This window comes from Thalassophryne amazonica, chromosome 7, assembly GCF_902500255.1.
Source record: "Thalassophryne amazonica chromosome 7, fThaAma1.1, whole genome shotgun sequence".
Classification (NCBI taxonomy): Eukaryota; Metazoa; Chordata; class Actinopteri; order Batrachoidiformes; family Batrachoididae; genus Thalassophryne; species Thalassophryne amazonica.
In genome coordinates, this window is record NC_047109.1 from 35594229 (window position 1) to 35655176 (window position 60948).

The 60948-nt window shown below is 42.7% G+C and overlaps 3 protein-coding genes and 1 long non-coding RNA gene across 8 annotated transcripts in view; 3 read left to right on the forward strand and 1 right to left on the reverse strand.

The window, feature by feature from the left end:
- Positions 1–949, forward strand: part of arhgef1b (Rho guanine nucleotide exchange factor (GEF) 1b) — a 175646-nt gene extending 174697 nt beyond the window's left edge. For all 5 annotated transcript variants that reach the window (XM_034174005.1, XM_034174006.1, XM_034174007.1 and 2 more), the window contains one exon: positions 579–949. The gene's annotated coding sequence lies outside the window, so the exon portion shown is untranslated. The remainder of the gene's footprint in view (positions 1–578) is intronic.
- A 4993-nt stretch (positions 950–5942) lies between these two features.
- On the reverse strand, positions 5943–7316 carry LOC117513774. The gene is made up of 2 exons (XR_004561710.1): positions 6555–7316; positions 5943–6509 (listed from the first exon to the last, which is right to left on the reverse strand). It is a non-coding gene; the product is annotated as an uncharacterized LOC117513774 (long non-coding RNA).
- Positions 7317–21753: 14437 nt separating this feature from the next.
- Positions 21754–25608, forward strand: LOC117513255 (B-cell antigen receptor complex-associated protein alpha chain-like). Its single transcript, XM_034173524.1, has 5 exons — positions 21754–21913; positions 22242–22568; positions 24578–24693; positions 24915–24974; positions 25109–25608. Exons 1-5 carry the CDS (start codon positions 21871–21873, stop codon positions 25217–25219), a joined length of 657 nt encoding a protein of 218 aa, XP_034029415.1. The 5' UTR covers positions 21754–21870; the 3' UTR covers positions 25220–25608.
- A 7026-nt stretch (positions 25609–32634) lies between these two features.
- Positions 32635–60742, forward strand: LOC117513418 (B-cell antigen receptor complex-associated protein alpha chain-like). The gene is made up of 9 exons (XM_034173603.1): positions 32635–32715; positions 52853–52876; positions 55105–55205; positions 56442–56537; positions 57368–57375; positions 57706–58032; positions 60045–60160; positions 60384–60443; positions 60577–60742. The coding sequence occupies exons 1-9, from the start codon at positions 32635–32637 to the stop codon at positions 60685–60687; spliced, it is 924 nt and encodes a 307-aa protein (XP_034029494.1). The 3' UTR covers positions 60688–60742.
- The last annotated feature ends 206 nt before the right edge of the window (positions 60743–60948 follow it).

The window sequence follows — 60948 nt, forward strand, 5'->3', positions numbered from 1 at the left end:
TTCCAGTGTTTCGGTCTGAGGTGCTGGTGCTTTATTGTGACATCTACTCTCCCAAAATCATTTATAGAACTTTTTACAGACTCCCAAACTTGCTGCTATGATGTAACTTGAATGTGAAACACAATTTCTGTCCAGTGAGTGCATGGTGTCCACACGTGGGGCTTTTTCTAGCATATTTAGGTCTGGAGACTGGTGAGGGAAGCCACCAAGATAGACATGACAACTCTGACAGAGTTACTGGTCGGTTAAGTGTCCGTGATCTGAGAGATCGTGCGTCCACAAATTTGTGCTTATTGTTTCAACGTTCACAGCTTCATGGTAGAGTGGCACAGAGCCAGACATCGTCAATCCACGAATATAAATAAATATTAAAATCTAGGCTTCACTGCCCCTTAGTCCTATGGGCAAACTTGAGCCTGGGTTTGCTTTGCCATCTTTTTGTTTGTCTGCACTTCAAGCTTATTGATCATTTTCAGCTTTAATGTGCTGTGATAGGTACAGTAAATAAGAAAACGTGATGTTTTATTGTTCACACATTTGAGATGTAATTTAAGCTTTTCCTTGTTTCTCCTGTTCAGACTTCCTGGTGCTGGTTTGGAGTGCAAGAGTGACTTTCAGAGGCCTTCCTGGAAATTCCTTAACAAAGGCATGTCTGGACATGTGCTGCATTTGTGTCACAGCTGGCTGCAGCCAAACTGGAAGTTTGCTTTCCTGAGAGCGGGGGGGAGGCGTGTACAGTGCAGCGGTTCAGCAATGGAACACAGAGCGTGTGTGCGTGGGTACTGTGTGTTTGTGTGCCTGTTTGGTTTGGAGGTAGATAATGAATCAAAGAGAAATCCTACTTTTGAGTGGGAGGTTGGGGGCTTTTTGTTTGTTTGTTTGTTTGTTTTTCCAGAGAGGTGCCAAAAAAGAAAAGCAATATTTTTGCAATGAGAGAAATGCTGCCTAACAAAATGTGGGGATTGTGAGCTGCCATAATACACAGACGCACACCGGACATGTGCGCGTGAGAAAACTTCACTTTGAATTACTGCTTATGCAAAATTAATCCACATTAGATATGACAGGTGGAAGCCTTCAGGGGGCGCCGCTGTAGCATCCGAAATACTACTGCTGACTTACGGAGTTGTTTCTAGTCTCTGCCAAAGTACAAGCGAGATGCACTTTTTCTGATTTAAATCTAGTTAAACTCAGTCTCCCAAGAAACTGTTTTCACTAGATGTGTATGTGTGCATGTGTGCGCGCATGTGTGTGTGTGCGTATGTTACGTAGTTTTTACATCAGGACAGGCTAGTTTGGACGATCTTACTGTAATTGGGTTACACAGAAGTGTGTAGTAAATAGTCACACTATATCTAATCATGTTGTTAATAATGGAGACTTGTTTGTATTTACTGCTTTTATTTATTTCTATTAGGTCAGTGACCAGCCTGCAACTATTACAGCACTGGGCCAAAAAATAAAATTAAAAAAAGCGAGAGAGAGTGTGACAGGAGAGACAGAAGAAGGCAAACGTAGAATGTGTAATACAAATTAAGGTAGGCAGCCATAAGGAGGGGGTATGATTAACGAGATAAGAGGAAGTTGTTACGTTACAGAAGCATGCAGTGGTTAGATTTTGTCGAAAGCAACAGATAAGGTTGTGTAGTCACTGTACTGAAGAAACCTGCAGCTAAATGTCACTCAGCACACAAGTACATACACGCTCTACAGACATGTAGAGACACGGAAGAGAGTCGGTGCTGCCAGCGGGTGGGATTGAACCTTCTGCAGCACCCAGATGGTTCCAGTGTTGCAAACCGAACAATCCGCCCCTAAAAAACGGTCCGCCTTGCATCACTGTACATGCGTCATTTTGGATCAAAGCAGCACATCTGAGAGTCTTTTTACCCAAAACAATCAAATGGATTAATGGGATTATTAACCATCAGATGATAAAGGTAAAACCTCTTAAATCATTCTAAAGTCAGTTTTAAGCAGAAACAAGGCTGTTTTAAGCAGAAACTCTGCGAAATTCCGTGACACTTGAAATGGCCGACGCAGTGAAAGCATCAGCTAGCAGCTCCTTTAGCCACAGCACTCTGATCACTTCATCTGTCTTTTATGATGAAATAATGCTGAATTTATGTGCAAATGATTGTTGTACAAAAGCTTTAGTTATCTGTTGCCAAGATAGATGATGACTGGAGTGCAGTTTGAACCAGAAACGAGGTTTTAACCCGTTAACCGCTACTAATGACGCATGCGCAGATGCAAAAAGTGTACCAATTTTTAGGGGGGACCGTTCGGTCTGCGACACCGGAACCAAAACATACATCAGCTCTTATTTGTATTATCAGACCGTAGATGCATGTTATACGTAAGCCGTTGTGTGTGTTCAAATCAGACGACGTCTTTGTATTATATTCAGGGGTGGATTGTAATTGTGACGTAGGTGGAGTTTCGAGTGCTGGCCGTGCACGCGGGACCAAAGACATAAAGAAGTGCCATTCGGCCCTCGTACGAGTTGTATTATTCTTAGACATATAGCTGTCTCAGGGGTTTATGTGCATGAAAACAGATGTTCACTAGCTCGTGCAGCCTGCATCCAGCAGCATCAACCAGCCACATTCCCTCCATCGGAACTCCCTCAATTTGTCAGCTTAAAGGGGCCACACTGTGTGCAAAATGTGGTTTGAGCTGCCTGTAACTGTTCCTGAGGCTCGTAGTTTGATGCCAAGTATCCCCAAGTCCCACAAGGCCACATCTGAAGTCCTGCTCGCTCTGTGAGACATGCCCACATGGTCTGTCAAAGTTGGTGATGTCACAAAGGATAGAGTAAGGTCAGCTCCTTTTTGTTTAAAGTAACAGGTACAGAAATGCAGTGGGGTTTTTTTTGTTTTTTTTTTTTTTTTACAGGCCTCGTGTCACCTCAGTGTTTTTAGCTACAGACTTCAATATTGTGGAGCAAGTAGTTCAGTGAGATAAGGTGCTGGGCTACCAACATGTAGGCATGCGTTCGATTCCTGTTGACGCTGCCTGTCTGTGTGCAACTTTTTCTTCTGTGTTATCAGCTCTTGAATTTGGGATTTAATTTGTTGTACTGTACTTTCATTACTGGCATTCCTTCCTTTATTAATGTACTTTATTTTGTTTAGTAATTTGATTCCTGGGAAAGCACTATATCAGTAGTTGATATAATAATATTTTTTTTTTTATTTAATGCAAGGGTTGTGGCCAAGTAGTTAGTGCACTTTGTTTCAGTGCAGAAGGTCCCCGGTTCAAACCTCACACCTGCCACATTTCTCCATGTAATGTAGAGTTGTGTCAGGAAGGGCATCCGGCGTAAAACCTGTGCCAAATCAACAGATGCACCACAGTTTTGCTGTGGCGACCCCGAGTGCAAACAAGGGAGCAGCTGAAGGGACTTTTTTTTTTTTTATTGTCATTATTAGTAGTAGTAAGTAGCAGGACCTCCCAAACTAGTTTTAAAAAATGTGACTTCTTGTCTGGAAAATACAGTAATCTGTATTACAGTAGTGTTCAGAATAATAGTAGTGCTATGTGACTAAAAAGATTAATCCAGGTTTTCAGTATATTTCTTATTGTTACATGGGGAACAAGGTACCAGTAGATTCAGTAGAGTCTCAGAAATCCAACAAGACCAAGCATTCATGATATGCACACTCTTAAGGCTATGAAATTGGGCTATTAGTAAAAAAAAGTAGAAAAGGGGGTGTTCACAGTAATAGTAGTGTGGCATTCAGTCAGTGAGTTCGTCAATTTTGTGGAACAAACAGGTGTGAATAAGGTGTCCCCTATTTAAGGATGAAGCCAGCACCTGTTGAACATGCTTTTCTCTTTGAAAGCCTTAGATAAATGGGACGTTCAAGACATTGTTCAGAAGAACAGCGTAGTTTGATTAAAAAGTTGATTGGAGAGGGGAAAACTTATACGCAGGTGCAAAAAAGTCTGCAATGATCTCCAGTGCTTTAAAATGGACAAAAAAACAGAGACGCATGGAAGAAAATGGAAAACAACCATCAAAATGGATAGAAGAATAACCAGAATGGCAAGGGCTCACCCATTGATCAGCTCCAGGATGATCAAAGACAGTCTGGAGTTACCTGTAAGTGCTGTGACAGTTAGAAGACACCTGTGTGACGCTAATTTATTAGCAAGAATCCCCCGCAAAGTCCCTCTGTTAAATAAAAGACGTGCAGAAGAGGTTACAATTTGCCAAAGAACACATCAACTGGCCTAAAGAGAAATGGAGGAATATTTTTTGGACTGATGAGAGTAAAATTGTTCTTTTTGGGTCCAAGGGCCACAGACAATTTGACAACTCTGAATTCAAGCCACAGTTCACAGTGAAGACAGTGAAGCATGGTGGTGCAAGTATCATGATATGGGCATGTTTCTCCTGCTATGGTGTTGGGCCTATATATCGCATACCAGGTATCATGGATCAGTTTGGATATGTCAAAATACTTGAAGAGGTCATGTTGCCTTATTCTGAAGAGGACATGCCCTTGAAATGGGTGTTTCATCAAGACAGTGACCCCAAGCACACTAGTAAACAAGCAAAATCTTGGTTCCAAGCCAACAAAATTAATGTTTTGGAGTGGCCTGCCCAATCCCCGGACCTAAATCCAATTGAGAACTTGTGGGATGACATCAAAAAAGCTGTTTCTGAAGCAAAACCAAGAAATGTGAATGAATTGTGGAATGTTGTTAAAGAATCTTGGTGTGGAATAACAGCTGAAATGTGCCACAAGTTGGTTGACTCCATGCCTCGCAGATGTGAAGAAATCATGAAAAACTGTGGTTATACAGCTAAATACTAGCTTAGTGATTCACAGGATTGCTAAAAAAAAAAAGCAGTTTGAACATAATAGTTTTGAGTTTGTAGCGTCAACAGCAGATGCTACTATTATTGTGAACACCCCCTGTTCTACTTTTATTTTACTAATAGCCCAATTTCATAGCCTTAAGAGTGTGCATATATGAATGCTTGGTCTTGTTGGATTTGTGAGAATCTACTGGTACCTTGTTTCCCATGTAACAATAAGAAATATACTCAAAACCTGGATTAATCTTTTTAGTCACATAGCATGACGACTATTATTCTGAACACTACTGTATATCAATCTGCCCATCTGAAAATGGTTACCAGCCTTGGCTGGGGAGGTAACCTGAGTGGGACTGGCGTCGCATCCTGGGGGAGTCGTAAGCTCTGTTCTGCTTCATCCTACAGAATCAAGAGATAAGCACTGGAGCTGTATAGGACTGACTTCTACTTCTTTAATATCTTTAATCTCCTTGTCATCTGGTTATTGGTTGCTGATCCATTTTGGTTTGTTGGAGAGATGAACCAATGTGACCCCTTTAAAGTGCACAGAAGAAGAGCACCTCAGAGATAGCTTTCTGTGAACCCTTTAGAGGAGGAGAAACCTGTAAGCTGCTCCCACTTTCATTAAATTTAAAAAATGAGTTTGGATCCGTGTGGCTGGTTACTGATCTGGATGCAGAGCTGCAGTGGAGAACGAACGTGCCGACGACATGAAGACAACACATGCCTGTATGTGTAAGAGTGAAGGATTTGAGGCAGAATCATTCCCATATCACTTCCTGATATGCATTCTCATTATTTCCGCGACCGTGAGCGCCCCGCTTTGACCCTGCTCGACCACAGTATGAAATGATGCAGACGGTCCTGCCAGTCGTCATTTGAATGTCCACAGTGACTATTACTGCCATCCGTGCTCTTTATTTTTGTCTGCTTTGGCTTCACCCCATCTGCTGTGCCTCCTCTAATATGGAACTGTATATAAATGTTGAAGGAAAAGAGCGGAGGGACGATCAGGTGCAGTTACAACAACTTCACACATTATGAGCTGGACACCTGGTAACGCCTTTCCCACCTTATTTTAACGTCTATGTTGTGTATTTCATTTGATTTCCTCCAGAGGGTGGGGCCATTTTTGTCTTTTTTTTTTTTTTTTTTTCTTCATTTTGCATTTGGCAGTAACTGTGAGAGAGCTGTGATTTATGTGTTATTATGTTACTGGTGTCTGAGTTAACATGAACAACACGTTCTGTGTAGTTTGATATCTTTTCAGACATTTTAACTGTTAAATTGACACAATCAGGAAAAAATATAAATAGAAATCCAGTCAGCGCTGACTGTTGCCTGGACGATTGACGCTCACAGACAGTTCTCGCTCTCTCACTCCTGCTACAGGTACATTTCCTTAGATATTCTATTTAGAGATATCATGATGAATAGAAATGTATTTATATTGCAGTGCCTTGTTCTTCTGAACGCCGAGCTGTTCTCTGCATAAAGGGCTTTCATGTCTGTCAAGCAGGTTTTGTTTTCTGCAGAATATGTTCTTCCTCAGAGATGATCATCAATTCAGATCTGTTCAAAGTTATGTGTAGTTTTTCAGACCCCCCCCCCCCCCCCCCCCACACACACACACACACACACACACACAGTCCATGGTCTGTGTGTGTGTGTATGTCCCCTTTTTCTGAGGAGTGACCTCACACTCTGACCGTCTGCGCTGCACGTCTTATTTTGTCAGTGTTGTGTAGTAAAGAAACAGACACGTCTGCAGTTCAGTCTTATGTTTGAACAACATGCACGAAGTATCCTGTGTATTTGGGCTTTGATTTTATTGTGTAAGAGACTTGTTAAAGATGTATACATAAAGAAATTAGTGGTACGTTGTATTTTTAAAAAATTTTTTTAATAAACTGGGGGCATCAGAGGCTATTTTTGTCTTTTTGTCTAACCTTGTTTGCAGTATATTTTTCTGTGAAGTCTTCACACACCATTACTACTACAGCCTCTTTGCATCTCCTACATAAACTTACTGCGACAACTTGAACCCAAAATGCTGATTGTTCTCTCGCTGCCCATTCATGGTGCAGCAAAAACAACAACAAATCTCTATTTTTCAAGGCAGCCTTAGAGAACCAATGATGCACTTACTAATATCAAAAGGCATAGAGAAAACAACCACAATCGAGTACTAGGGGGTGTGACCCCATAATTAATACTACATTCCGTTTACCTTATAGTCGTAATTCACAACTGGGAATGTTGTCACAATGCGTTCCTGTCTCCACACAACATGGTAGATTAGAAAATAAGTTGGACTCTCCAAGATTTTGGGGTATAGAGAAATATGTCATCACCGGAGAGACCTCATAGAAGAGGACAGATGGTGCACAAGTTACAATTACCGGCTTAGCCAATAGTAGCGGCACCAGTTGATAACACATTACACTGTATTTCATCAATAAAATAGCATAGCAACCTGTCCAGACAGCAGTCAGACAGTACTGTGTGCACGTTGTCTTAAATTGCTCACAAAACAAATACTTAAAAAAAAGAAAGAAAGAAAGAAAAAACCCTATAGCTTTTACGACTGTTGATGGTTGGACTCACCAACTTGGATATGGGCTGCATTCCAGAAAACTAGGATGTTGTGTACGAGGTCTGACCTCAAAGTGTTCCAGTTGAATGAAGTTGAATCAAAACAAAACAAAACACGGATGCTTTTCCAGCACAACAAATCATGGTTAATGGTGATGTCTAGTACGAGTATAAACAATAAATGTAGTTCATACCCTATTAGTTGAGGTTTTACCATTGATGGTGTGCATCTCCATGAGTGCCGTCATTGTTCTGTGAAGTCCGGGTAGATTGATTTGCCCAAACTTTGCTAGTTTTAATTCTGACTTAGAGTGGCACATTTCAGTGCACTTTTCCGAGTCAGAGGTTTTGTGAAACATGACATTCAAACGAGTTGGAGTTATTTATTCTTTATTCTACAACCCCAATTCCAATGAAGTTGGGACGTTGTGAAAAATGTAAATTAAAAACAGAATACAATGATTTGCAAATCCTCTTCAACCTATTCAGTTGATCCAGGCGAGATGCGATCCCACGACGTTGTTGATGTGAGGCAAGAGTGCTAACCATTAAGGCGTTGCACCACCTCAGTCACTCCAGCTGAATACAAATGTTACGTACCAGCCAGTGTAACGTTGTTTTTTTTTTTGTTTTTTTTTTCGTGCTCCCGTCACGAAATGAGTCTAATTTTTGTGACAGGCTTTTTAATTACCTCACTATTAAAATCCCAATTCCAATGAAGTTGGGACGTTGTGTAAAATGTAAATAAGAACAATACAATGATTTGCAAATCCTCTTCAACCTATATTCAATTGAATACACCACAAAGACAAGATATTTAATGTTCAAACTGATAAACTTTGTTTTTGTGCAAATATTTGCTCATTTTGAAATGGATGCCTGCAACACGTTTAAAAAAAGGTGGGACAGTGGTATGTTTACCACTGTTACATCACGTTTCCCTCTAACAACATTCAATAAGCGTTTGGGAACTGATGACACTAATTGTTGAAGCTTTGTAGGTTGAATTCTTCCCCATTCTTGCTTAATGTATGACTTCAGTTGTTCAACAGTCCGGGGTCTCCGTTGTCATATTTTGTGCTTCATAATGTGCCACACATTTTCAATGGGCGACAGGTCTGGACTGCAGGCAGGCCAGTCTAGTACCTGCACTCTTTTACTACGAAGCCACGCTGCTGTAACACGTGCAGAATGTGGCTTGACATTGTCTTGCTGAAATAAGAAGGGACGTCCCTGAAAAAGACATTGTTTGGATGACAGCATGTGTTGCTCCAAAACCTGGATGTACCTTTCAGCATTGATGGTGCCATCACAGATGTGTAAGTTGCCCATGCCATGGACACTAACACACCCCCATACCATCACAGATGCTGGCTTTTGAACTTTGCCCTGGCAACAATCTGGATGGTCTTTTTCCTCTATTGTCCGGAGGACACGATATCCATGGTTTTCAAAAACAATTTGAAATGTGGACTCATCAGACCACAGCACACTTTTCCGCTTTGCATCTGTCCATTTCAAATGAGCTTGGGCCCAGAGAAGGCGGCGGCATTTCTGGATGTTGTTGATGTATGACTTTCGCTTTGCATGGTAGAGTGTTAACTTGCACTTGTAGATGTAGTGACGAACTGTGTTAACTGACAATGGTTTTCTGAAGTGCTCCTGAGCCCACGCAGTCCTTTAAGTCCCTCGCTGCTTACGTGTAGAAAGTTCTGCAGATTCTCTGAATATTCTGATTATATTATGGACTATACAGGGTGGAATCACTAAATTCCTTATAAGTGAACGTTGAGAAACATTGTTCTTAAACTGTTGGACTTTTTTTTCACACAATTGTTCATAAAGTGGTGATCCTCACCACATCTTTGCTTGTGAACGGCTGAGACGTTTGGGGATGCTCCTTTTTATACCCAGTCATGACACTCACCTGTTTACAATTAGGTGTTCTTTGAGCATTCATCAACTTTCCCAGTCTTTTCTTGCCCTGTCCCAACTTTTCTGAAACATGTTGCAGGCATCCATTTCAAAATGAGCAAATATTTGCACAAAAACAAATATCAGTTTGAACATTAAATCTCTTGTCTTTGTGGTGTATTCAATTGAATATAGGTTGAAGAGGATTTTCAAAACATATTCTGTTTTGTTTTTTTTACATTTTACACAACGTCCCAACTTCATTGGAATTTGGGTTGTATATTCTTTATTTAATTTTATTATATTGGTATTTACAGGGCTGTGCCTTTCTGGTTGTCTTCCCACATAATAACAGGGTATTATCAGCTGAACAGTGTGCACAAATGTGTCACCATTTCAACCGATGGCAATTAGACATCCGTGAGCATGCCACACGGCATTCGCATACAAATCAGCAGATCTTTGCATCTGCAAAGGCTGCGCTCAACATTGTCATGACTGCCGAACAACGTTCCGGTGGCACTCGCACTATATGCCTGTGGACATCTTCACTGTAAATCTGTGCGAAATACGGCTGACATTCGTAGGACGTGTACTGATATGTCATTTTTACCACTTCAGTGAGATGCCATTTGTGAATTTGGTCACTAATTTACATCTCCAACTGCACTCAGACAGTCACATCCCAGTGAGATAGGACCCAAAGGAACATTTTTTCAATCTGTACTTCACATTGTTACACTAATATGAATTCTATGCAGTGGTTTACAAATGAGGCCCCTGTTTTTTTGTTTTGTTTTGTTTTTGGTGAGGAATGTCTTTGCAAGAACAGTGATCAAGAACCCGAACCTCTGCTGGCTGAGGTTTGGAAATTTTCCAGAAGAACAACCCTCAACATTCAAATGATTTGAACATTCACAGAAAGAGATGTTTATCCTTCACTGGATCTCCTCAGTGATGGATAAGAATCTCACTTTAAGTTTTCAGTGTGCCCTTTTGCAGTATATTTTATAGGTAATGAAGGAACCCATATGCCTCACCTTGATTGCCAAGTTATGCATGAATGGCGGACACCATGGCCAACGTCAAAGGTGAAGCTTTTGGATTTCAGGCGAGCAGACACTTGGTAACCAAAACCCCATGTAGTGACTTTTTTCCCTGCCTCAGATGATATTACACTGTGGTGGATGACTGAGCATTTTACACCTTGGATTTCAGAGCTTTGCATCCACACAAATGATGCAGCATCAAAAAGACGTTGCATATATCTATATCACTATTACCAAATAAACTACAGAATTAAAAACAGCCACATTTGTTTGTGACCACCAACCAAGCCATCATGAACACAAATAATAATAATAATACCATCAGAATGCACTAAATTTTAGACGGCTTGCCTGGAGCAACCAACATCATTTCCCAAACTTTATGTTTCGAATGTGTGGGAAAACCAGAAAATAAGACAATCATTTCCAGATAAAGGAAAAGCATGAGCCAAAACTGCTGCAATGAGAGAACTGGCTGAATCATTGGTATATTCTACAAATGGAAGAAAGCATTCTTTGCCATTATAAGTGACTCATGCATCCAATGATAATGTTAACGGGTTGTATTTGTCTCTTAAGACCAATGGCCATCATGTCAGAATCCTCTGAATTTATAAATGTCCTTAATGGGTTATGTAAAATATGGTCCACATTTATAAGCATCACTGTAACTGGATGGAAATGAGGAACACAAGGACAAATGCTCTCACACAAGTGCACTTGATGGTGCAGTTAAATAATTAACATCCGATCATGTTCTGTTGCACATATTAAAGGCCAAACAGGCTTGCTCAGTTTGGATGGGCATATCAAACACTGCTGTCCAACACCATCCCCAAAACACCAAATGAAGGAATATTTGTTCATGAATGGGATTCCATCCCTCAAGCAGAGTTCCAGAGATTTGTACAATCAATGACAAGATGCACTGAAGCTGCTCCAGTGGTATGCATTGGCCCAACAACTAACTAAAATACTTTGGACCCTATCTCGAGGCTCCATTGCATACAACATGGGGAAAGATTGAGCACACATTGTGTCTTGGTGCGTATTCTGAGCAGAAACCTGGCCACTGGATACAGAGCAGCTGAATTAATAGCGTTATTCAAGGGTGTGGTGTGGCCATTCTGTAGTCATATAAAAACAACATTCAATCAGTGCCACCTGTCCTTCCCTGCACAGTGCTGTGATACTCAATGGATAAAAATGACAGGTTTGGAGAAGGTTATTGGTGAGCAAAAATATCTACACTGACAGAGCAAGTACACACACACACACACGGACTCAGCTTGCAAAACAGACATGACGCTACACGTTGCTATGAGCTGAATAAACACCAAATAAAATGGCATCCTTTAACACTTGATAATCTGATATATGTGAAATGTTCACTGACCACCATGTGCACCTCAACAGCTATTTCACCTCAGGCACAAATTTAATGGACATACTGAGATGTGTCACCTGCATTTTTAAAAAAAAGGTAAGTTAGAGCTGTACATTTGTCTGTCTTAAACTTTCGTGCACTCTGTCTGAGCACCGTAATACATTCGTGAGCTTTATTTGTCTGTTATAAAGTTGGAGTGTGTAATTAGTATTCATAATGCACACTTGTGTCAAAGCACACAGCCTAATATACATCTAAGGGCCCCTTCACACACAGTACGAATAAGTACAAATCAGGGCGAATCACAGCGGAACAGCTCGTATGAGCAAACCACGAAAACATTGAGCCGACGGGCAGGCGTGAGCAACGCCGCTGGGACGGTCTTGTGCACACAGGACACTGCGAGCAGCTGCTGTGAAAAATTAAAATAAAAAATACATGCCATGCACGGGATTTGAATCTGCAATTTCCAAAAGCTCTGATTGCCAGCAAGAAATGTTACCACTGAGCTACCATTGCGGTCCTGTAAAAGGTGTGGGAAAATGCCTGATATCAAGAAGGACATGGACGTATTTAAAAAAAATACAACCACACACCATATAAAAACACAGCATTTTATTGAATCCCTCTTATCAAGCAGGCAATACAAGTATGATGTTATGTGTCGGACGCAGCCCGGAGAACCGACCAGCGTTTGAAGGACCCAGTATGAAATAAGCAGAGCACGGTACAAAGGATAACAGAGTTTAATAAACATAACAGTGAAGTGATACGAAAACAACAAAAGAGTGCGCGGTCTGGCATGGTGGATTGCGGTGCGCTCCCAGCAGCGCTAACTGTCCGGAGCCAGAAAACTGTTCAGACCCAAGGACCCCGCCGACACCCCCCAGGTGGCCGCGACAAACCGAGTCTGTGAAAGAAGAAATCATTATGTGAGTCCACACTCAACACACAGAGAGAACGCTCAAAGGTGTACAAACAGCAAACACTTCCTGGCTTAATTGCAAATCAGCTTCCCACCCTGCAGGCATAGAACACCCTGTTCACAAAACTCCACTGCAGTGGAAGCTGATTTAAACGACTAACATACAGCTCAATATAATAAGGTGTGAGGGACACCACATTTACTGACTGTATAAATGTTAGTCACAAAACCAAACGTACCTCAGGAAGTGTGCTGACGAGCGTGAGACCTCACCCCCTCCTCTTTCACAGACCATGCATCAAACCTGGACATTCTCTGCATCCACTGATGGGAGATGTCTCTAGAAACGACGACCTCACCCGTCTGGTCACAAGGTCGAGTCTCTGGCAAATACACACTGTGTACTCCAGACTTAAATGCTACCATGTTCCAATCCATGTAGATGCACCACAGCTGTGAGTCCTGATGAGCTGCACGTGATCAGCCTCAGGTGATCAGGGTGAGGTCCTGATAAACTCAGCTACACAGCCACTCAGTCCCAAATGCGCACCACCTGGGAGGAAAACCAAAAGACAGAAACAAAACACACACAAAAGCCAGCCAGGCACGCCAGCCACAACAGCACCCCACCCTCACGGGAAGCCTCCCGGCAACCACACAAACCTGGCCCAGGAGAAACACCCCCCTCCAGGGACCATGGCTGGAAACCGTATCTGCATTCGTCTTCCAACAGAATCTTCATTTAACAGAACGGTTGATGTCTTCTCCTCTGGCTGCATCTTTGCCTTTGTTTCTGTCAGTCACTTAGCACAGGTGTGGCCAGGAGTTCTTAAACCTGTGCGGTCAGCCTTTGTCCAACCATGTTCAGTCTGATTAGTCATAAAACAAAAAACACAAACACAAACAACCAAAACACCCCCCCCCCTCCCCAGGGGACCGTCCCATCAAACCCCGGGAAGAGGAGAAAAGAAAAACACAACCCAAACTTAAGCTAACAAATAAAAACACTAACCCCCCCCAACGACATGTAGGGACCAACACCCCCCAGAGGACATCCCGCCAGCTCCAGGAGTAATAACCACAGCCGAGGTCCCTCTGGGATCCAATGTCACCCACGGGGACTCCCAGCGCCTCCCAGAGGACCATTCCATCAACCCCAGGAGACGCCTCCCCTCATGACCAACGGACCCAGCCCCGGCCGTCTATGGCTAGATGGACCCACAGCCCTTTCCCCCCCAGAGGACACCACAGTCAAACCCTGAGGGCGGAAACTGGGGGGAAAAACAAAAGGAGAAAAAAACATACAAACAAAACAACCCCAACCCCACCCCCTTGGTGCAGTGGAAACTGGAAGCACGTCCAGTGTCACCAACCGTGACTATACCCCAGAAGCCAACCGGGAGGAGTGGAACAGCGGTTATGGCAGACGGCACAAAACGGCGCCACTCCTCCGACTCCCAAACCAGCCACCAGCTGCGGGTATGTCCCACTGCCCCAAACCTCAGCCATGCCGATGGCAGACAGCTCAGAGGCGCGCTGAAGCCGGAGGTGGAACAGGGAATCAACCAACAAAAACACCCCCCCCCCCCCCCAGGTGCAGAGGTTACCTGGGAAACGCCCAGCATAACCAAACTGCACCACTCCAGCAACGCCGACACTACGGCTCACACGGCTGGAGCCAGAGGAGAAGAGAGGGAACAAAAAGAAAACACCCCAAACCCCCCCCCCCCCCTCCCGGGTGCAGAGGTTACCCGGGAAACGCCCAGCATAACCAAACTGCACCACTCCAGCAACGCCGACTCTACGGCTCACCCGGCTGGAGTCAGAGGAGAAGAGAGGGCATAACAAAAAACAAAACAAAAAAAAAGAAAAAACAACCCAATTACCCCCCATCACCCCCCAGGGGACCGTCCCATCAAACCCTGGGGAGGTGAAACTAAAAGAAATAAAAAGAAAGACTAACATAAAGTTGCTTGGGTCCTTTTTTGTTGCTCCAAACAGGCTGCAGGGTCACAACCCCAGACACTAATAGTGGAAAACAAAAATAAAATCCCACACAAAAACCAACTCAAAAAACACCCACAAGAAATGAACCAACACAAAACTAATCAGTGGTTTATACCGTCAAGCTCAAACAAATCGAACACACCTGTTCCAACTTAAGAGCTTAACGGTAATGTGACTCAGTCACCACAAGAGGGAGCCAGAGTGCTAAAAATGAAAAACCCCCTTTGGTGACAGAGAAAACAAACGAGCTGCTTTTCTGTGCACAGCTGTGTGCAACACACAACCAAAAATGTGATTCAACTAAATAACACCGGAGCTGACACAACAGACACAGTAGCTATCATTACCCGGGGAAACGGGGCTACGACTGTAACACAGGAAGCACCGCGACCCATGCCACAGAGCTCCGCCGTGCGCGTTCACCCATTACAGACCCACTCCTGCAGCTCCCGTTTAAACCTCTTATCCGGTCGAAGTGCGACACGAAGCCGTCGCCAGTCACACTCCACCACGACCCACGGATAAGGCACAAACACAGGAACACGGCTGCACGAGCGCTCAAATCAGTATTCAGTAATGGGTTCTCCAACGCGCACCATCCGGGCGGACAGCACCCGCAACTGATCCGGATAACTTCTGAACGTCTGCTGCCGCCTTCCCGGCGCGTTACCGTCTCTGCTACCGCTGGGTCCGTGATGTTTGGCCAGAGACTACTGTTATGTGTCGGACGCAGCCCGGAGAACCGACCAGCGTTTGAAGGACCCAGTATGAAATAAGCAGAGCACGGTACAAAGGATAACAGAGTTTAATAAACATAACAGTGAAGTGATACGAAAACAACAAAAGAGCGCACGGTCTGGCGTGGTGGATTGCGGTGCGCTCCCAGCAGCGCTAACGGTCCGGAGCCAGAAAACTGTTCGGACCCAAGGACCCCGCCGACACTCCCCAGGTGGCCGCGACAAACCGAGTCTGTGAAAGAAGAAATCATTATGTGAGTCCACACTCTACACACAGAGAGAACGCTCAAAGGTGTACAAACAGCAAACACTTCCTGGCTTAATTGCAAATCAGCTTCCCACCCTGCAGGCATAGAACACCCTGTTCACAAAACTCCACTGCAGTGGAAGCTGATTTAAACGACTAACATACAGCTCAATATAATAAGGTGTGAGGGACACCACATTTACTGACTGTATAAATGTTAGTCACAAAACCAAACGTACCTCAGGAAGTGTGCTGACGAGCGTGAGACCTCACCCCCTCCTCTTTCACAGACCATGCATCAAACCTGGACGTTCTCTGCATCCACTGATGGGAGATGGCTCTAGAGACGACGACCTCACCCGTCTGGTCACAAGGTCGAGTCTCTGGCAAATACACACTGTGTACTCCAGACTTAAATGCTACCATGTTCCAATCCATGTAGATGCACCACAGCTGTGAGTCCTGACGAGCTGCACGTGATCAGCCTCAGGTGATCAGGGTGAGGTCCTGATAAACTCAGCTACACAGCCACTCAGTCCCAAATGCGCACCACCTGGGAGGAAAACCAAAAGACAGAAACAAAAGACACACAAAAGCCAGCCAGGCACGCCAGCCACAACATATGATCCATCTGTTGGTCTGTAGATGACTCATGGTCACAGACGTACAGTCATGAAATTACATGAATTTGAAGCAGGGCTCCATTATGTCCACATCTGCTGGCCCGCGTGCATATCCTGCCCAACACGTGTGTCTTGTGGACAGCACACCGCAGGACTGACACCGCGACATGTGGAACAGAGCTCATGTGGGTGACCTGACATTCAGATCGCCCGCTGCGTTATGATCTGACAGTCTGTCTTAGCTGGGGTAGCCTATCAATGTGCGTGCCGTTTGTGCACTCACTGCAGCCCATTGCAACAGTGATATGTTTTTACGTATGTCCACCTGAGAACAGCAAGCAGACACATGCGCGTCACAGTGGACAGTTGTTAGTTCATGTCCGTCCAAACACTGTACGTGTTCGCCATCTGGGACATCCAGAACCACAGATCTCCACAGCTGCTCCTGTCGGCGGCCACACCCTGTCAGTTCAGCTCACACCAATGTGTCACTGTATCTGTTTGCAAAGCCATACTTGTGGGGGTACTTAGACAAATTTCACATCCAGCTCGAAAGTGATTGTCTGCTGACTGTTTTCGTGAAGATAGTGTGAATGGTCACACATTTTCTAAGTGCCAAGCAAGTGGTGTTAGATGTTCGTGTATGTCAGCTGGAATTTGGCCGACACCTGCTGCGAGAGGGCTCAATGGGCCCTCACAGTGCACACTCTGTCTTTCAGCCGCTGGTGTGCGTAAATAGTTGTATCAACAGGTGTACGAGGCATTAGAGGCAGCTACGATTTTACACATATTGCATACAATTCAATTCAATACAATTCCTGCTTCATGCGCACTTCATGCACAATTCGACCACATTCGTACTGTGTGTGAAGGGGCCCTTAACTATCAGAAGATATGTTTCTGTTTCAGTGTTGACCTGCCTGAGAAAACCAAATCTGTCTGTCTCCACACAGCATCGGTTACAGGGTGGAAGAAAAGTAGTATTAAAATAAGTTCCAAATCTGAGTTATTAAAACAGTGCATTAATTAAGTTTCCTGCTCCTATTCACTTGCTGTGTGTAGAACACTGATGGTGAACCCATGAAGGTGAGTCTGAGTGCTTCACACAAGGTCATTGCACTAGACGGTAGATCTGCTTTTAGCTGGTCTAAAACCCAAATGCTTGAGTGCAAATACATTCATTAAGTTAGATCTTCGGGCATGGTCTTCCTCTGGCACAAAGCATTGCAGTGCAAGTGTCATTAACAAAGCAGTTATCAATTTCATACACAAAGCCCATGTTCTTTAAATAACAAGGGTATTTACACACTCAGCGGTATATCCACGTGTGTATTGGTCTAACCATAGGTTGTGGTCACTGGTCAGGTGCTAATTACAACCTCCTTGCTCTCTGAACCTTACTTGGTGTTCAGAATATGGACCATGCAAATAGCAAATAGCAGTGTCTGCCAGTTAGCGTCCAAAGGCCCTATATTGAGAATAGAGCAAAAATTATTTGCACAAATGAGACAGACCCCTTTGGATTACATCCAAGTGCACTTTGCTGTGTAAATTGTAAGAAATACTGGCGAAGGGGTTGAGTTTACAGTGTGAAGCATTTAGTAGTCCTTGTTTCCTTTAAACTGGACTTCACCAGGTGTGGACATAAGTAAATTCATTCCTGGTGTGCCAACAAATTAATGGCAACCTGTCACAGTGCACAGCAGACAGTGGACACCAAGGCACCCTGAGGTAAAACCTGCAGCAAGGTGACAGGCTCTCATGCGAGTTTAGTTGTTTTTTTTGTTTTTTTTCATCTTTTTCCCATTCTTTAGCTTTTTTCATTTGGATACAGTGGCCATGATATGCATTCACATTATTACAAAGTTTCATATGACGTGATGATATGTGCAGGCAGCCACTATGTACATAAATTGTATGTAATGCTGCGTCTCCATATAGTATTTTTTTTTCTTCCTGCAGAAAAGTGCTGAGTGAGGGCCCATAGTGCTTTCTCCCAGGTGACATTTTTCTGTAACAAGAAACCGCTAATGAAGACTAGCTTATACTATACGGTGATAAAACGTCCCCATCCACAGCCAGAACCAAGTGTCTGTCTAATCTTATGTCACAATCAGTTAGCCTGATGCATTGCAGTGATATCACAGATTTTCAACTTAAAAGCACTCTGAGGTGGCACACACAAAAAACAGTCATCTGAAAAAAGATGCTGGGTACGACACACCTTCTAGTGAGCGGTGGCTGCATGTGACAACTTCCTAGCTCTGCAAGTACTGAATGGATGCATGTGTGAATAACGCTGGTTTTCACAAGATGTTTGATTCAGTTGACTCGACTGCTCTGTGGGACATCCTGAGAATTTACAGGATCCCCAACAGGTTGCTGGCCTTCATAGCCATCCTGTATTCATCATGTGAGTGCTGTATGGAACGGGGACATTAAAGCCTCTTTCACACCAGGCCAACATAGAATTGCGTAATGTGCTGTACCAACTACGCTGACCTTATGCAGCCAGCCCTATGTGGTAATACACTGAGGGATGCAAAGTGGTTTGCGAAATGGATGCAAAGAATTAAACGTTTAATTTTTTCACGGATATTCGGCCATGCAACAGTCCACTACTGTATGCAAGTCTATGTAACACTGCGCTACTGTACACCAAGCCTCCGCAATTGTACACGACCCTACGCGAGTCTGGCAAAATGCTTTTAGGTTTTTTATCAGTACATACCTGCATTGCTAGATTTTATCCATCCTGCTAGACTCTACTGAACTTTTGCTGGCAGTGAAGCTTCAAAACCACAGAAGAAGAAGAGGTGGCCCACCCACGCAACATATGCAGCCATTCCTGCTAATATGGCCCGGTGTGAAAGGAGCTTATGCTGAATTTTTACGAGAGAAAACTAATAAGATCTTTGTGGAATCAGTGGACATCCTGATTGCAGCGCTTGAGAAGCTGAGTGAGAATTCAGATGGTCTGGGTTTGTGAATGTCCTGGATCCGATCAGAAGTGTCTCTATATATGGTAAAAGTATTAAGTACTTAACGAAGGGCAATGAAGCCCAAACGAAATGAAAAATCTGGATTTTCGTTAACTTTCGTTGGCATTGTTGAACCTTCGCACAGCTTCGTTTCTGCAGCTGGCACTTTGTCAGGATTTTAAACTGTCGAAAAATTTGAACAAATGCTGCCGAAAATCTCAATTCATCCATATTTCGTTTCGTTGTAGTTGTTGGCGGTTTCTTATCGTTTGCTTAGTTTTTGTAATGTTAGCATTTAGTTTGACTTTGTTCGACCAGCTGAATGTTTTCACACAGTACAGAATCCAGTTTGTGAGCGCTTTTGTGGAGATCAGATGCAGCTCCTCCATGGCAGTGCTGATGTGTGGTGTGGGGCTTCTGCCACTGCATGTGATGTGGTGAGTGCTGCCGCGGTCATGCCGTGGTGCTGGCCGGCCAGGAAGAATTTGTCTGCCTCCTCTGCCAGTGCATGGTAGTCCGTGATTGTGGTGTTGTTCCAGCACTGCGCGCACCTGAGGAGAGAGTTGCTGCGCAAAAGTCTAGCCGGAGCTACAGCATTCTGTCCATGAACTCTGAAGGGCTTTCTGTCCCCAGCCCCATGCAGAGAGAAGAGCCTACTGGCCCTTTCAGTCTGACAGTTCAAAAGTTTTGAGGAGGTAATCCTTGATTGCTGCGTATTTGCTCGCAGCGGGGGGGCTTTGCAGGAGTGCAATCAGCCTTGTTTCCGTGGAGCTGAGGGACGACACAACATAATAGTATTTTGTGTCGTCTGCTGTGATTCTCAGTGCGAACTGCACCTCCGTTTGTGTAAACCAGGCAGGAGTTTACAGAAGCGTGACTTTGCGTGTGGAAAAACTTTCAGCAGCAGCGTGCATTCGTGTGTGAACAGCTTTGATCCAAAGAGGTGTGACATATATACAAAACCAGAATACCCAGTGTAATTACAAATGGCTGCAATCTTTTCTGAATGTTTGAGTCGCTAAATCATGTACAAGGCAGTCCTTTTGTGCGCATATGTACGTGTGTGTGTGCTACAGCACATCCAAACACTGAATGCATTCATCCAGAGTGAATCAGCTGGAGAGAAGGTGAAGCGCATGTGTGTGTGTCTGATGCACGTACACAGTGCCTGTGCATGCGTGATCAGAACTGGTAATCGAACCCGCGCGTGTGTGTGATTGACTGCATGATCAGACAGCCACAGCCCGACGATCAGAAACACCAGCGTTCTGAAAAAAGGCAGAGAGACAGACAGCAACCCCCCCCCCCCCCCCAACTGTCTTGTACAGGCCATTTTGAGTGTACAGACAGCGATTAGAGTTTTGGTATTTGAGAGATTTGAGAAATTTTTGGCGTGTTTACAGTGTGTATAATTTTGGTGGAGTATTTAGCATGTGTGGTTAGTGTGGTGGTGTTTTTTTTTTTTTTTTTTTGTAAAAATGAGACGTCTTATGACTGTTGTTAATGTGCTTGAGTTTTTTTTTTTTTTAATTTGTCATCAGAGTCTGAACCAGACAGTGAAGATTCTGATGATGAAGGAGATGATCCCTATTTTGTTCTGGACGAGGAACCAGAGCAGGTGGATGCACCGACGTGCGCACAGATCTCCACAGTGGGTTGGATCATGTGCTTCTGTTTGCAGCTTCTCCAGGATTCAGGCTACAGAGCGCCGTTCCAGCACCAACTCCTGGAAGGCAGAGCAGGATGCAGACACACACTTCTCCAGCAGTGACTCTAGGCATGTTTTGTTTAAAGCATCAAGATCATTGTTAGCTTCGGTTTCCTTTTGCGCTCTTGATTCACAGGCTATTTGGTGATAAAGCTCATTCATCCACCTCTTCTCAACGATTTGTGACTTTTTTACTTTTTTCCCCGTCGTTCAGGAATCGTTGTATGCTGTGTGACCAGGCCTTTAAACTTGTAGAGACATTCACTTACGTCAGCAGTAATATTCATGTCTCCGGGTCCTTTGCCTTTGAGATTGAGAGATACCTAGTTTCCTAGGTATATCTCAGAGCACAGAGCTTAAGGCTTGATGAGGTCACTGGACAGATGTGTTTGGTGATGGTGAACAAAGGTCCAGATCTTTAGGGTCCTGGTGCTTCCTGACCTAATGTGTGGTTGTGAGACGTGAACGCTAACTAGTGACTGAAAGCGACACTGAAGTCTTTTGTACCAGGTCTCTTCAGAGAATCTTTGGGTACTGCTCGAATGACTTGGTGAGACTCGGATGAGGACAATCACTTGCATGCTGAAAGAACATCAGCCAAGACATTTTCTCTATGTGGAGGCGATGCGTGATACCAGCGCATACTCCCACACCCTCTCTGTGCGTGTATGGACACACACACAAACACACATCAGATACAATTTTCATGCAAATGTGAGATGACTCAGAATAACTGAAGCGTGCATCCTGAGACAAAAACAAGACCCCAGCTTGTCGTATATACATACATACTGGCCTGACTGTTTCCTGCAGACTCTTACAAGAACATTTCGGTATCTTTTTACATTTTTGGACACCTTGTGAAGATGATGGGGACAATTGCCATCCTTTTCCTATGCAGCTTTGTTGGTGAGTGATATCAGTATTTGACAATACAATAATGCCTTAAATGATTTTTTTGGGGGAAATTGTTTGTGTGTGTGTGTGTGTGTGTGTGTGTGTGTGTGTGTGTGTGTGTGTGTGTGTGTGTGTGTGTGTAAATGGAATTCTGATCTAAGAAAAAGGCAAGTATACACATTGATGTATTTCTTCATGTACCATTTTTGTACTTGTTGTCGTTCTTGTTCACATTTTGATCTTGCGTTCTGCTCCAGTGATCCATGGTTCCTGTCTGAGCAGATGTGTACTTTCGTGTGTGGCAGTGTGTTGACATCTTGTCTGTTTGCCTGGTCCACAGTGGGCACGGTCCAGGTCACAGTGACCCTGGAGGCAGACAGGCCACTGCTGAAGGTGTGGGTCTTGGAGAGGGTCCAGCTGCAGTGCTGCTTCAATGTTATAGAGGGAACGCTGCACTCCAGATGGGTGATGTACCGTCATAATGGCACCAGCCAAATCAATAAGACTTTTGTGACAGAGCCCAAGGAGTTCCAGCGGTCTGGTCGCTGGTGTGACAATCTGAACATCTCTTTGGTTCAGATGAATGACTCTGGGCTCTACCTGTGTTTGCTCAGTGGCAGCAAGAACTACAGCCTCAAAACACTCGGCACCCACCTATGGGTGTACGGTTGAGTGTGTGTGTGTGGATGGGTGGATCCATGGTCCACAGCACACTGGCCAAAAACAACCTTGTGCATGTGTTGGTGTGGAGCGTGCTAAGTAATGCTAACGTCTCATAAGCCATAAATCCTGTTATGTTGGGTCTAGCAGCGCTGGCAGTGGTCACGTCCTCGTCTTTACTTCACAATAATGGTCTCATTACAGTCCACTGCCCGCTTGATCAAACAAAAGTTAAGCTAGTACCAAGAAGTAATTCACAGATTAAAATGCCATTTGCATCATGACCACCTTAAATACAAAAGGCTGATGTGGAAATGAAAAAAGCTGCTAAAACCTGCTGAGGATTACACATGCAGGGCGCCACAGCTCAGCTTAGCTAACAATAAAGTGGCTCTTCAATTGTACTGTTATATCACTAAGTAGTACTTGGAGTTGCGTTCATATATTTTTATAATTACAGACTGTTTTTGTCAGTGGTGGAGTTTTTTTGTTTGTTTGTTTTGTGTTTGTGGGGATTAGTGGGTTAGATCAGGTGTAACACATTACAGAGCTGTCCCAAGTCCTGGATAGCAACCACCCAGGCAGACATCCCGTCTATTTCTACCTACTAACCACTAAGCGAAACTAACTTTTTGTTAGCAAATTAGCTTTTCAGCAATGTGAAAACCATTATAAACCTGCAAGCATTTGATGTTACCAATGCTGGACACCCATGTGTGGCTACGAGCACCAACAGTGCGAAGTGTAACTAGGGGCTACCTGGACCCACACAACTGTGGGACTAATGGCGTCCCAGACACACTCATGTGTGGGTAAATCCTGCCAAATGCAGGACGGTTGGCAGCTCTGCCCTAGCGCACCAATTAGCCTCCGCTAAATTTATCTCTGCTATCTTTTAAACACACTAACATTAAAAAAAATAAAATTTAATAGCAAAGATGTTTTTTCCACCCTACGTCTGACATTTTATTGAGAATGTTACAATTTCCAACCATAGTATTCATCGCTAATGTTTACATTTGTGCACCAATGATGCTGATGATGATAATGACTCTTACTATTATTAAAAAAAACAAAAAAGTAAGTCCCTTCAGCTGCTCCCTGCTTTCACTTGGGGTCACCACAGCAAGTTCAAGGTGGATCTACATGTTGATTTGTCAAGGTTTGAGTTTTACTACGTGTTTTATTTTGTTATTTTGTTCTGTTTATTATTTTTGCATTTCATTAGGTTTGGTTGGTTTCTTCTCTTGCTGGGGTTTTTCTGCTTGGGTCTGCCTGTCTTTCTCTTGTCTTTCTCCCTTGGATCTTGGTGATGGGTGTTTCTCTCTCTCTCTCTGGCCACGCCCTAGTTCTGGTGCTTTCCATGCACACCTGTTCCTGATTTGCTGATTACCACCTGCGGTATTTAAGCTTACTGGGTGTGTTTGTTCCTCGCTAGTTTGTTGTGCCTTGTGCCCTCATTCCAGCTCTGTTCCTGCGTTCCATAGTCCTGCCTGCTTCTTTGTGTGTACCTGATCTCCAGCCTGTCACTTCGACCACGCCTGTTTGCCTGATGTTTTTTGTACTGCTGCTTTTTCTGGACTGCCTACTCGTGTACTGACTACTGCTATCCTCAGTAGTAAAACTTTCTAAAAACCAGAGCTGTTTCTCTGAGCCATGCATTTGTGTCCTGCAATTCCAGACCATCCAGCCTGATAGATTTGGCGCAAGCTTTACACGGGATGCGCTTCCTGACGCAACTTTACATAACATGGAGAAATGTGGGAGGTCCACCACACCTGCTGTTATTATTTCCTAAATTAACAAATAAACAAAAACAGTGTACAAACATATTTGGATTTTACTGTACTTTTTTAAAGTACACGTTGGCTCTTACTTTCTGACAGATACATTCCCTCCCAGGAAAACAAGCATGTACTTGTAAGCGACTGTCTAATGATGCAACTGGTTTTTTTTTTTTTGGGGGGGGGGGGTTTGGCATGTTTCACCTCCCCTGAAACTGTTCTGTACGCCTAGAGTCACAGGAGAAGATCCTCAATTTCAGTGAAAGCACCAAAAACAAGATCCTGACCGCTGAGGGAATCTTACTCTTCCTGTGTGTGATTCTGCCCTCCACTGCGCTACTCTTCCAGGTCAGAAGATCGCATTCCTAACACACGGATCATCTTTATCTATGACGATTGCTAAGTTTGAGTTCCAAGTTTTGCAATAGTGGTAATACCACGACACTGATGTCATACCAGAAATGACAGGAAGCCTATCAACCGTAAAATAACATTCTCACAGTGTTTCTTACATTTCTTCTGTTGGCTGTTACATTTCTCTGCTTTGCTAACTTCTGTTTCCCTCCCAGTCAAAGAAAATATCTCAAATGGAGAAGAACGTAAAGAAGCAAGAAGAAAATATATACCAGGTGAGTGAGCCAAAATGTGTGCCTTGGCTTTGAGGAGGAGATTTACTCTGAAAGCAGGAAGAATGATCTGAACATTTTATCTCCACTCTACTAATAAATTTATGTCATTCTGTGTCCCTCATTTTATTAACCAGGGTCTGACCCTCGATGACTGTGGTTCCATATATGAACAGATCGAGCATTGTCAAGTGGAGGACCCTTATGAAGATGCAGGAAATATGGACTTCCACCTGGCAAAACCCTAATTGCAAGATAACTAAACAGCACCCCTAAAATATGAGCAATATCATTTTTTTAATCCTGTGTTCACAAGATATTATAGTGTGTGCTTTTGTATGCTGTATCTTATACCTGCTACCACAAGATGATTTTGACAAGATAACTTCATTTTTGGCAAGATAATAATCAGTTTATTCTATGTGTAGAAGATAATATAGTGACATGTTAAGTTTATTCCGTGTGTATAAGTTAATACAGTTACATGTTCCCACATGTTTATTTTATATATACACAAAATAATGTAGCAGCATGTTTCCACAAGTTCATTCTATATATACAAAGTAATGTAGTAAAATGTCCCACAGGTTTAGGCTGTATGTACAATTTAATACAGTTACATATTCCCACATGTTTATTCTATATACAGTGCATACAGAAGAATTCACAGTGCTTCACTTTTTCCACATTTTGTTATGTTACAGCCTTATTACAAAATGGATGAAATTATTTTTTTTCTCAAAGTTGTATACACAACACCCTATAATGACGAAGCGAAAAAGTTTTTTTTTTTTTGCAAATGTATTTAAAAAAACCCCAAACAAAACAAAAGTAAGAAATCACATGTACATAAGTATTCACAGCCTTTGCCATGAAGCTCAAAATGGAGCTCAGGTGAATCCTGTTTCCACTGATCATCTTTGAGATGTTTCTTCAGCTTAACTGGAGTCCACCTGGTGTAAATTAATTTGATTGGACATGATTTGGAAAGGCACACACCTGTCTACATATAAGGTCCCACAGTTGACAGTGCATGTCAGAGCACAAACCAAGCATGAAGTCAAAGGAATTTCTGTAGACCTCCAAGACAGGATTGCCTCAAGGCACAAATCTGGGGAAGGGTACAGAAACACTTTCACTACTTTGAAGGTCCCAGTGAGCACAGTGGCCTCCATCATCCAGAAATGGAAGACGTTTGGATCCACCGGGACTCTTCCTAGAGCTGGTCACCTATCTAAACTGAGCAAGAAGGGCCTCAGTCAGGGAGGTGACCAAGAACCCGATGGTCACTTTGTCAGAGCTCCAGCACTCTTCTGTGGAGAGAGGAGAACCTTCTGGAAGGACAACCATCTCTGCAGCAATCCCCAATCAGGCCTGTTTCATAGAGTAGCCAGATGGAAGCCACTCCTTAGTAAAAGGCACATGGCAGCCCGCCTGGAGTTTGCCAAAAAGCACCTGAAGGACTCTCAGACCATGAGAAACAAATTCTCTGGTCTGATAAGACAAAGATTGACGTTTTTGGCGTCATGCCAGGCATCACAGGCACATCACTACAGTGAAGCCTGGTGGTGGCAGCATCATGCTGTGGGGATGTTTTCAGTGGCAGGAACTGGGAGACTAGACAGGATTGAGGGAAAAATGAATGCAGCAATGTGCAGAGACATCCTGGATGAAAACCTGCTCCAGAGCGCTCTTGACCTCAGACTGAGGCGATGGTTCATCTTTCAGCAGGACAATGACCCTAAGCACACAGCCAAGATATCAAGGAGTGGCTTCAGGACAACTCTGTGAATGTCTTTGAGTGGTCCAGCCACAGCCCAGACCTAAATTGGATTGAGGGTTTCTGGAGACATCTGAAAGGCCAGAATAAGAGAAAGCAAGATGTAAATAGAAAAGAGAAGATTGCAGCAGCTATTGCAAACAAAAAATATGACAGATTTCTTGTGTGAGGTTTAAACTGGAACCTAAATCTAAAGTATCTGTTACAATTGATGGTCTGTGTGATGGTAAATATCACAACATTTTTCCAAGTAAATATGAGAATTTGTTAACAGTGTTCCATCTGATCCTGTAAAGTATGAATTACATCTTTAATCATTTGGATAAATGTGGAGAAGCTTCTGCTGAGGATCGAGTTGTAAAATATTGTGAAGTTCTTAAGTCTATTAAAGCTTTAAAGCCAAATAAAGGCGACTGTAATGAAGGTTTCATGTCAAATCACCAGATGATGTCTGGTCAGTGACTTATTCATATTGCAATATTGTTAACGTCAGTGTTTACCCATGGGTACAACCAAAAGATTTGTTGGCTGGCACAATCGAGTCTATTCCCAAAGATAATAGAAAAGATGTGTAAGCACTAGCTATAGAGGCATAACATTATGTAATTCCATGTAAAGATTTTTGATATCATATTATTGTCTAGGTATGACGATAAATTACATACCAGTGATCTGCAATTTGCTTTTAAGAGCAATCGTGGCACAGTTATGTGTACCTGCTATGTACACGTAACCAAAGCATTTGATAGGGTGTAGTATGATAATTTATTCTGCCTTTTGATAGGTAGAGACTTACCTCCAATTACAGTAAGAGCTATGCTTGACTTGTACATTAGACAAAGTTTGCATATTCACTGGAGAGGTTATGTATCTGATAACCTTTGCACTACCTATAGTATTAGGCAGAGGTGGGACGAAGTCACTGTCAAGTCATTCTCAAGTTATGAATCTGCAAGTCTCAAGTCAGCTTGCAAACAATTGGTGGACATTATGACTTGAGACTTGACTTGGGACTTGACTTGAGACTTGCAGATCATGACTTGAGAGTGACTTGCTGCTGACTTCATCCCACCTCTGGTATTAGGCAAGGCGAGGCTATATTCCCAGTGTTATTTGTATAAACATAGATGAGTTACTTTCCAGGTTACAAAAGAAAGGTGTCAGCTGTTGGGTTGGTTGCCAATTTATGGAGCGTTTGGGTATGTATGCTGATGACCTCACATTATTAGCACCCACAGTATCAAGTCTAAGAATTAAACATGTGCAGAGAAGGGACCCAGGATATATAGGGAGAAGGATGCTGAGGATTGAGCCACCAGTCAGGAAGAGAAGAGAGAGGCAAAGAGGTTTATGGATGTGGTGATGGAGGAAGATACAGAGGACAGGGTGAGATGGAAACGATTGATCTGCTGTCATGACCCCAACGGGAGAAAGAAGAAGATGAAGATGCCAAAGCAGTACATACGCTATCATTTTCTTTCAAATGTGCATAATTTCAAGCCGGGACTCAATTGCTGTATTTCTTGTCTGAGGTGAATGGGGTGTGATATGAATTTGCCTTTTAGGGATCAATAAAGTTGTTTGAATCTCGAATCTATTGGAAATATTATTGCAAATTCTCCTACTCGACATTGAGAAAAAAACGATTAAAGACGGAATTTGAGATTGGTATTATATCAAACTGTTTAATAAATAAACGGAATGGGCGGGAACTTATTGTCGTTAGAGCATTCTGATTGGATAGTCTTCCCCCCGCGCGATCGTTCCACTGGTGGCTCTTATAGGTGGGGGCGTGGCCTGTGTGGAACCTGCAGGTATGTACGTTGTGGACGTACGAGGCGGTGCGAACTACAAGTGGGCGAAGATGGCGTCGAGTAAGAAGACTGGGGGAACAGCCGAGTGGCGAAAACTGTGAATGGAAGACGCTCGTCTAAACACGTAGCGGGCCCAGAGGGTGAGTTTTCCTCAAAGCTGTAACCCCCCTCCCGCTAGCGTGTTAGCAGCACCGTTAGCTGGCCTTAGGGCAACCGAGGTGAAGCCGCTTTTGTGTCTGTCATAGTGAGAAGGTGCGTAGAACATCAAACTCTGTGCGTCGGCTGCTCTGCTAGATGTCGGGCTGTGTGTACATACCGCTATGTAGTTTAGTGACACTCTTCCAGCTTGTGATGATTTTGTTGTGTGTGTGTGTGTGTGTGTGTGTGGTGTGTGTGTGTGGTGTGGGTGTGTGTGTGTGGTGTGTGTGTGTGTGTGCGCGCGCGCGCGCGCCCGCCCAGTCCTCAGCTGCTGATACTGACGAGAACAACCACAGGTATTCCAGTCAGACACAGCATCAGTGTTGTTGTTGTTTACAAGTGGGAGGTGCCTTGTGTTATCCACATATCATTGAATCAACAGGCTGACTCGTGTTTAGGAGTTCTTATCTAGCACACGGTCCCATTCTCCAAGAAACATCTAGAACAAGATCTAAAACTAAGTGTTCCTGCCTAGTTAGAGGTACTTGTTTGACCAGGCAAATGTGGCTAATTTAGGAAAGGCAGTGGCTGTCCTTACTCAGCCCTGTTTATCGTACACAATAGTGCTTTTGATTGGGCAATCTTGATCATGTGATTATGAGGCTATGCACCTTTCCTTTTTGCTGTCCATACCCACGACAGAAGTTGCATTTTGAAGTGACAGTCTTAAATGTTATCTTTGGTTACAACATATTAGTAATTATGTATGGTTGGGATGATTGTCATACGTATATGCATTTATACTTCAAGTAGAAAAAAGGAAACCAACATTGGGCCTTGGCTCAGAAGTCCGACCCCGAACACTTTCGCCACAGTGTCTTACAGTCTGCAGTGGGTCAAAGCTTGAAGTTATCATACATGCCATGTACAAATGGTTATGGGATAAATCCCATCCCAAACCCTTGCCATAACCCAAGTACAAACCCCAGCCTTGACACTATGGTATAATTAACACAGTTACATAAGGATACAATTTTGTATTAGCAATATGGCTATATATGGATAGCCACTTTCTTTAAGGAAATAGGGATAGCCTGATAACACATTTTCCTACACAGAAGTTATAAATAAGAGGACCAGTCATAATTGAGTGTGCAGCCTGGGCTATAAGGAACTCAGTCAGTGATGTAGTTTTTATAATGTTGCTTCTGTACACCAGTACTGTGGAGTTTAAATGAAACCATGAAGATATTCAAACTTGTCAACCTTTTTGTAAAGTGGTAAACTTTTGACTTTAGTGAAAGGGTGTTCACAAAAAAATTGCAATAACCATTTCAGAGTTACACACACTTATTTACACAGTTCCTTCATTTTCATAAGTCATAAATAACTGGGCAAACTAAATATAGAATTACTGTTAAGACATGAGGTCAGTGGACAAAGGTGTTTGGTGATGCTGGTATCTTTGCAGGAGACTAACGTCCAAGTCTTTAGGATCTTGATGCTCCTGTTTTAGTGCATGGTTGTAGAATAGAAGGGAATCACGATGACATGTTGCTGGGTGGGGCCACCTGGTAAGCAGAAACTCTTATGCAGCCACTGACTGACCAATTGGTGATCCATCACACCTGACAGATCAGCGTTGTGCATAAAAAAACAAATTGCGTCCAGACGGATGATGATCTGTTTTTAAAGATTTTCACTTTGCAAGCCTTCAGTCTCAAGGATTGGAGTGGTTTAGCTCAGAAGTATGTCCAGGGAGATGGGATCACATGAGCTCACCCTGTGTTCAAACTCATCACATTAAAAACAAACCCTCCTTCTGTATTTCTTTTTTCTTTTTTCCTTTAGTTTCCTCTGTGCAGCAACACTTTTAGGTGACAAGCTGTGACTGAAGTTATTATGAGGGCTACAAACTAACGATCTGATTTTCAGTTCTTTCTTTTGAAACCAAACAGTTTAACATGTGCAAAAGAGCGATTTTGCAGACAAAGAGACGAACACAAAGTGTAAAGTTGGGCTCACCGGTGTCAAAATGACTGTAAGCCACGAAGAAATAAAGTCAGCAAGAAGAAAACACAAGAGGCGGACTGTCCAGGAATCCATGGTTTGGTTCTAGCTGGTCTTCATGTTTCAGGTTGTTAAGAACCAAAATCTGTAACTTTCAAATATACTTCTATAAACCATTCCACAGTTACAGACTATGGCTGGTAGTGTCCACTTTAATTATATACACACACTCTCAAGTTGTTATGGATAGGTTGATTGTGTGTTTGTGGATCCTGTGGTATTTTATGTTTGGGAAGTCATGTGATCCACACAGGTGTTTTAATCAACGTGCGGGTGTATATAATTAAAGCGGCCACTCATTTTGGTAGCTTTATAATTTTTTTTTTGTTTGTTTTTAGTGACAGAGAACCCTTTGGCTCATTCTTTTTCCTGCATCATTTTTCCAACCTTGCACTGGGCGCACACACAGAACTGTTGCATTTAATGACTCTGTCAACACAGGTGAACTGCAGCCTGACGATGCGCACACCGGCCGGGACTGTGCAGGAGTGTCTTTTTGGACCGTGTTTAAAAGTTTCTCAGCTTCAAAGCACGTCCTGTTGCTGCACTCAGGTCACAGAGACATCCAGGTGGAGTCTACACCTTGTACTCCACAACTTGAGGCAGTATTGCTATGGTTTGGTGCTATCTAAATAAAATAAATTGAATTGAACTAAAACATTATTCAGTCAATCTTGTTCTAATTTTATGACTGCAGTGCTGCATTAAGTGGAGTGATGAGACATGGTAAAACAAAACCGAACAAAGCTGTTTACTGAAATTTTTAAAAATAAACTTTTATTTTTTTGTTTCATATTATGATTGTACTGTATGCCCCAAATATACATCCGTATTTAAATTTTCCCTGGGGACCATGCCCCTGGACCCCACTCACAGGCACCCCTGCCTAGACGGTGCACATTTGGGACCTTGCTCTTCCCTGCTATATGACACCACCTTCATCATGTTCTACTGTAGATAACACCATGGGATTTTTCCAGGTACTGGGTTACATTCCTGTTTCATAGAACATCTTATGTTCCAGGAACTGCCTATCAAGGATAACTGTTGACAGTTCTTTTGACTCTGGGCTCTGTCGGTTATCAGTTGATTCATATATACATTTCTTTCATACTGACTGTGAAGTAAAAAGAGGATGGATTTACCCTGTGTCGCTTGATAATTTTGATGAGGTGAGAAAGATTCACTGTATGTCATCAGTGACGGTCAGCGCCTATCTACAATAACAAAACACACTGCCCAAAAACTCGAAAGAGCACTTTCACACCAGTGAGAGCCATAAAATAGCAAAATGCCCTCAAGTGTGTCTCTCCTTGGAGCCACCAAAAAAAAAAAAAGGGGGTGGGGGGGGTCGAGTTGGAAATTCAGACAGATTACACAAACAAAGGAATTACTCTTGCTAAGGGTCCCGGTCACATGGCACACGGTGTGATTGCTGAATGAAGGAAAAAAGTCACAAATCGTCGAGAAAAGTGGACGAATAAGTCTGCACTTTTCCCTCACCGAAAAGCCTGCAAGTCCAGAGCGCATAAAAGAATGAACAAAACCGAAACTAACAAAGAAAAATGAAGCGAACGGTGACCTTGACGCTTTAAACAAAATCAAAATGAACATTTCATGGTGACGTGACTAACTGCGGTATAAGACGGAGCGCCAGCTTGTGATCATTCTGCAGCCAGTCGTGCTCTCTGCAGCCAGCCTGTGATCATTTCTGCACCCAGTGTCTTTTGTCAGTGCTGTGTGACTGGGGCTAAAATTCGTGCTGTGACAAGCTTATTGTTTGTCTTTCTGCTCCCTGCGTTGTTCAGGGTCACCACGGCGGATTCAGTACAGATTTGCATTGGGATTTTTTTTATGCAGCATGCCCTTCCTGATGCAGCTCCAGTTCTACACGGAGAATCGCACACAGCCCCTGGTCTTCCTAAGTGGTCTGCCAGCCAAAGTATGAATCTGGACCTATTCTGCTTTATTTCTGTCACATGACAGGATTGGGTGTACACAGAGCGGCCTATGACAGCATCCAACAAAATCAAATTTACTTTAAACATACTTAAATTTCAGCATGTGAAATTCTTGGAAAAATGCAATATTATGTACAAGTTTTCGGAACCCTAGAATTCCCCCCCCCCCCCCTTCTTTGACATCACCTCAACTATTCCAACAAGAAATTAAAGTTACAAATTTCAGTTTAATATAAAACAATGGTATATGGGGGCCGGGGGCTTAATTAGCTCGTATGTGTACTGCATGTGCAACAAGACAGGGGGGCAGTAGGTATTTGAGTATTTTTGTAGACATTCCAGAGAGGTCTGGATGCCTCCAGTCTTTGCAACCAGCTGGTCTGTTGCTTTGTTGTACTGTTGTATTGTTGGTGACTTATTGCCCATTTATGAATTGGCTGATGGAGCAGAGATCTCCTCTGTCCTTCTGAGAGAGAGGTTAAGCATGCCACTGTTTTTCACAGTGGAATTGTAATCATGAATGACATTTGCGTCCCTACCACTAAGGAGATCAACATGGAAGCAGCATGTGTTTTGTGTGGAGGGGCTATTGTCGAGAGTTTCCTGTTGTTCACTTTGGGTTTCTGTGGGTAAAGGTGCTCAGTCTGAGAGAGGGCTCACATTCTGCTGCCAGGAGCACCACGAGCTTTCGTTGTGGCTGTTTCACTTCCAACAACAGGGCTTGCTTTAAACCACACATCGTGCATATTGTTTGAAAATTGTAAACTGCTGAACAGATAGTATTAAAACTGGTAGTTTGTTTTCACTGATAGAATACATAAATAATAAAGTACAAATAATAAACAATACAATTCACTTGGAATGTATTTTTTCACTGTTATAGTTGTTAAATTTAATTCAGTTCAGCTTTCATTAGTAAAATATATTAAGTAGTTCAAAGATACTTAAAGTTTCAATTTAAGTAAGTTATATTTTACAAGCTTGAGCAAGAGTAATTTTTGCTTGAAAAATTATTTAACTGATTTGAAGACATTTTGTAAATAGTTGTCCAATAATTTTCATTTTTTGACTAGCATTTGGTTTAGAGTGATCATGAGTTGTTTTTTGGTTGGGCATTAAGACAAATGCCAAACCAAATCATGAAGACCTTATTTGCAGGTTTACGCTTGTTGAAAGCATTAGTTTGGTCCCAATGTATGTATTTGTATACATGTCCACTGCCAGATTAATAACAATTATAAACAACTTTGATTTAGGAAATTTGAAAGTGCTTACAATTGAGAACATTAAATATAATAACAGAATATTAAGGCAATGTACAAATCAAAAGAAACAGCCACAGGGAATAAAAAGACAAATATCAACATCTTAGTCAATCATGACCTCCGTGAGTTAAATAAAACCTCTGCTATATTGGAGTTGAAGTGAAACATCAATACAAGCTTGAAGTGCATCGTTAGCTTTTATTTGAGGTAATTTGTATTAAAATACAACCCCAATTCCATGAAGTTTGGACATTGTGTAAAATGTAAATAAACAACACAATACAATGATTGCAAATCATGTTCAACCTATATTCAATCAATACACCACAAAGACAAGAGCGTTAATGTTCAAACTGATAAACTTTGTTTTTGTGCCAAATATTGCTCATTTTGAAATGGATGCCTGCGACACGTTTCAAAAAAGCTGGTATCTTTACTACTGTGTTACATCACCTTTCCTTCTAACAACACTCAAATAAGCGTTTGGGAACTGAGGACAGTAATTGTTGAGCTTTGTAGGTGGAATTCTTTCTGTTTTGCTTGATGTATGACTTCAGTTGTTCAACAGTCTGGGGTCACGAGCAAAATCTGAGTTGGTCACTATCACAGCCTGCCTGACTCATAAAACTGGCTCTTAAATTGTTGGACTATTTTTATTTTTATTTTTTTACGCAGTTGTTCACAAACTGGCGATCCTCACCCCAACTTTGCTTGTGAATGGCTGAGCCTTTTGGGGATGCTCCTTTTATACCAGTCATGACACTCACCTGTTTCCACTAACCTGTTCACCTGTGGAATGTTTAAACAGGTGTTCTTTGACCATTCATCAACTTCCCAGTCTTTGTTGCCCCTGTCCCAGCTTTTTTGAAATTGTGTTGCAAGCATACATTTCCAAATGAGCAAATATTTGCACAAAAACAAGAAAGTCTATCAGTTTGAACATTAAGTATTTTGTCTTGTGGTGTATTCAATTGAATATAAGTTGAAGAGAATTTTGCAAATCATTGTATTCTGTTTTTATTTACATTTCACACAATTTCCCAACTTCATTGGAATTGGGGTTGTAAGATGAATGTAAAAATAGCACAATGCTTTGTGGTATTTTTTTTTCCTTTTTAAGGGTGCAGAGGTAATCAGACAGTTGTTGGTGAATGGTTTCATGCTGGTTCAGTGTTGTATCATACTTAAATACTGTTTTCAGGGATATAATCGGAGGAGAGCACTGAGTATATGCAATAAACAGGTAAAGATTTGTTGTTTGGACTGAAATGAAAACTTCTGGAAAATTCTTAAAGGTTTGTGTAACTCAGAGCCATGTCAAATAGTACTATATGAATCATTTATCTGCATTATAATGGCTAATGGCCTCTGTGTGCTGCGCGTGTGGGTGTACATGGCTTTGATCATGGAGAACTTGGGAGAGCTGACATTTGCCGTTTGGTATGCTTATGTGTTTTGAGTCAAGGATGAATGCTGCGAAAATGGAAAGTTGATAATGGGGCTGTCACGATTAGGAATTTCTGGAGACGATTAATTGTCAGACAAATAATTGCGATTGACGAATATATTGTCTATTTTTTTTCTTTTTCCTTCTTCATATTCCACTATCGTAGTATAATTACACAACTCTGGAAGAACGTTTGCTTCTGTGAGTGGAGAAACTGGGAATAGTGCAACATTTTTATTTTTATCTTCATTTTACATACAGTCCCAACTTTTTCTGATTTGTGGTTGTTTCTGTTGCATTTTTGAAATCATTTCTCCTCAGTCACTTTTGTGCTTAAACACTACATTAAGCTCAAGATTGAACAAAACCTTTGGAAAATAACAGCTGTTAAAGTTCAGAGTTCTCACCTGCTTTTTGTGATCTGTGCGTCTGAACATCACCACAGCTACTCCGCATCAGGGTTTTTTTTTAACTCGTGTGTAATTTTTGCTCAGTTCATTCATATATTCTCATTTTTTAAATGTTTTTAAAGATATTTGACCATTTATTTCATCTCATAAATTCAGTACACGATGTGCACATGGTGAGAACAGGATAGTAACGGCAGAATCACACCAGGAGAGAAAGTTTAGAGAGAAGTAAAAGCAGCTCCACATTTTGGTTTTGTTTTCTTAACATGTTCGCTCGGGTTAAAATCCTCTCTCTGCTCCACGCTCGGTGTCTTACGTGCACTGATGGTTCGGAGCAGACTGTAACGTGCCGTGCCTCCATTCAGGAATCTCCCACCCCCTCCCTCGCAGTCTGCAGCCTGTTGACTCCGCGCGCGTGCACACACACACACACACACCGACAGCTCCTTCTGTAAACTCCGCATTTTAGACAGCTTTGAAGAAGACGGCCACTGTTTTAATCGGCTGTCTTATCCAAACGCAGGACGGATCACTCCTCACCCTCCATGTTATTGTCCTGCCTTAAGACGAGAGTGAAACAGAGTGAGCGAGGCTGCAGCACAATGACGTCAGATTCTGAGTCGTTTTATGCTTTGTGGATAAAATAAATAATTCACGGTAATCGCGAATATGAAAAATAATCCCGAATATGAAAAATAATCGCGATTGGCGAATATTGTAATAATTGTGACTGCCCTAGTTGATAAGAAATTTTTTTTTTTTTGAGAAATTAGCAATATTTAACAACATTGATCAATGGACATGGTACTGCAGTGCACCATGGGAGTTTGGGGTTTTGGGGTTTTAAATATTGTTATTACCTCCGTCAAGGAGGTTATGTTTTCGGTCGCGTTTGTTTGTCAGCAGGATAACTCAAAAAGTTTTGAACGGATTTTGGTGAAATTTTGTGGAGTGGTTTGAAATGACAAGAGGAACAAGTGATTAAATTTTAGTGGTGATCCGGATCCGATGCTAATGTGTTAGCATGTCTATGGCATTTTCAATGTTAAAAGTTAGCATTAAGCAGTTGCAGCTGTCATCATGTTCGGGTGCATTTGTTACCTCTGCCAAACAGGTTATGTTTTCAGTTGCGTTTGTTTGTTTGTCTGTCTGTCTGTCTGTTTGTCAGCAGGATAACTCAAAGTTTTGAACGGATTTGATGAAATTTTGTGGAGTGGTTGGAAATGACAATCCGGATCCCGATGCTAATACGTTAGCATGTCTATGGCATTTTCAATGTTAAAAGTTAGCATTAAGCAGTTGCAGCTGTCATCACGTTTGGGTGCATTTGTTTTCAAATTGTAATATTTCTTACATTTATTTTTGTTTTATATTAATAATCTAATGATTATTATATACAATTTTAGAGAAAGAGACAAAAAGAAATAGATCACTGTGCCAAGGAGGGAATCTCTTTAGGGTCAGTGACCCTATGGCCTTGTTTAGAGAAGTGTTTCATAAATGTTAAAAAATTGATATATTTGCCGTTTAGTTGAATAATAAATTGAATTTTGTGTCTCATTTGTTTTTGTCGATAAGCACATGCAGTATCAATATCAGTGCTCAGATGACAGGAGCTTCTGGGAAAGGTGCAAGTTGCAATAAACTGTGATGCCAAGCGCTAAGAATACATGCTATCCAGTCACAACAGATGAAACTTTTTTTACTACTGAGCAAACATCATTTTTAGACTTTTTAGGTTCAATGATTCCACGGCGTGTAGATGTTATGGCGTCAGTGACCCCATGGCCTTGGTGGAGGTTTGCACTCTCTGAGTGCTTCTAGTTATGGTTCATGTTAGTTTAACAGTGTTGTTAGTGTTATTGATAAATTGTGGTTTTAGTTCAAATTGGTTTAGTCAGTTTAGTTAAGTGTCATGTTGCAGTTACCATGAGTGAGAAGTGTAGTGCTTTGGCTGTCTTCCGCCACCGTCTTTGTGGGTGTGTAAAAATAAAAGCACATGCTTGCAGCAGAATGCAGAAAAGACAAAAATGTCTTCAATCATGGAGAAACTGGGGAGAGCTGACATTTGCCGTTTGGTATGTTTATGTATTTTGGGTCAAGGATTAACACTGCCAAAACAGAACATTGATCGTACTAATATTTTTGGAGAATCTATGGATATTAACTAACATCATCTATATATGAAAAGCGTGCGTGCATGATTTTATTTAATGAGTTCAATGTAAATATGTAATATAATTGTAAATGCATTAGAAACACATGGGTGTCAAAGGAAGAGAAAATACTTATTTCTGCTGTGGTCCATTTAAATAATCAAATGACAAAATAGAAGTAATAATAATAATAGTGTGTATGAAATTTTCCAATTGATCTAACCTGCTGATCCAATGTCTAAAATGCATCCAACAGAAACTTTTTTCAGGCCTATTCTTCTCGATTCTGAGGGAAGCTCTTGCCTTTCTCTGGAATATTTATTACAGTACATGAGGACAAATAAGGTCTTGTTGACTCCTGGATGAACCTGAGATCAAGGATCCAGTGACCATGTACAGATTTTATTTATTTTTATTTATGTCCAGAGGTCAAGGATCCAATGACCAATTTCATCTTTATTTACTTTAAGTCTCAATAAAATGTTATTAACCTGTAAAGCCTACTTTTGTACACAGAAAATTCACAGGTGGTATTGATAAGGGAATCGCCAAAGAATCTGGTTGATAATAGCATTGATATCTATAAAATCTTATCAATACCCATCCCTATATATAAGTGAATGTTGGAGACATAACAGCGCTTAAATGGCAGGCTGCCAGAGATATTTGTCACACCAACGTTCATATTTTGGTTGTGACCTTTGGTGACTTGTCTCGAGGTCACTGATGGAAATCACCAAATTGGCGTCTGTGTGTCTGTCTGTCTGATCTTCACTGTCCAGAGAATCTTTAAGGAGATTAGTGAGAGTGGATCTGTCTTCCAGGAGGGATTTGGTACTCTGTCAATCTTGGAGACCAAATGATTGTACCAGTAGTGTTAGATATGAAAATGGAATGCTGAAATATTATCATCTGTTCTCCACATTGTTTTTGCCAGTGTTAGCAAGTCATCTGCCAACTAGGTTGGAAGTCACAAAGCTAAGCAGCCAGTGATGGAGTAGTCTGCAGTCATAGGGAGAAAGGTGACAAGGCTGGGATGTGTGTGTGTGTTTCACCACTTTAAAAGAACCAGGGGTGAGATGAGCAGGGAACAAAGGACCACAGTTTGTCTGAAGTATGATAGCTTACTGAAGACCAGGAAAGAACCATAACTTGAAAGATCGCAAAACCTTTTCATCTCTGCCTCCTCTCCCTCCCCTCTCTTTCTCTTTCTTTTTCATCCTGCTTTCACGGAAGAGAAGAGATGGACAACGATGCAGCCTTGCACTCTGATGGTAAACACTCTGTTTCTCGTCCAGTCTTACAGTGGTTAGCACATCCATTTTTTGTCCACCTGCTGCTACTGTAAGCACTTAACGCTCTGAGTCTCTGGCTCCTGTAGGAGTCATAACTGTGTAATGTTGTTTGTGTTTGTTGCTGGTCATGACTTATTAATTCCTGCTCTCATTCATCTTTAAAGTTGAGAAACCAGTCTGCTGTTTCATGGATGACATTGAAGCTTTCAGGCTGAAACATGTTGCTCTGTGTTGGCATGTCTCTTGGTTGCTTAATTTGAAGGAATGTGGAAAATCTCATTACATATAAAGCACAGGTGATGATGTAAGGTGAGTCATCTCCCCTTCTCCCCTCCTTCAAGCGATTCTCATAAGCTTGTCACGATCTGTTCTGCCTGCAGCTGGTGTGAACCTTTTATTCCATTTGAAACTTTATTTTTTTGGCTTTTGTTGAGCAAGGATCAAGTCATCTGATTGCTCTGACAATACAGCACTGATTTGCTATGTGTAACGCAACTCATTTGTGTTTATGTTTGCACCAAACATATGATATTTTTTGTTATTGTGTACAGTGGCACAAAGCTACATCACTTTAGCCCAAAATGTTATGCTTATATTTGGGTGTCGAGGAAGATGATTTGTGATTCATACCACCCAGTTTTCACATCAGCCCACTCTGAGATGTAAATGACTGAAATAAATACATTTCTGTCTAGCTCCAGTGATTCCAATAAAAGAGAGTGAGAGCGAAATTTGCGAGTGTCAAGGAATGCATCGCAGAATTTGTCGGACATTAAGTATTTTCAAGGACCTGTCCCAAAGGACAACTACAGTGTACAATGAGAGAACCACTTGACCTATTGCGATTGTTGGGAAAGTGTCGGTACACACCCACAACAGGGGGCGCAAAGGAACGGACAATGGAGTAGGTCAAATAACAACACTTTACTGTTGTGAATGTGCACAACACATACAACAGATTACAACAATAGATCAGAATCAATTCACAAAGGTGTCGTGTGGGCAGGCTCGAAGATAGGAGACACCTGTCCAAAGCAGAACCGGAACCACACGATTTCCTCCGCCACCAGACCCCGGGAATACTGGAGCCGCCAAGTCCCGAACTCCCAGGTGGCCACTGCCTCCGCATGTCGGACCTGGTACTGCTGGTGAGGAACAAAAACACAATTAAAGGTGGGCGCGTTTGCACCCAGTAATCCGCACGGCAGGAAAGCTACCTCCACCTCTCGTTGGAAAAAAGGTCTGTTATCACTTACAAAAATCACAAAAGGTTACTGTCAAGCAGTCAGCTGAGAATTACCTTCCAGGTAGAACGATATCTCGGCAAAGAGGTGGAGACGTCGTCCTGCTGATGTACCCCTGCTGATTGGTAACAGCTGTTGCAGGTGATGCGTGACAGCTGTCACCCTAGCTGCTCCTGTGAGGCGGCTGCGCCCTCTGGTGCCTGGAGCCCGCACTCCAGGCAGGGCGCCCTCTGGTGGTGGGCCAGCAGTACCTCCTCTTCTGGCGGCCCACACAACAGGGATCCTGACTTGTCCCATATCAGTGGGTTTGGTGACGAGGTGCAGCTGGAGCGCCCATGGCGCGAAAAGATACATTTGAATAAAATAAGACTGTAGTGCAGTGATTCTCAACCGGGGTGCTGCGGCACCCTAGGGTGCCGTGATCGATCGTCAGGGGTGCCGTGGGTATTTTTCATATTCGCGATTATTTTTCATATTCGCGATTACCGTGAATTATTTATTTTATCCACAAAGCATAAAACGACTCAGAATCTGATGTCAAACGTGCTGCAGCCTCGCTCTCGTCTTAAGGCGGGACAACAACAAGGAGGCTGACGGCCGATTAAAACAGTGCCATCTAAAATGCGGAGCTGTCGGTGTTGTGTGTGTCTGTGCCTGTGTGTGCGCGCCCGCGTGTGGAGTTAGGCTGCAGACTGTGAGGGAGGGGGTGGGTGAGGGAGATTCCTGAATGCAGGCGCGACACGTTCAGTGCGCAGCAAGCGCGGAGCAGAGAGAGGATTTTAACCCGAGTGGACGTTAACAAAAGGGAAACGTGAAGCTGCCTTTACTTCTCTCTGAACTTTCTCAAAAGGTGTGATTCTGCCGTTACCATCCTGTTCACACCATGTGCGCGTCGTATGCTGAATTTATGAGATCATGAGATGAAATAAACGGTCAAATATCTTTAAAAACATATTTAAAAAATGAGAATATATGAATGAACTGAGCCACAAAAAAAAACAATGTTCAGACGCAGAAATCACAAAAAGCAGGTGAGAACTCTGAACTTTAACAGCTGTTATTTTCCAAAGGTATTTTTGTTCAATCTTGAGCTTAATGCAGTGTTTAAGCACAAAACGTGACTGATGAGGAGAAACAATTTCAGAAATGCAACAAACAACCACAAATCAGAAAAGTTGGGACTGTATGTAAAATGAAGATAAAAAAAAAATGGTGCACCATTCCCAGTTTCTCCACTCACAGAAGCCAAACGTTCTTCCAGATGTGTAATTATACTACAATAGTAGAATATAAAGAAGGGGAAAAAAAGAAAAAATAGACAATATATTCGTCAATCGCAATTATTTGTCTGACAATTAATCGTCTCCAGAAATTCCTAATCATGACAGCCCTACTTGAGATCAGAGCGCAAAATGCTTGAGGATTTTCGAAATGCGGTGTTTTCTGTATCAATTTTCTATTGCGATAATTGGGTTTTGCGCAAAACCAGAGGTAATAGCATTATAATATTATTTTGGTTGGTGGTGTGCCGCAGGATTTTGTAAATATAAAAAGGGTGCCGCGGCTCATAAAAGGTTGAAAATCACTGGTGTAGTGTATGAAGCTCCTGGGTTTTAGGCTACATTACAAATAATTCAATCTATTATTTTATTCAATTATATCTCATTTTTGCAAAGCACTAGAATCTGGTGAATATTGTGCAAAAATGTCTTTAACATGGCTACAAGAGTGGACCTTTAAGGGGTTTTGGGGGGAGTTCCCACCTTAACTTCCTGTGAGTCAGTCCATGCACTGCCTCTGTCCAGCTGTGGAACAGACAAGAAGAGAAGGGGAGGTTTCGCTGGTTGTTCTCATCTACTCCATGCTATCTAACATGGAGGTGGACGTGCACTGCTGATGATCCAACAGAGGCTTACTGTGTATTTAAAGGGAAGCATAGTGCAGCGGATAACTGAAAAAAATCCTTCAAATGGTGATGCAAGCACCAAAATTTGGTGCAAAATTTTAAAATCCTTCAGTCATATGAAAAGTACCACATTATTGTCTGATCAAAAAGGTATAATTTGCACTATCTATGACTAAATGTTTGGGGTAAAAACAGCAAGAATGGTGTCAAAGGTCAATTTCAGTTTGTACAGGCGTCAAAAGTTAAAAGTGCCCTAACTTTTGAAAAAATGCAAATTATTGGTTGAGTTAAAGGGTTTTTTAAAAAAGAATAGTTTGCAACATATGTCATGCTTGGTTGTCAAGTTATGGGGTAACATATGTAACATGTTATAGTATACAAATAATGAATATTTGAGTTCAGTGGTATGAATATTTTATAAGGTGAAAGCTGGAACATACCATTCGCCTCGTCGAATGGTATGTTCCAGCTTTTCACCTTACATTCAATAATGTAAAACATTCATTATTTGTTTTATATAACGGCTAAAATATGCTTGTCATTTGATATTTTATTTATTAATTCATAAACAACAGAAAAGGGACTTACATTTTGGTGTTCTACTGCTGCTAAAGTCCAACGCAATCTTTAAATAGGAGTCCAAGTTGTGACATGTAGTCCGGTGATGCTGTGCACTGACTTCATACTTGCAAAAAAAAAAAAAAAAGACCATGTAGTTCCTCAGTCTGGCCAAAAATCATGTCAGCTTTTCATCTGAACAGCTCTTCATGCATCCAGATGGTTTACAGTGGAGTGGATTTTTTTTTTTTTTGTGTGTGTGTGTGTGTGTGTGTGTGTGTGTGTGTGTGTGTGTGTGTGGTGTTACAAGAACTAGCACCATCAGTTAGCTCAGTCAAATTGTTGTCCTGCTTGTGTCATTCTGACGCGTGTGCGCACCCTCACACAACCGGGACAGTGCTTGTGTGTATCCTTGTGTGTGCAGAGTGCAATGGTACCAAACGTATGGTACCAAATTTGCACTCTAAATGCAATGCAAAACAAATGGGATGAATAATCCATGTCACGTGACATCAAAGCACCAGTCAAATGACAAGGATCCACTCAGCCGTTATATACTGGAGAGAACCCCACGTGGGTTCTCTCCAGGTCCGCCGGCTTGCAGGTGAGGTGAATTGGAAACTTTATAATTGTCTGGGTCTCCCTTGTAAAAGAGATCTTGATCTCAATGGGACTAACCTGGTTACATAAAGTTTAAATAAAAAAAAATTGCTATTTTTTACCCCACAACTCTATAGAATTCAGTCATAGATGGTCCAAACTATAACTTTTTGAAGTCTTTATGATCAGACAAAAATATGTAATGCCTTTTAATATGATTGAAGCATTTTTAAATTTTGATTCCTGTGTACTGTGTACACCATTTGAAGGATTCCTCTGTAATATCTACTGCACTAAGTGCGTGTGTGTATTTAAAAGCACACACACGTTGCTGTGCTTATCTCGTGGCTGCTTCGCTCATCACAGATGTAGAGGACCAGAGCACTTTTTTTCTTTTTTTAAGTGAATCAAGGTTAACTAACAATAATCAAAAATGCATTATCTACCTGATTCTGATCAGATTTGGTCAGTTTTCATCTGTTCATCAATAGAGTGAACAGTAGGACTGGGTGTTGTGACCTAAAATTCATATCATAGTATAAATTGAATCCCTTCATGGTCACTGTACAGCACCAATTCCAATGAAGTTGGGACGTTGTGTAAAATGTAAATAAAAACAGAATACAATACATCTATCATAAATAGCTTTAAAGATACATTATGTAAATCATAAGAACGAATGAAAATGCAACTTTTACCAATCCATTACTGTATGTATGTATGTATGTATGTATGTATGTATGTATGTATATATATATATATATATATATATATATATATATATATATATGTGTGTGTGTATTATAAATAATTAACTTTGAGACAAGATTCCAAAATATTCTCTACCACACAATGAGGACACAACAACTTGTAGCTGTAGATAATTTCTCTGTGAACAATAACATTCAAAAGAATTTTAAGCTTCCTGTTGTCTAATATGGTATTTCAGTGCTTTTTATAAGTTCTTGTAAGGTTTCCACATTGTATAATTTAAATATCAAAACAGTTCCACTTTCCATGTGATGTGAATGGCAGTTATAATGTTATCTATTCTGGTAGATTTCACAAAAGTTTAAGCTCATCCAGAAATTTCTTCAGCTTTTATTCACTATCAGTATAATGACCTATAGGCTCACTTTACTACAAGTAGTATTTCTTATGGACTGATTGAGCAAAATTATTTTAATCCTGGATTATGCCCAAACTGGTGAAAGGGTCATGTATCTACTCAAACAAATCTCTTATTGTGTTTCCAAAGGCACCATTACTGTTTATGTCTATTTGTGGAAAGTTTAATTCTTGATGTCTTCTCCTGCTTCCAGTTTGTTGTGTTGCTTCAGTTGTTGCACAGAAAGTACCCATTCCTTTTTGTCATGTTTGTTCATGACATTTGGAGTCCATTTGTAATCCGCTGGTTCTTGGCCAAGTTCTGAGATGGAGCAAGACATTTCCCTGTATGATATCATGGTGGGAATTGGCTTCTTCCATCTGTTCTTCTTTATGATGAATTTGTGTGCTGTCAGCATGAGTCTCTGTCTCATGTCTGACTGGGTTACAGAAATTTTCTCGCATTTTGTGACATCCTCAGCCCTCTTGCTGCACGATGGGGATTTTTCTGCTAACTGACACAGGAGGAAAGAGGTTATGTAATTCTTGTGTGTCATGTCTGTTTGCTTATATGGTGTTGCAGAGTAATATAATTTGAGACAAACCATTGTAGGGCTGCAGCTATTGATTATTTTAGTAATCGAGTATTCTGTTGATTATTCTGGTGATTGATTGAGTAATCGGATGAAAAATTTGTTTAAAAACGCAAAAGTACTTTTTCTCCGATTACTCGATTAATCGCCAGAATAATCTATAGAATACTTGATTACTAAATAATTGATAGCTGCAGCCCTATTTTGAAGCAATTTTGTGCATTCTGGTGCATTCTAGGTTTGGATGGGGCCAATCTGATTCAGTATCTGTATTGGCTTCCGATACCAACGTAACTCACGGATTGGAAATTTTCCATACAAGCTGCGAAGTTCTCCGATCCAGGAGAGGAACCATGTCTGTGAAACATCTCAAGTTCAGCTTGATGCTCTGTTTGCTGCGGGGTGCAGGGAGGGGAGGGGGAGTTTCTGAATGGAGGCATGTCTCTCAATGAGACAGAGTACTGTAATGTGTAGGGATGGGTATTGGTAAGATTTTATATATTGATTCTGCTTATCGATCCGATTCCTTATCGATACCTCTTGTGAATTTTCTGTGTACTAAAAGTAGCTTTTACAGGTTTTATATGTCAACATTTTATTGAGTCTTAAAGTAAATAAATGTGAAATTGGTCACTGGATCCTTAAACTCTGGATATAATAAACTCTACATGGTGGATCCTTGATCTCTGGACATAAATGGAAATAAACAAAATCGTAGTTTTTGTCAAGAGCACTTTCTTTCAGACATTATTGGCATGAATGTCTTTCCATACCGCTGAGCTCTTGCAGCTGGCTGTGCTGCAGGATATAATTTATAAAGAATGCAGGCTGTCTCATTTTGGGAGGAAAAAACCTTTGTCAATTGTAGTTTGTCTGTATTACAGCTCTTGGAAAGAGGTGTCATTTTATTTAAAGCGGCAATTCGTTTTGAAGTTATTAATTCTGACTGGACTCTCTCGGCAGAGAGCGGTGTTTGGAGCTGTGCCAACGGAGGACGTTCTCGTTTCTTGACTGCAACAAGACAAGCTTCCCCGTTAGTGACTTTAATCCACACAAAAGTGACTCACGATTGACATATTTTAATGGCTTTGAGAGGGGGGTTAAGAAGCGGACTTTCTGCTTCTGAAGAGCAGCGAATCAAAGAACCAACGAGCCAGCGGATCGAAGCACCACTTCATTGGTTCACGCTTCAAAGTGGAGTTGCGCTGCAGAAGCGGTTGATTACAGACCCACTGCAGGGTCTGTAATCAACATAGAGAAATGATCATTTTCCGACAAACACCCTCAAAAACAATGGCTGCTCTGAAGGGCCGATAAGGGAATCATTAAGTACAAAGGGTTTTGATGTTGGGGATTGAATCAATTATTAATGATACCCGAAAAGAACTGGTTCTTGGTACGCAACCCTAGTAATCTGAGATGCAAATGTTCGATGGTCTCTTCCCTCATTCCCCAGCTAACAGGCAGGCATGGGGAAGTACTGTTGCTACAGGGTTCTCACCAGCATTATAACAGAGTAACGGCCCGTTACGCTGCTTCCTGAAAAAAGTACGCTGCAGTTTGGCTGTTGCGCTATTTTGTGTGGAGACATTCTCCTGCAGTGAGCTGGGCACTGAGGTGGGGAAAAGGTTTTCCTGCAGCTGTTGAAGTTCTCCTACTAGGCCATGAGCATGCACCAAGCGCTGCTTGATAGGGGAGATCAGGAGCAACCTCCCCCGGAAGATTTATTACCCTCTGAAAATTATTGCCTGCATTTGAGATCCAAATTTTGCGAAGTAAAGCCATTTTTATTATTATTATTTTTATTTTTTTTTTAACCTTTTTTACAGTCTTACTTTAAAACCAAAAGAAATGGCATCAGGCCAAAACACAGAACAGTGTAGACATGTGTCAGGAACATTAGAACTACTAATTTATACACAGGAGTTGATTAAAATCATTTTGGTTTTTTTACTTCAAGATTAATTTCTGATTATGTACATTTTGAAGTTAAAAAAAAAAACTTTTTACTTGTAATTAAAATAGTTTTAACGTAAAAAAAAAAAAGATTCTTTAGAAATCTTTGATGTTAGTCTGTAAATTAAAACCACAACTTATCTGTTGGGGTTGGTGTGGTGGCCTAAGCCTCCTCCGAACCCCTGGCTTTTTAAGGTGATTTTCCATCCCATTACGCTGAGAAAAAAACCTGCTGAGACTCTGCGCTGACATGTCAGCTGGTGCTGAAACACCACAAAGCAATACAGTAACATGCAATGTTTGCAAAGCCGTTGTACCAAGAGGCGGACACTCTGTCACAACTTGAATCAAACATTTGAAAAAGTGCCAAAGAGCGTGAAGATTTTTTTTTTTTAACTGGGAACAGAAAGACAAATGAGCCAGGGTACCACTATTTACCCAGACTGACTCCTAATATGAGTAAATTACGTAATTTTATTTATTTTTTTGGTGATTTCTTGTGGCATTTTGGAAATGAGGAAATGCTTTTGAAAACGGTTCATGTTCTGAGAGTGGGTTTGCCATATGCTATTCAAGAGATGACACTTCAGCCACTGTCCCAACAATTACAGATCAGACATTTTATTGTCATTCTAACAAGTACAATGGTAAAGGTAAGGTGCAAGCCTTTCAGTGTAAATATACACCTGAGTAAACCACATGCAACTTGAAAAGTTTGGGGAAGAAAAGAAACAAAATTTAACGGAATGGAAAAAGGCATGTTCAGAGTGAAAATTAAAAAAAAAAAAAAAAAAATATATATAAGTATGTAGTAGATAGAGATTATATGTAAAAAAAAAAAAAAAAAAAAAAAAAAGTATGTACAAAACTGTGGAGAATATGTTATATTAATAAAAAAGTACTTAATTCCTGGGCTTTCATTAAGGTGCGTTTACACATAAGCAAGACGCGTTAACACACAGAGAGAACGCTCAAAGGTGTACAAACAGCAAACACTTCCTGGCTTAATTGCAAATCAGCTTCCCACCTGCAGGCATAGAACACCCTGTTCACAAAACTCCACTGCAGTGGAAGCTGATTTAAACGACTAACATACAGCTCAATATAATAAGGTGTGAGGGACACCACATTTATGACTGTAAATGTTAGTCAAAACCAAACGTACCTCAGGAAGTGGCACGAGCGTGAGACCTCACCCCCTCCTCTTTCACAGACCATGCATCAAACCTGGACATTCTCTGCATCCACTGAGGGAGATCTCTAGAAACGACGACCTCACCCGTCTGGTCACAAGGTCGAGTCTCTGGCAAATACACACTGTGTACTCCAGACTTAAATGCTACCATGTTCCAATCCATGTAGATGCACCACAGCTGTGAGTCCTGATGAGCTGCACGTGATCAGCCTCAGGTGATCAGGGTGAGGTCCTGATAAACTCAGCTACACAGCCACTCAGTCCCAAATGCGCACCACCTGGGAGGAAAACCAAAAGACAGAAACAAAACACACAAAAGCCAGCCAGGCACGCCAGCCACAACAGCACCCCACCCTCACGGGAAGCCTCCGGCAACCACACAAACCTGGCCCAGGAGAAACACCCCCCTCCAGGGACCATGGCTGGAAACCGTATCTGCATTCGTCTTCCAACAGAATCTTCATTTAACAGAACGGTTGATGTCTTCTCCTCTGGCTGCATCTTTGCCTTTGTTTCTGTCAGTCACTTAGCACAGGTGTGGCCAGGAGTTCTTAAACCTGTGCGGTCAGCCTTTGTCCAACCATGTTCAGTCTGATTAGTCATAAAACAAAAAACACAAACACAACAACCAAACACACCCCCCCCCTCCCCAGGGGACCGTCCCATCAAACCCCGGGAGGAGAAAAGAAAAACACAACCCAAACTTAAGCTAAAATAAAAACACTAACCCCCCCCAACGACATGTAGGGACCAACACCCCCCAGAGGACATCCCGCCAGCTCCAGGAGTAATAACCACAGCCGAGGTCCCTCTGGGATCCAATGTCACCCACGGGGACTCCCAGCGCCTCCCAGAGGACCATTCCATCAACCCAGGAGACGCCTCCCCTCATGACCAACGGACCCAGCCCGGCCGTCTATGGCTAGATGGACCCACAGCCCTTTCCCCCCCAGAGGACACCACAGTCAAACCCTGAGGGCGGAAACTGGGGGGAAAAACAAAAGGAGAAAAAACATACAAACAAAACAACCCCAACCCCACCCCCTTGGTGCAGTGGAAACTGGAAGCACGTCCAGTGTCACCAACCGTGACTATACCCCAGAAGCCAACCGGGAGGAGTGGAACAGCGGTTATGGCAGACGGCACAAAACGGCGCCACTCCTCCGACTCCCAAACCAGCCACCAGCTGCGGGTATGTCCCACTGCCCCAAACCTCAGCCATGCCGATGGCAGACAGCTCAGAGGCGCGCTGAAGCCGGAGGTGGAACAGGGAATCAACCAACAAAAACACCCCCCCCCCCCCCAGGTGCAGAGGTTACCTGGGAAACGCCCAGCATAACCAAACTGCACCACTCCAGCAACGCCGACACTACGGCTCACACGGCTGGAGCCAGAGGAGAAGAGAGGGAACAAAAAGAAAACACCCACACCACCCCCCCCCCCCCCTCCCGGGTGCAGAGGTTACCCGGGAAACGCCCAGCATAACCAAACTGCACCACTCCAGCAACGCCGACTCTACGGCTCACCCGGCTGGGAGTCAGAGGAGAAGAGAGGGCATAACAAAAAGCAAAACAAAAAAAAGAAAAAAACAAACCAAGTACCCCCCATCACCCCCCAGGGGACGTCCCATCAAACCCTGGGGAGGTGAAACTAAAAGAAATAAAAAGAAAGACTAACATAAAGTTGCTTGGGTCCTTTTTTGTTGCTCCAAACAGGCTGCAGGGTCACAACCCCAGACACTAATAGTGGGAAAACAAAAATAAAATCCCACACAAAAACCAACTCAAAAAACACCCACAAGAAATGAACCAACACAAAAACTAATCAGTGGTTTATACCGTCAAGCTCAAACAATCGAACACACCTGTTCCAACTTAAGAGCTTAACGGTAATGTGACTCAGTCACCACAAGAGGGAGCCAGAGTGCTAAAAATGAAAACCCCCTTTGGTGACAGAGAAAAACAAACGAGCTGCTTTTCTGTGCACAGCTGTGTGCAACACACAACCAAAAATGTGATTCAACTAATAACACCGGAGCTGACACAACAGACACAGTAGCTATCATTACCCGGGGAAACGGGGCTACGACTGTAACACAGGAAGCACCGCGACCCATGCCACAGAGCTCCGCCGTGCGCGTTCACCCATTACAGACCCACTCCTGCAGCTCCCGTTTAAACCTCTTATCCGGTCGAAGTGCGACACGAAGCCGTCGCCAGTCACACTCCACCACGACCCACGGATAAGGCACAAACACAGGAACACGGCTGCACGAGCGCTCAAATCAGTATTCAGTAATGGGTTCTCCAACGCGCACCATCCGGCGGACAGCACCCGCAACTGATCCGGATAACTTCTGAACGTCTGCTGCCGCCTTCCCGGCGCGTTACCCTCTCTGCTACCGCTGGGTCCGTGATGTTTGGCCAGAGACTACTGTTATGTGTCGGACGCAGCCCGGAGAACCGACCAGCGTTTGAAGGACCCAGTATGAAATAAGCAGAGCACGGTACAAAGGATAACAGAGTTTATAAACATAACAGTGAAGTGATACGAAAACAACAAAAGAGCGCACGGTCTGGCGTGGTGGATTGCGGTTGCGCTCCCAGCAGCGCTAACGGTCCGGAGCCAGAAAACTGTTCGGACCCAAGGACCCCGCCGACACTCCCAGGTGGCCGCGACAAACCGAGTCTGTGAAAGAAGAAATCATTATGTGAGTCCACACTCTACACACAGAGAGAACGCTCAAAGGTGTACAAACAGCAAACACTTCCTGGCTTAATTGCAAATCAGCTTCCCACCCTGCAGGCATAGAACACCCTGTTCACAAACTCCACTGCAGTGGAAGCTGATTTAAACGACTAACATACAGCTCAATATAATAAGGTTGTGAGGGACACCACATTTACTGACTGTATAAATGTTAGTCACAAAACCAAACGTACCTCAGGAAGTGTGCTGACGAGCGTGAGACCTCACCCCCTCCTCTTTCACAGACCATGCATCAACCCTGGACGTTCTCTGCATCCACTGATGGGAGATGGCTCTAGAGACGACGACCTCACCCGTCTGGTCACAAGGTCGAGTCTCTGGCAAATACACACTGTGTACTCCAGACTTAAATGCTACCATGTTCCAATCCATGTAGATGCACCACAGCTGTGAGTCCTGACGAGCTGCACGTGATCAGCCTCAGGTGATCAGGGTGAGGTCCTGATAACTCAGCTACACAGCCACTCAGTCCCAAATGCGCACCACCTGGGAGGAAAACCAAAAAGACAGAAACAAAAGACACACAAAGCCAGCCAGGCACGCCAGCCACAACATATGATCATCCTGTTGGTCTGTAGATGACTCATGGTCAAAGACGTACAGTCATGAAATTACATGAATTTGAAGCAGGGCTCCATTATGTCACATCTGCTGGCCCGCGTGCATATCCTGCCCAACACGTGTGTCTGTGGACAGCACACCGCAGGACTGACACCGCGACATGTGGAACAGAGCTCATGTGGGTGACCTGACATTCAGATCGCCCGCTGCGTTATGATCTGACAGTCTGTCTTAGCTGGGGTAGCCTATCAATGTGCGTGCCGTTTGTGCACTCACTGCAGCCCATTGCAACAGTGATATGTTTTTACGTATGTCCACCTGAGAACAGCAAGCAGACACATGCGCGTCACAGTGGACAGTTGTTAGTTCATGTCCGTCCAAACACTGTACGTGTTCGCCATCTGGGACATCCAGAACCACAGATCTCCACAGCTGCTCCTGTCGGCGGCCACACCCTGTCAGTTCAGCTCACACCAATGTGTCACTGTATCTGTTTGCAAAGCCATACTTGTGGGGGGTACTTAGACAAATTTCACATCCAGCTCGAAAGTGATTGTCTGCTGACTGTTTTCGTGAAGATAGTGTGAATGGTCACACATTTTCTAAGTGCCAAGCAAGTGGTGTTAGATGGTTCGTGTATGTCAGCTGGAATTTGGCCGACACCTGCTGCGAGAGGGCTCAATGGGCCCTCACAGTGCACACTCTGTCTTTCAGCCGCTGGTGTGCGTAAATAGTTGTATCAACAGGTGTACGAGGCATTAGAGGCAGCTACGATTTTACACATATTGCATACAATTCAATTCAATACAATTCCTGCTTCATGCGCACTTCATGCACAATTCGACCACATTCGTACTGTGTGTGAAGGGGCCCTTACTATCAGAAGATATGTTTCTGTTTCAGTGTTGACCTGCCTGAGAAAACCAAATCTGTCTGTCTCCACACAGCATCGGTTACAGGGTGGAAGAAAAGTAGTATTAAAATAAGTTCCAAATCTGAGTTATTAAAACAGTGCATTAATTAAGTTTCCTGCTCCTATTCACTTGCTGTGTGTAGAACACTGATGGTGAACCCATGAAGGTGAGTCTGAGTGCTTCACACAAGGTCATTGCACTAGACGGTAGATCTGCTTTTAGCTGGTCTAAAACCCAAATGCTTGAGTGCAAATACATCATTAAGTTAGATCTTCGGGCATGGTCTTCCTCTGGCACAAAGCATTGCAGTGCAAGTGTCATTAACAAAGCAGTTATCAATTTCATACACAAAGCCCATGTTCTTTAAATAACAAGGGTATTTACACACTCAGCGGTATATCCACGTGTGTATTGGTCTAACCATAGGTTGTGGTCACTGGTCAGGTGCTAATTACAACCTCCTTGCTCTCTGAACCTTACTTGGTGTTCAGAATATGGACCATGCAAATAGCAAATAGCAGTGTCTGCCAGTTAGCGTCCAAAGGCCCTATATTGAGAATAGAGCAAAAATTATTTGCACAAATGAGACAGACCCCTTTGGATTACATCCAAGTGCACTTTGCTGTGTAAATTGTAAGAAATACTGGCGAAGGGGTTGAGTTTACAGTGTGAAGCATTTAGTAGTCCTTGTTTCCTTTAAACTGGACTTCACCAGGTGTGGACATAAGTAAATTCATTCCTGGTGTGCCAACAAATTAATGGCAACCTGTCACAGTGCACAGCAGACAGTGGACACCAAGGCACCCTGAGGTAAAACCTGCAGCAAGGTGACAGGCTCTCATGCGAGTTTAGTTGTTTTTTTGTTTTTTTCATCTTTTTCCCATTCTTTAGCTTTTTTCATTTGGATACAGTGGCCATGATATGCATTCACATTATTACAAAGTTTCATATGACGTGATGATATGTGCAGGCAGCCACTATGTACATAAATTGTATGTAATGCTGCGTCTCCATATAGTATTTTTTTTTCTTCCTGCAGAAAAGTGCTGAGTGAGGGCCCATAGTGCTTTCTCCCAGGTGACATTTTTCTGTAACAAGAAACCGCTAATGAAGACTAGCTTATACTATACGGTGATAAAACGTCCCCATCCACAGCCAGAACCAAGTGTCTGTCTAATCTTATGTCACAATCAGTTAGCCTGATGCATTGCAGTGATATCACAGATTTTCAACTTAAAAGCACTCTGAGGTGGCACACACAAAAAACAGTCATCTGAAAAAAGATGCTGGGTACGACACACCTTCTAGTGAGCGGTGGCTGCATGTGACAACTTCCTAGCTCTGCAAGTACTGAATGGATGCATGTGTGAATAACGCTGGTTTTCACAAGATGTTTGATTCAGTTGACTCGACTGCTCTGTGGGACATCCTGAGAATTTACAGGATCCCCAACAGGTTGCTGGCCTTCATAGCCATCCTGTATTCATCATGTGAGTGCTGTATGGAACGGGGACATTAAAGCCTCTTTCACACCAGGCCAACATAGAATTGCGTAATGTGCTGTACCAACTACGCTGACCTTATGCAGCCAGCCCTATGTGGTAATACACTGAGGGATGCAAAGTGGTTTGCGAAATGGATGCAAAGAATTAAACGTTTAATTTTTTCACGGATATTCGGCCATGCAACAGTCCACTACTGTATGCAAGTCTATGTAACACTGCGCTACTGTACACCAAGCCTCCGCAATTGTACACGACCCTACGCGAGTCTGGCAAAATGCTTTTAGGTTTTTTATCAGTACATACCTGCATTGCTAGATTTTATCCATCCTGCTAGACTCTACTGAACTTTTGCTGGCAGTGAAGCTTCAAAACCACAGAAGAAGAAGAGGTGGCCCACCCACGCAACATATGCAGCCATTCCTGCTAATATGGCCCGGTGTGAAAGGAGCTTATGCTGAATTTTTACGAGAGAAAACTAATAAGATCTTTGTGGAATCAGTGGACATCCTGATTGCAGCGCTTGAGAAGCTGAGTGAGAATTCAGATGGTCTGGGTTTGTGAATGTCCTGGATCCGATCAGAAGTGTCTCTATATATGGTAAAAGTATTAAGTACTTAACGAAGGGCAATGAAGCCCAAACGAAATGAAAAATCTGGATTTTCGTTAACTTTCGTTGGCATTGTTGAACCTTCGCACAGCTTCGTTTCTGCAGCTGGCACTTTGTCAGGATTTTAAACTGTCGAAAAATTTGAACAAATGCTGCCGAAAATCTCAATTCATCCATATTTCGTTTCGTTGTAGTTGTTGGCGGTTTCTTATCGTTTGCTTAGTTTTTGTAATGTTAGCATTTAGTTTGACTTTGTTCGACCAGCTGAATGTTTTCACACAGTACAGAATCCAGTTTGTGAGCGCTTTTGTGGAGATCAGATGCAGCTCCTCCATGGCAGTGCTGATGTGTGGTGTGGGGCTTCTGCCACTGCATGTGATGTGGTGAGTGCTGCCGCGGTCATGCCGTGGTGCTGGCCGGCCAGGAAGAATTTGTCTGCCTCCTCTGCCAGTGCATGGTAGTCCGTGATTGTGGTGTTGTTCCAGCACTGCGCGCACCTGAGGAGAGAGTTGCTGCGCAAAAAGTCTAGCCGGAGCTACAGCATTCTGTCCATGAACTCTGAAGGGCTTTCTGTCCCCAGCCCATGCAGAGAGAAGAGCCTACTGGCCCTTTCAGTCTGACAGTTCAAAAGTTTTGAGGAGGTAATCCTTGATTGCTGCGTATTTGCTCGCAGCGGGGGGGCTTTGCAGGAGTGCAATCAGCCTTGTTTCCGTGGAGCTGAGGGACGACACAACATAATAGTATTTTGTGTCGTCTGCTGTGATTCTCAGTGCGAACTGCACCTCCGTTTGTGTAAACCAGGCAGGAGTTTACAGAAGCGTGACTTTGCGTGTGGAAAAACTTTCAGCAGCAGCGTGCATTCGTGTGTGAACAGCTTTGATCCAAAGAGGTGTGACATATATACAAAACCAGAATACCCAGTGTAATTACAAATGGCTGCAATCTTTTCTGAATGTTTGAGTCGCTAAATCATGTACAAGGCAGTCCTTTTGTGCGCATATGTACGTGTGTGTGTGCTACAGCACATCCAAACACTGAATGCATTCATCCAGAGTGAATCAGCTGGAGAGAAGGTGAAGCGCATGTGTGTGTGTCTGATGCACGTACACAGTGCCTGTGCATGCGTGATCAGAACTGGTAATCGAACCCGCGCGTGTGTGTGATTGACTGCATGATCAGACAGCCACAGCCCGACGATCAGAAACACCAGCGTTCTGAAAAAAGGCAGAGAGACAGACAGCAACCCCCCCCCCCAACTGTCTTGTACAGGCCATTTTGAGTGTACAGACAGCGATTAGAGTTTTGGTATTTGAGAGATTTGAGAAATTTTTGGCGTGTTTACAGTGTGTATAATTTTGGTGGAGTATTAGCATGTGTGGTTAGTGTGGTGGTGTTTTTTTTTTTTTTTTTTGTAAAAATGAGACGTCTTATGACTGTTGTTAATGTGCTTGAGTTTTTTTTTTTTTTAATTTGTCATCAGAGTCTGAACCAGACAGTGAAGATTCTGATGATGAAGGAGATGATCCCTATTTTGTTCTGGACGAGGAACCAGAGCAGGTGGATGCACCGACGTGCGCACAGATCTCCACAGTGGGTTGGATCATGTGCTTCTGTTGCAGCTTCTCCAGGATTCAGGCTACAGAGCGCCGTTCCAGCACCAACTCCTGGAAGGCAGAGCAGGATGCAGACACACACTTCTCCAGCAGTGACTCTAGGCATGTTTTGTTTAAAGCATCAAGATCATTGTTAGCTTCGGTTTCCTTTTGCGCTCTTGATTCACAGGCTATTTGGTGATAAAGCTCATTCATCCACCTCTTCTCAACGATTTGTGACTTTTTTACTTTTTTCCCCGTCGTTCAGGAATCGTTGTATGCTGTGTGACCAGGCCTTTAAACTTGTAGAGACATTCACTTACGTCAGCAGTAATATTCATGTCTCCGGGTCCTTTGCCTTTGAGATTGAGAGATACCTAGTTTCCTAGGTATATCTCAGAGCACAGAGCTTAAGGCTTGATGAGGTCACTGGACAGATGTGTTTGGTGATGGTGAACAAAGGTCCAGATCTTTAGGGTCCTGGTGCTTCCTGACCTAATGTGTGGTTGTGAGACGTGAACGCTAACTAGTGACTGAAAGCGACACTGAAGTCTTTTGTACCAGGTCTCTTCAGAGAATCTTGGGTACTGCTCGAATGACTTGGTGAGACTCGGATGAGGACAATCACTTGCATGCTGAAAGAACATCAGCCAAGACATTTTCTCTATGTGGAGGCGATGCGTGATACCAGCGCATACTCCCACACCCTCTCTGTGCGTGTATGGACACACACACAAACACACATCAGATACAATTTTCATGCAAATGTGAGATGACTCAGAATAACTGAAGCGTGCATCCTGAGACAAAAACAAGACCCCAGCTTGTCGTATATACATACATACTGGCCTGACTGTTTCCTGCAGACTCTTACAAGAACATTTCGGTATCTTTTTACATTTTTGGACACCTTGTGAAGATGATGGGGACAATTGCCATCCTTTCCTATGCAGCTTTGTTGGTGAGTGATATCAGTATTTGACAATACAATAATGCCTTAAATGATTTTTTTGGGGGAAATTGTTTGTGTGTGTGTGTGTGTGTGTGTGTGTGTGTGTGTGTGTGTGTGTGTGTGTGTGTGTGTGTGTGTGTAAATGGAATTCTGATCTAAGAAAAAGGCAAGTATACACATTGATGTATTTCTTCATGTACCATTTTTGTACTTGTTGTCGTTCTTGTTCACATTTTGATCTTGCGTTCTGCTCCAGTGATCCATGGTTCCTGTCTGAGCAGATGTGTACTTTCGTGTGTGGCAGTGTGTTGACATCTTGTCTGTTTGCCTGGTCCACAGTGGGCACGGTCCAGGTCACAGTGACCCTGGAGGCAGACAGGCCACTGCTGAAGGTGTGGGTCTTGGAGAGGGTCCAGCTGCAGTGCTGCTTCAATGTTATAGAGGGAACGCTGCACTCCAGATGGGTGATGTACCGTCATAATGGCACCAGCCAAATCAATAAGACTTTTGTGACAGAGCCCAAGGAGTTCCAGCGGTCTGGTCGCTGGTGTGACAATCTGAACATCTCTTTGGTTCAGATGAATGACTCTGGGCTCTACCTGTGTTTGCTCAGTGGCAGCAAGAACTACAGCCTCAAAACACTCGGCACCCACCTATGGGTGTACGGTGAGTGTGTGTGTGTGGATGGGTGGATCCATGGTCCACAGCACACTGGCCAAAAACAACCTTGTGCATGTGTTGGTGTGGAGCGTTGCTAAGTAATGCTAACGTCTCATAAGCCATAAATCCTGTTATGTTGGGTCTAGCAGCGCTGGCAGTGGTCACGTCCTCGTCTTTACTTCACAATAATGGTCTCATTACAGTCCACTGCCCGCTTGATCAAACAAAAGTTAAGCTAGTACCAAGAAGTAATTCACAGATTAAAATGCCATTTTGCATCATGACCACCTTAAATACAAAAGGCTGATGTGGAAATGAAAAAAGCTGCTAAAACCTGCTGAGGATTACACATGCAGGGCGCCACAGCTCAGCTTAGCTAACAATAAAGTGGCTCTTCAATTGTACTGTTATATCACTAAGTAGTACTTGGAGTTGCGTTCATATATTTTTATAATTACAGACTGTTTTTGTCAGTGGTGGAGTTTTTTTGTTTGTTTGTTTTGTGTTTGTGGGGATTAGTGGGTTAGATCAGGTGTAACACATTACAGAGCTGTCCCAAGTCCTGGATAGCAACCACCCAGGCAGACATCCCGTCTATTTCTACCTACTAACCACTAAGCGAAACTAACTTTTTGTTAGCAAATTAGCTTTTCAGCAATGTGAAAACCATTATAAACCTGCAAGCATTTGATGTTACCAATGCTGGACACCCATGTGTGGCTACGAGCACCAACAGTGCGAAGTGTAACTAGGGGCTACCTGGACCCACACAACTGTGGGACTAATGGCGTCCCAGACACACTCATGTGTGGGTAAATCCTGCCAAATGCAGGACGGTTGGCAGCTCTGCCCTAGCGCACCAATTAGCCTCCGCTAAATTTATCTCTGCTATCTTTAAACACACTAACATTAAAAAAAATAAAATTTAATAGCAAAGATGTTTTTTCCACCCTACGTCTGACATTTTATTGAGAATGTTACAATTTCCAACCATAGTATTCATCGCTAATGTTTACATTTGTGCACCAATGATGCTGATGATGATAATGACTCTTACTATTATTAAAAAAAACAAAAAAGTAAGTCCCTTCAGCTGCTCCCTTGCTTTCACTTGGGGTCACCACAGCAAGTTCAAGGTGGATCTACATGTTGATTTTGTCAAGGTTTGAGTTTTACTACGTGTTTTATTTTGTTATTTTGTTCTGTTTATTATTTTTGCATTTCATTAGGTTTGGTTGGTTTCTTCTCTTGCTGGGGTTTTTCTGCTTGGGTCTGCCTGTCTTTCTCTTGTCTTTCTCCCTTGGATCTTGGTGATGGGTGTTTCTCTCTCTCTCTCTGGCCACGCCCTAGTTCTGGTGCTTTCCATGCACACCTGTTCCTGATTTGCTGATTACCACCTGCGGTTATTTAAGCTTACTGGGTGTGTTTGTTCCTCGCTAGTTTGTTGTGCCTTGTGCCCTCATTCCAGCTCTGTTCCTGCGTTCCATAGTCCTGCCTGCTTCTTTGTGTGTACCTGATCTCCAGCCTGTCACTTCGACCACGCCTGTTTGCCTGATGTTTTTTGTACTGCTGCTTTTTCTGGACTGCCTACTCGTGTACTGACTACTGCTATCCTCAGTAGTAAAACTTTCTAAAAACCAGAGCTGTTTCTCTGAGCCATGCATTTGTGTCCTGCAATTCCAGACCATCCAGCCTGATAGATTTGGCGCAAGCTTTACACGGGATGCGCTTCCTGACGCAACTCTACATAACATGGAGAAATGTGGGAGGTCCACCACACCTGCTGTTATTATTTCCTAAATTAACAAATAAACAAAAACAGTGTACAAACATATTTGGATTTTACTGTACTTTTTTAAAGTACACGTTGGCTCTTACTTTCTGACAGATACATTCCCTCCCAGGAAAACAAGCATGTACTTGTAAGCGACTGTCTAATGATGCAACTGGTTTTTTTTTTTTGGGGGGGGGGGTTTGGCATGTTTCTCACCTCCCCTGAAACTGTTCTGTACGCCTAGAGTCACAGGAGAAGATCCTCAATTTCAGTGAAAGCACCAAAAACAAGATCCTGACCGCTGAGGGAATCTTACTCTTCCTGTGTGTGATTCTGCCCTCCACTGCGCTACTCTTCCAGGTCAGAAGATCGCATTCCTAACACACGGATCATCTTTATCTATGACGATTGCTAAGTTTGAGTTCCAAAGTTTTGCAATAGTGGTAATACCACGACACTGATGTCATACCAGAAATGACAGGAAGCCTATCAACCGTAAAATAACATTCTCACAGTGTTTCTTACATTTCTTCTGTTGGCTGTTACATTTCTCTGCTTTGCTAACTTCTGTTTCCCCTCCCAGTCAAAGAAAATATCTCAAATGGAGAAGAACGTAAAGAAGCAAGAAGAAAATATATACCAGGTGAGTGAGCCAAAATGTGTGCCTTGGCTTTGAGGAGGAGATTTACTCTGAAAGCAGGAAGAATGACTGAACATTTTATCTCCACTCTACTAATAAATTTATGTCATTCTGTGTCCCTCATTTTATTAACCAGGGTCTGACCCTCGATGACTGTGGTTCCATATATGAACAGATCGAGCATTGTCAAGTGGAGGACCCTTATGAAGATGCAGGAAATATGGACTTCCACCTGGCAAAACCCTAATTGCAAGATAACTAAACAGCACCCCTAAAATATGAGCAATATCATTTTTTTTAATCCTGTGTTCACAAGATATTATAGTGTGTGCTTTTGTATGCTGTATCTTATACCTGCTACCACAAGATGATTTTGACAAGATAACTTCATTTTTGGCAAGATAATAATCAGTTTATTCTATGTGTAGAAGATAATATAGTGACATGTTAAGTTTATTCCGTGTGTATAAGTTAATACAGTTACATGTTCCCACATGTTTATTTTATA

Coding starts and splice junctions, on each gene's coding strand:
- LOC117513255 (XM_034173524.1), top strand. CDS start 21,871: ATGATGGGGACAATTGCCATCCTTTTCCTATGCAGCTTTGTTG. Junction 22,569..24,577: donor CACCCACCTATGGGTGTACG/GTTGAGTGTGTG, acceptor CTGTACGCCTAG/AGTCACAGGAGAAGATCCTC. Junction 24,694..24,914: donor CCACTGCGCTACTCTTCCAG/GTCAGAAGATCG, acceptor TTTCCCTCCCAG/TCAAAGAAAATATCTCAAAT.
- LOC117513418 (XM_034173603.1), top strand. CDS start 32,635: ATGCCCTTCCTGATGCAGCTCCAGTTCTACACGGAGAATCGCACACAG. Junction 52,877..55,104: donor CTGATGGTGAACCCATGAAG/GTGAGTCTGAGT, acceptor GTTTTCACACAG/TACAGAATCCAGTTTGTGAG. Junction 60,161..60,383: donor CCACTGCGCTACTCTTCCAG/GTCAGAAGATCG, acceptor TTCCCCTCCCAG/TCAAAGAAAATATCTCAAAT.